This window comes from Ictalurus furcatus, chromosome 29, assembly GCF_023375685.1.
Source record: "Ictalurus furcatus strain D&B chromosome 29, Billie_1.0, whole genome shotgun sequence".
In the NCBI taxonomy this organism is placed as follows: Eukaryota; Metazoa; Chordata; class Actinopteri; order Siluriformes; family Ictaluridae; genus Ictalurus; species Ictalurus furcatus.
Window position 1 is genome coordinate 7474258 of NC_071283.1, and position 63175 is coordinate 7537432.

The following is a 63175-nucleotide window of genomic DNA, read 5'->3' on the forward strand; positions in this document are numbered from 1 at the left end:
ATATATTTATATAATATAAAATAAATATTATATATTGCAAATAGTTAAGGATAGTTCCCAATTATGTTCACTGTCATATAATTGCACAATTATTAGTCTAAATTCCATTGCTTATTAGAGGTAATATACAAACCTGTACATTATTAACATTTTATTCAGATTACACAATATTATCATTAGTTCAAAGTGGTCCACAAAGCACAGGCCTGAGCATCTGGCAATCAACATCTGTAACAACTTAAACCATCATAAATGCCTTCGGCTGTGAGAGCCAGCTGTATCATGTCTCTTCACTACTCCAGTGGCTTTGCTTACATCCTCTCATTGCCCCTTATCCTCTCTTTCTCCATGTCTCTCTCTCTCTTTTTCCGATTCCAAACCTTACACCATTTCCTGTTTCCACATTTAACTGTGTGCTGGTGACTATCATGCAAAATTTTCACATATTACAATAGTCAAAGGTTACTATTCTCCTCCTCTTCTGTGGTATTTGCAGTGAACTTTTGGAATGGCACACACACACACACACACTCCCAAACATGGTGTCTCAGTCTCCACCCCGTCCTCTACTCTTCCCACTCTTTACCATCCCCCTTTTCCCGCTCCCCTCCTTGCTGTTGTGAAACACTCTAAAATCTACGTACCTCACCCACAGACAGTTGAAGGTATGTTACATTTGAGTTCCTTCCTAATGTTAGAAAATATTATTGTGGTCAATATGTTTTTGTTGGGATTGTGAAGATGTGTTACATATTAAATGTAGTGTGTAAGGTCATGTCTGTAATGTCAATAAGTGAACTCAAAATTAGACACATCCTTGAACAACTCTGAAGCGAAAAACTGAACAGATTTGCATGAACATGAAGCTCAGATGAAACTCTTGTGATCATAAACTTTTAATATTGTATTTACTTATCATCAACAACATTTTAATCAAAAGCAAGTAAAAGCGAGTCCTCTAAAATTAGGATAAAAATGGCATAACTTCCTACATTAATGTCCGTCTTCATCTTCAATAGTTGTAAGAATTGCACATATATAGGATAATTTTGTTAAAACAGAAAGACTTGGAAGATACAAGTACAGATTTTAGTTGTGCACTCCTGATCTAGGAAAGGAGGAAAATTAGACCTGACCCTTTGCATTCTGGTCACCAGAAATTACTTCAGGTTACTATGTCTCCTCCAACATGTTTAGCTGAACTATGCAGCAGATGTAAAAGATGTAGTGTCTTTACCTGTCTCACAGTAAGCACATGTTAGCCCTCATTCTCCTAGGGAGAAATATGTAGTGGGTGGGAAATGCATTGACTTAATTGGGAGAAAATGGAAATTTTATGAAATATGCAAGTGTACTTGGCCAGTAAAGCACTGTTTTGATTCTAATTAGCCTATCAACTTTATGTTGCCTTAGCTAGCTAGAATTTCCCTGGAGAAAACATATCAATCATCAAGAAATAAGCAAACAACAATAAATCATTATAAGCTTTGTACAACATACACCAGCAGTGTGCAAAGGAGAGGAAGACCCTGCTCCTTACCTAAAAATTAATAGTGAATTGGTTTGATAGACTACTGCTTAAAATGTCAGTACTCTCTTGTTACAGCCACACAGAGCAATGATGCAACCCTCCAATGGTCAGAAGTAATTTTCTCTTTCAAAAGAAAACTATGTTATGATGTAACTCAGCTAACATTAGATAGCTACCATGCTAAAAGACAGTTTAAATTAACCAACATTGTTTGAAACTTTTTAAATACTATATACTTAACACTATCTTCACGAGTATGTAGTACCTGGTTTTTGTAGGGTAGTAACTTCTCAGATTAAACATGCTTTGTGTGCATAATCTACTATCATGGAACACCTCACCCCCTACCATTTCCAAAGTCTGTGACTAGTGATCAACACAATACAAACAAATGCACAAAAAAACTACTACATATGTACAGTCGGGGAAATAAGTATTGAACACGTCAACATTTTTTTTTCAGTAAATATATTTCCAATGAGGCAATTCACATGAAATTTTCACCAGACATCAGTATTAACTCAAGAAATCCACACATATAAAGAAATATAAACATTAAAGTTAATAAATAAAAGTTGTGTAATAAAGCAGAATGATGCAGGAAAAAAGTAATGAATACGCTAACTGAAATTCATTTAATACTTAGTGGAGAAGCCTTTGTTTGTAATGACAGCTTCAAGACACTTCCTGTCTGAAGATTAAAAAATTAATGTGCCGTAGTATTCAGGTGTGATTTTGGCCCATTCATCTAAACATATTGTCTTTAAATCTTGTTCAATTGGATTCAAGTCAGGTGACTGACTGGGCAATTCTAACACCTTGATTTATTTTTCTCTGAAACCAACTGAGAGTTTCCTTTGCTGTATCTTTGGATCGTTGTCCTGCTGGAAGGTCCACCCACGTCTCATCTTCATCATCCTGGTGGTTGGCAGCAGATTCTTCTCAAGAATCTCCTGGCAAAGGGCTGCGTTCATTGTTCCTTCAATTATATGAAGTCTGCCAGTACCATGTGATGATAAACAGCCCCAACACCATGATGCTTCCACCTCCAAACTTCACTGTTGGTATAGTGTTTTATGGGTGATGTGAAGTGCCATTTCTTCTCCAAACATGGTGTGTAGTATGACAGACAAAAAGTTCAATTTTGCTCTCGTCTGACCAGACTACACTCTCCCAGTATTTCACAGGCTTGTCCTAATGAGTTGTAGCAAACTTTAAATGAGCTTCGACATGCCTTTTCTTTAGTAATGGAGTCTTGCAGGGTGAGAGTAAGCAGTGGAGTGCATTACCTATTGTTTTCTCTGTGACGATAGCACCAAGTGTTTCTGGAGCTCTTTCTGAGTGGTCCTTGGCTCTTGGGATACTCTTCTGACTATTTTTCTGAATCCCTGGTCAGAAATCTTGTGAGGAGCTCCTGTGTGTGGCCGGTTGATGACGGAGTGATGTTGCTCCCACTTGTGGATAATGGCCCCAATGGTGCTTAGTGGAGGATTCAGAAGTTTTGAAATACATCTGTATCCGATTCCATCAATAAGTTTTGCAACAATAAGGTTGTGAAGGTCTTGGGAGAGCTCTTTGCTGGTAAAAACCCATCATAAGATGTTTCTTGTGTGACACCCAGGTAACTAAAAGCCTTTTTATAGACCATCAAGTTACTAACACAGCTGATATTAATTTGCACAGATAGGGGGCATAATTACTTATGGATTTCAGCTGGTTCCTTGCCTTGCCTTGCCTTAGAGAACTGCTTTTTCTTAGCATGTTCAATACTTTTTTCCTGTGTCATTCCACTTCATTACACATAACTTTATTTATGGACTTTAATGTTGTGAATTCTTTATATTTCCATATTTCTTGAGTTAATACTGATGCCTGGTGAAAATTTCATATGAATAGCCTCATTGGAAATATATTTACTGAATTTTTTTTTTTTTGACGTGCTCAATACTTATTTCCCCCACTCTATGTCTCTTAAACTATTTATACTATGCAACCAATTTGTAGAGTGAAGATGAGCAATTAATCAGCCAAAGAAGATATCAATGAATAGTCATCTCAATCTTTTTTAGCAAAGCTAGAAACTGAAATCATTAAAAGCTCTTTAATACAGATTTTGGTAACAATTACTAACACGATACTGTTCAACAACCCGAGGTAACTATGCAGTAACTATGGAGGAACAAATGAATAGTTCTTCATTAACACATATCTTATTCTTACTAACTACGAAGTACAACTTGTTAATTGCTCAATACCTGTTAGTAGGAGTTAATTATTAACTAAGCAGTAATTACTGTGTCTTAAATTTCTCCGGCAGAACTACTGCAGAACTACTATCTATACTATCTATGACTGAATCTTTTAATATAACCACTTATTAATTACTGATCACATCAACATTCGTTCCAAAAAGCGAAACCTTAAATTCCTCCTGGAGATTTATGAATATATACCCTCACTGGTCACTTTAATAGGAAGACCTGTGCACCTGCTCATTTATGCAGTTATGGAGTTATGGATGTTGGTGCCAGATGGGCTGGTTTGAGCATTTCAGAAACTGCTGATCTCCTGGTATTTTCACACACAACATTCTCAAGAGTTTACCCAGAATGGTGCGAAAAACAAAAATCAAAAGTGAGTGACAGTTTTGTGAGTGGAAACGCCTTGTTGATAAGAGAGGTCAGAGAAAAATGACCAGACTGGTTGAGCTGCCAGGAAGGATATAGTAAGTCAAATAGAATGACTCTATGACACCATTACAACCATGGTGAGCAGGAAAGCATCTTAGCATGCACAAAACATCGAACCTTAAGGTGGATGGGCTACAACAGCAGTTGAACACCTGTTCTTGGCTGACAGGTGTGGAACCTGAAGTGGTCTTCTGCTGTTGTAGCCCATCCACCTCAAGGTTTGATGTATAGTGCATTCTGAGATGCTTTTCTGCTTACCATGGTTGTAAAGAGTGCTTAAATGAGTTAGTATAGACTTCCTGTCAGCTCACACCAGTCTGATCATTTTTCTCTGATCTCCCTAATGTACAAAGTTTTTCAGCCTGCAGACCCTCTGCTCACAGGATATTTTTTTTGCACTATTCTCTGTAAACTCTAGAAACTGTTATCTGATTAGATAAGTGCATGAATGTGCAGTTGCTCCTAATAAAGTGGACAGTTAGTGTACCTTAACCAGTACCAAATCCTCAGTGTTTAAAATGTTCTACTCAACTTGTTTTGCGAAAATCTTCACAGAGATGGATACAAATGCAGGTAGTGAGCCCACACAGCTGATGGAGGGACCAAGCACACAAACTGCCGGTGGCACTAAACCGCTGCACCGCTTCCTCAGAGGAGAGCCAAGAACTGTTGGGGTGAGAGAGAAAACACCCACATATTCCTTACTGCATTAACTACATTTGAATATATTCACAAGGTTCTCCAGCAAAATGATGCTGAAAATGATGATGTTAAGTATGAGGCAGAAAGCTGGATCCAATGCAGGGTGTTCACAAGGGCATATCCAACTCATAAACTGACAAATTATAAGCAATTATCATTTATCACTAGTCTAAACAGTTATCAAAAACCTGAATGGGATATGTGTAAAACAACCCATTGGACCACAATACCATGGTTGTGAGGAAGGGAACATGAACTGATAGTGGTTAGGTAAGTTAAAGTAGTATGATGTCATTGATGATGTCATCTGACTAACTAGAAGAGACCAATGGGCTTAAATTTCCTACATCCCTGCTATAAGCAGAGGTCACTGTTTGACAGCCACACTCTTTCCATGGGTTAGTAACACAATAGTTCATCCCTGTGTTGGTTGGCCATTCTCTTGGTTTGTCTGGTCACCTTTCTTAGTTGTTGACATGTGTTGTCCCACACCTATTCGTTCCAAAGCCATTGGTAGTAGCTGCGTTCCTGGGAACAGAGGAGGCTGCTACCCAAGCACACACTAGATGGGTCTCGGTTCGGTGGCTGGGTGGTTTAGTTAAGCGGTTTAGGTATCCTGATGTTAAGCTCACTGAAACTCACAACTTCTCCATAAATTAGCTCCACACACTTGGGATGTGAATTCAAAATTCCAGAATTCTAAAGTACATGAACACATGATTGAATAACAGCTCAGCAATCTTGAAAGTGGTGAGCAAGGCTGTTAGGGGAATCAGTCAAAGAAATTAATCCATCATGATGGCAGTGCAGTTCTGGGATGGAAAGGTGGGGTTTTGTTTGGTAAGAAAGAAACACTGGTTTTACATGTTTGGACTATTTATGGTCAATGGCCCATAGAACACAGATGAAGGGGAACTATAGGAAATATAAGTTATGTTGTCTCTTCTGTGGGTGGAGTGAGATGGCGGCATGAGAGTGTGTCAGCCTTGGTATGGTATGAAGTCATGAAATTAATGTGGGAGTGAAGGAGAGCCTCTAGTCATATAGCTTGTCAACTGCATACCCATTTTTAGGTATTGAAGATTTTTGTGCTGGTTCTGCTACTAGTAGTCTGACAGTATGGCATAACAAGCAAAAAAACTTTTCCTCTTCTTGCAGTATGGTAACATGGGTATTTTCCAAATGTGGAAGGTTTTTACCCTGTAAATTCTTTCGGATGCAAAGAATACAGAGAATTTTTGAAAATACCTACTTAGAACAAGCGCATTCATATCATTCATTGTTAGCTGGAACTCTCTCTCTCTCTCTCTCTCTCTCATAGAATAACCTAGTCTGGTTCTGCCTGGTTGTCAGTCTTCATTGTGATAGGAAAGTATCTGATTATAGTTTGCTCTTTGTAGTAAACCATGGAGGGATTTTTGAATGTTTTGTTCATGAATAATTAGAGAGGAAGCTAAATGGCCAGAATAAAAACAAATTTACTACCGTGTCTGACCCCAAACCATTCATAATCATTCATAACGTCATAAGAGCTGGGTTGAATTCTTACACATTTGAAGTCACATCACCGCATTTGGGTGAGCGAGATTTTTTTTTATTGGTCTCTTATATCATACAACCTTTAAAACTGTTAAAATGAAAATCCCCACGTTTCAGAATTGACCTATTTTATGTTTTCGTGTTTCTTATGTACAAGATTGTGCTGTTGTTCCTTGGCCTTTGTCTGTTCTTGTTTGGGATTCCTATGAAGGGGGACGTGGTGGAAACATCAGAAGAAAGCTATAGCCCTTTTTGGCTGGGCATCTTGGTAAATATGTTATTTTTTGCATTGTTGACAAGACAGGTACAAATAATGAACATAAACACGTCTAAAACTATGAAGCTATAGTGAAATTAAATCATATTAAATCTGTAAAATAATTAAAACTATGAATGTATTTCATGAAACAGAAATCTGAATTATTCCATTAATATCAATATATACAGTTGCAATCAAAATTATTCAACCCCCATTGCAAATCAGGTTTATTGTCAAAATTTACAGACTTTCAGCTGTTTGCAATGAACAAATCAAACTAAAGTAATTGAAATAGTTCAACACAACAAATGCTTCAAGTGGTTTCCCCAAATTCAACTGAAAATGCAACTTATAATGATTTCTCCAGTTTTAAAATTGTTCAACCCCCTGAATAGAATCCCTCACAACAGCACAAATATGCAAAACAGGTGTTGTCTCAAGCACACATGATGGAACTAATCAAGGGCTTCATTAGTTGCGCCAGGTGTGCTTGAGCTGGAACACGTGAAATACCTGAAACGGCTAGAGGCAGAAAATTCATGAAATTCCTGGATGGGACAGAAAGAGGAAGCTATCAACTTCTGCCACCAGATTTCTGAGAAGGCAGGTTGTGAAAAACCCTCGAGTGACTGGAAAAGACCTGCAGCAAGACTTGGTGGCAACAGGCACTGAAGTTTCAGTAAGGCACGTACTAAACGCAGAAGGTTTCCATGCCAGAACTCCAAGACGTATACCACTATTGACCCAAAAGCACAAGAAAAATCAGCTCAAAATCATATAAATAAGCCGTAGAAGTTTTGGGATTCTGTTCTGTGGAGCGATGAAACAAACAAAACTGGAACTTTTCAGCACGCTGGATCAGCGGTACGTGCGGAGGAAGAAGAATGAAGAAAGAACACTCTGTCCACAGTCAAGCATGGTGGTGGCTCGGTGATGCTCTGGGGCTGTTTTGCATCCTCTGGCACTGGAAACCTGCAGCGTGTGGAAGGCAAGATGGATTCATTGAAATATCAGAAAATTCTAGGAGAAAACGTAAGGCCGTCTGTGAGGAAGCTGAAGCTTGGGCATCATTGGACCTGCCAATAAGACAATGATCCCAAGCATACCTCAAATTCCATCAAGGCTTGGTTAAAGAAGAAATCCTGGAAGATTCTACAGGTGGGATTTGAAGAAGGCGGTTACAGCACACAAACCCAAGAATATTACTGAACTGGAGGCCATTGCTCATGTGGAATGGGTTAAGAGTCCTCAGGAAAGCTGCCAGAAGCTGGTGTCTGGCTATGCATCTCGTTCGCAGCAGGTCATAACAGCAAAAGGGTGCTCTACTAAGTACTAAAGATGCTTGCCATGAAGGGGTTGAATAATTTTTAGATTGGAGAAATCATTATAAGTTGCATTTTCAGTTGAATTTGGGGAAACCAATTGAAGTATTCATTGTGTTGAACTATTTCAATTGCATTTGTTTGATTTGGTCATTGCAAACAGCTGAAAGTCTGTAAATTTTGACAATAGACCTGATTTGCAATGGGGGTTGAATAATTTTGATTGCAACTGTACTAGTACAGCTGAAATCACTAAAAAGGTGCTTCATTGTTTCCCCCCCCCAGTGTGCAGCATGTCCCATGAATGTAATGCAAGTTGTTTTAATGAAGCAGATTTCTAAAAAGTAAACTTAATTTCAATAGTTTTGAAAAACTGCTTTTGTGGACTAACAGCAATCCTCTTAAAAAGTCCATTTTATATATAAGCAGTTTTCAATAGATTTTATTGTGTAATGTAAGTGTCTGATTTAACATTTAAAAGCTGCAGCTGTGTTACTGCATATTACTCTTAATATACCAAAAACTTATACTAATACTGTGGTGTGTGCTTATTACGATTTTCCATACATTTCCCATAATTTACCCAGTTCATATAAAACACTTCTGCCCGATTGTGCTTTATAAACTGTTTACAGAGATCATGTAGAAGTAGTGCTGAATTAATCTGCATATATTATATAGTCATTCTTATATATGAGCAGTACAAACTTATCTTACCTCCGATGAGCAGGATTATTTATAGATACTAGTAAATAAATTACAGATGGCGGGACTATAGTATAAGAGAATGGCAGAAGGAGGAAGCACATTTGCACTTGTAACTAAGTGAGTTTTGTTTATGTTTGTAAAGTGAATGTTTACAGTGATAAATAAAATGGAGCCACTACTTTACAAATGACTTACTGGGCATTGTAATTAAATAATTCTTTTGAAAGTATTGTCTCTTGAACTCAAATAAGGTCTTTATGATCATACATTTTGCAGAAGTAATAACTGTAAGTAGAAGACCATTTAATCGAACACTTATCTGTGTGATGTGCTGGAGCTCTTACAAATGTGTATTTTCTGTTTTGCAGTACTTCATTTGTGGTATTCTCTACATACAGTCAGAACGAAACACCACAAAAAAGATGGTGAGTGCTCTAAGTTTAAGTTTTATGATATAGTCTTGACCCCTTAAACTTCCAGGACATGTCAATGGATCTGGAATTACATTCCTCCCTCTCATAATTAGAAAACATTTCTATTAGTTTCACTGTTGTTTATGAATAATATGCTTTAAGATGAATAAATGTATAATAATATAATTTCATTAATTATTAATTAAATGCAAGTTCATTAATATGAAAATTGTTTCCCCTTGCAGGTCACAATTAGTCTTGTGTTTAGTATCCTCGCAATACTGGGGACTATAATTGGTATAATAATCTTCAGCAAAAGTTTAGACACACACCATCATTATATGACGTATCGAGATTTCAGCTTCGATGAAACAGAAGTGTCCATGGAACATTATGTAAGTTATCTTCAACAGAAGACTTGTGGATAAGAATAAGATACTTGTATTTGTAGATAAGAATGATAAAAAAGAAATATAATTTAGTGTAACATGAATTTTTATTTTTTGTAAAAAAAATTTGGACAGTATGTTTTGCACAGTAATGTAGAATAACCCCAGTCCCTCTCCTTGATAAGGGAGATTGACTACTCAAATTACGTAAATATGACTTAAATAAAATAACTTTTATTGTATCTAGGTGAAAGCATTTCTATTGTATCTTGTAAGCTATAGTCATTTTACAATGCATCCTGTGGTACAGAAATTAATTTTGAGTAAATTTACTTATGGTATTATTATTTGTATGTAGAGAACATGCAGGCACCAAATAAAATCCACTGTAACACAATTCTCATTGCAAAGGCAACAGGAGAAATCAATTAAAAAATGACTTATGGCCTAGTATACATAAATATACAGTACATAAGCTCATAAAAAATTAGCCACGTTGTTTCTTTTCCAATGCTTGGTTACGCCTCCCCTCATCCCGAACCAAAAGCACCAATCCAGTCAGGATTTCAGACAATTTCTGCCCACTCTTCTATTGACTCAGTATACTATTCAGCTAAAGTTTGTGGTGCCTATTTTGGTGTTTTGCTCGCAAAATTTAATGGTTTCGGTTCAGGCCAATCAAAATGTCCCAGTGCTATAAAATGCTTGTTCAACAAGTCATACACAGATTTGGCCCTCCATATCATACAGTTGTCATCCTGGAAAGGAGTGTTAGTGTTGTGTTTTGGATACGAAGCACAACAGCAACATTAGAGTATTTCCAACAACTGATGTTCTAGTTGAAGAAGTTACATTCATTCAGATACACAAGCTATTGACTGTGTACAATACGGCACTGCTATTAGCAGATTTAACCAAATTTCCCCCCCAAATTTTTGAATTCATAAGGTTCTATCTGACATATTTGTTATAAGAATGTTACATGCCACTGAATAGGTCTTGAAGGCCCAAACTTGCAAATCCAAACAGCAAACCAGAATGGACTAACAAAAAAAACAAGGTGACCTTGTGTTTTTGTCTTGTGCTTGTTTACGTGACTATTTTCAGAATTCACTGAAGATTGTGGGAAACGTTCTTCGCTCCACTGTTTCAGTGGAAGTGGGTAGACCTGCTGATCTGACAGAATATACTATATATTCTGTTTTAGACCAAAATATATATACAAAAGTTCAAACTTTAAAATTCCAAAGTCTCCATATACTGTAATTAAAGTTAATAATACCTTCGTATTCATTTATCTTTAGAGAAGGCTAGTCTACTGCTTTGCTGAATGCAATTCTTCAAAAATAATCGTTGCATTAAAAAAAATCCTCACCCACAACCCAGTTGGAATATCTTAAACTTAAGTGTGAAAGGGTTAATGCTTTGATATTTTTACCATATCTGGGTAATTTGTTGATTTTGTGATTGTAGATTAAGGTCCACATTATAAAATATTTATTTGAGGGGTAGAGAAATTAAATTCTGCAGTGTAGATCATTCAAATGCACCGTTTGTCTCTGCTGTCTGCCAGGAGCGAACCTGGCCTAGGTGTTTGGGGCCCTGAAGATTTTTTCTTTAGCCCTGAATAATTGGAGCGGTTTGTCACTATGTAACTAAAAGTCAGTAAAAGAAGATGGCAGTACTGTAATTTTGTATCTTCAGTGAATGGAGGGAAGACCAATCAGATAGGGTTTACAGGAAAATACATGGAAATACTTGTGTCTTATTGGCTGACAGCTCTCATTTCTGCCAAACGCTAGCTCACAGTCAGTTGGTGTGAGGGGAAAATGATCTACACCAATTTATTACCAGTAAAGGGTCGAAACTGAAACACTAACTTACTCTTGAGTTTCTTGCACAGCAAGGGGGGTGATGCATATGACTGAACCTCCATTCGCTGAGAATAAAATACAACACTCCATATACTAAAGATAAAATACAATAAGATACAAAATTCAATAAGATACAAAATTACAACACTGCCAACCTGTTTTACTGACATTCAGTTACGTAGTAACATGTTAATGATTTATCAGTAAACATTTTACCGGGGCACAGCAAAATTTTACTGGGGCTTGTGCAAAGGGACGAGTGACGCCCCTGCTGCAACACACTCCAATAAAGTTGGGACAGTTGACTGTTTACCATCTGTTGTAACATCACCTTTTCTTTTAATAACACTTATTAAGCGTTTGGGCACTGAAGACACTAGTTGGTTTAGTTTAGCAAGTGGAATTTTCCCCCATTCTTCCATTATGCATTTCCTCATGCTGTGCAAGTGTATGGGGTCTTCGTTGCCTTAATTTTCGCTTCATAATGCATCACACATTCTCAACTGAAGACAGGTCAGGACTGCAGGCAGGCCATGCTAGCACCTGCACTCTCTGCATACACAACCCTGGGCTTGTAATCCACGTAGAATGTGGATTGGCATTGTCCTGCTCTGGATGCAGCATATGTTACTCCAAAATGTGTACATGTTTTCTGCATTAATGATGCCCTCACAGACGTGCAAGTTACCCATGCCATGAGCACTGACACACCCCCATACCATGACAGATGCTGGCTTTTGGACCTGACATTGATAACAACTTGGATGGTCCTTTTCCTCTTTGGCCTGGAGAACACGACGGCTGTTTTGTCCAAAAACTATTTGAAATGTCGACTCGTTGGACCACAAAACATGATTCTACTGTGCTACTGTCCATCTCAGATGAGACCGAGCCCAGAGAAGTCGGCGGCGCTTCTGGACAGTGTTGATGTATGGCTTCTGCTTTGCATAGAAAAGCCTGTGGATCTGTGGATGCAGCGGCAAATGGTTTTGACTGACAAAGGTTTACCAAAGTATTCCCGAGCCCATGTCAGGATATCCATTACAGGCTCATGACAGTTTTTAAGACAGTGACGTCTGAGATATCGGAGATCACACGCCTTCAGAAGAGGTTTTCGGCCTCGCCCTTTGCGCACCAACATCTGACTGGATTCCTTGAGTCTTTTATTTATATTGTGCACTATAGAAGGTGAAATGCCAAAAATCCTACTGATTTGTTTTTGGGGAAAGTTTTTCTCAAAGTATTGGATTATTCAATGATACATCCGTTGGCAGATTGGTGAGCCTCGACCCATCTTTGCTCTTGAAGGACTAGGCCTTTTTGGAGGCTGCTTCTTCTTCTTCTACTTCTTCTTTTTGTGTTGAGGTTCCACTTCACTGGTGGAACCATCGTGGTGGAAGGATTGGCTGCTCAGCAGTATGATACTGAACGTTGCCCAGGGTGCGCCAGGCGCTGTAATTGTGCCGTATGAGGAGACTCCTTCCATGCACCTTGGAGGCTCCTTATATACTATGATTATATTGCCTCACCTGTTACACATCACTTTCTTATTTCAACTTATCACATTGCGATTAGTCCTAAAATGCCCCTGTCCCAACTTTTTTGGAACGTGTTGCATGCATCAAAGTAAACATTTATCTTCAAAAAACTATGCAGCTGATTAGGTAAAACATCAAATATCTTGTCTTTATGCGTTTTTTGTTTAAATACAAGTCAAAGTACATTTACAAATCATCCCTCTTTTCTTATTAGCATTTTCCACACTGTCCCAACTTTTCCGGAATTGGTGTTGTAGTTAATTGGCAAGCTCACTAAATCTTATTAGTAAGCTACCTAGCTAGCAATAATAAGTAACCTCATACACTAACAGTGCATACATATTTTTTACATAATACAATTTTACATGCATGATGTGTAGAAGTGGCGTTTGCGGGAAACTTGCAAAACATCTATCATTAGAATGATCCTCTTTAAAATACATTTTAAAATAGGTTACATGATGCCTTGCAATTGGCTGGCATCCCATCCAGGGTACATTCCTACTTTGTGATGCAATCACATGGCATGGTGGCAAGGTCATCCTCAAAATGTGATTCTGAAATGTGATTCATTTTTCAATATTTAGGCAAAACTACTTAAAGGAAAAAATCTTTGAGATCTTTGAGGAAAAAACATCTGAGATAAGTTAACATTTATTTTTTTGTCATTTAAAGAAGTTTAGCTAGTTTGAGTATTCTGTTAAATGGTAAAATGTAATTGTCACCATATGGCAACAACATGTGATAATGGAACTGTGGTTGAAAACAAGCCTACATAGCAAAAAAGACACTAGCCTTCCCAAGTAGTTTATTTACATATGTGTATATTATATATGTTATTTTTGACTATATGATACTTTCCACCATTTTACATTGTTGCCATATTGTAATAAAAGTATTAAAAATCCATAAAAAACTTTTTTGATGTAAATGCAATAATTCATGCAGTAGATGGCTAAGCAGATACCACAATATTCAGAAAACCATGATACAGAAACTGGCCAAACGGTTATTGTAGCATTCCACCCCTTGTTCAACCAACATCACTGCATCTACGCATTATATCAGATAGTTTTTGGAAGCATAGGCACATAAAGATGAACTACTGCTCTTATCAGAAGCAACTTGAGTACAACACAAACACAGAACTCATGGATCTCATGGCAAGCACGATGGCTCTCTGCCAGGGAACTTTAACCTGATTATTTAATTCCTAGTATAGTATGTAACCCACGGTACAGGATGCCAAATTTTCCAATTATCACATTTTAAAAAAATGGAATAGATATAACCCACACTGCAAAAAAACAGTCGAAAAGAGTCGGCAGATGAACAGATCTTGAAAACAGGCAAATTTTCCTATTTCACTTGCAGATAATTTTACTTCCTTCAAGCATTTCTTAAATTAAACAAATTGATCTGACATTAAGATCATTGATATTAAATACTTTTCACATTCTTCAGATGCAGCTCTACAGCCTGGAAGCCGTGTTCCTGTTCCACAGCTTGGTGGCGGGAGTGATCCTCATTGCCATGTCTGTATTTGCCCGTCTAGCGCTGCACTCAAGTCATACGCGGGTAAAAATGTGCTTCCTTATTTTCCTGTCACTTCTCCATCTAATCCTTTTCTTTAGCTCAGCTAGGATGTGGATTAGGATGCCATTACTATAACATTATTTTAAAGTAGTTATATCCTAAATATTTCCTGTATGTTTCAAAATAAACTGTCATGTGTTATTTATATACTATACGTTGGAGAAGAAACAAGAATACTGGCTTATAATTAATAATAAGTACATACTAACAGAATTTTTCCCCATCCCAAAACCACATACAGTAATATTTATGCAAAAACATGGAGATGAGATTTTGCTGAAATCATAAAACTGTAGCATTACAAATGTTTAAGAAGCTAAGAAGCACAATGAGGAGCTTTATCATATTTATCATATGTCAGATTTGGAGCACTGTGACTCTGTGATATACTATGCTGTGTGTGACAGCATCCAGTAATCTCTCTCTCTCTCTGTCTCTCTCTCTCTCTCCCTGTAGATGCTTGTGGTCATGCGTTACCCACCTTCAGCAGAGTAGGCCTCTTTAGAGAGACCATGGGTGAACTCCAAACACTAGTCTGTGATACAGAGCTCTTATTAGAATTCATTCTAACATGTAGCTGTAGTCCAGTAAAATTAAAAGGACAGGTTATTTGTGACAGTGTGTGCAGGAAGGAACTGAAAGCTGTTTGCTTAACTGATAATTAACTCAGCTATTCAGGCCTTACTGTATGATTGCTAGAAATAATTACTGTGAAAAAGTCTTGTTAGAATGGATTCTCTATGTTCTAGCGTTTGGGATGGAGCACATTTCTATCTCACCATTCTTTTCCTTATTGGCATAAAAAAAAAAACTGAAATGTGAAACATTTCACAATAACCTACACATAAACATTGTACTAATTCACATATGGAAATGTATATTGCCAAATAATCTTCTTAATTTTGTATTAAATAACCTAACAAATCAATGATGACATTTTGATGTAAACAGCCACTGACCATAATAATTTTGTTTTTGTATGTTCAGTGTATGTTTGTATTTACAGCTCCTCATATAGTTATTATGCATCTCATGCATTGTTACCAATTGTTAAATAAATGACAGTATAGCTTTAGACCAATTGCTAGCTTATAAAACCGTCTAAAACTCCCCATGGCCATGGAGACGAGAACGTCCTGGCTGCAGCCTGCAGAACGGGACTGATCTGCACTTTTGGCGGGGCTTCATGTGTCACTCACCCATAACCAGTCTCACTGGTTAATGGCAATGAATTGACACCTCAGCATGTTCTCACTGGACTGTATACACTGTCGCTTCCACTTTTAGTCTCAGTGGCTAGGACAACTTTCAGTGTTGCGCCAGAAGCTTTTTACACTCACTGCTTGCAAGATCTTCCATGGATTATTCTGAACGATGTCAATCGCATTATGAGGTTGGCATCTGTCATTCCCTAGTAAGAAGAAGAATGGCTTTAAACTGTATGTTTCAAATTATATCCACAACTTTGAGGGTCTCAGGCTAACAAGCTAACTAGCTTTGTTTGTGACAGTTCATACTCTAATACATTTCATTTTCTATCTAGTTAACCTTTTTTTTTTTTTTTAAATAATTAAAAAAAAAAAAAGATATTCTGGTTTTATAGTTGATTTTTATATCTATTTTTTAAAAACAAAAACATATTCATATGTAGTGTCTTGCCTTAATCCAGTGCTTACTTAAATTAATAAAAATGTTGTATAATACCAGCCTGCTCTTATTTACTGTGCTGTGCTGTGTTGGCTCAAATTTAGCCTATTACCCAAAAACATTTAAAATTCAACTTAGAAGCCAATACTCACATCTACCTCTGAGCCCAGTTGGAGATAGAAAAAATACACCAGCCGTGAGTGAGAAGAAGCAAGGGTCCAGCTTTATTGTTCCGTTCCACCACACGAGATCCACACCGATGAGAATTCTCAGAGGTGATCCCAATACCCTGAGCTTAAGCTCCAGTATTTATACTGTATTTACACACTAAATAACCCAGATGTTTCAAGAAGACTATGATCTCACTACCAATAGGGTTAAAAAAGAGCTCATTTACCTTACTCTTATGTTCCAGAAAAGGGCTATTTCACTTACACATAGAATTGAAACCAGGGGTTTTAATTTACACATAAAATCAGAACCCAGGCATTTCTAATAACCCAGAAAATAAAAACCCAGCGTTTCTAGTTACTCAGAGGATCAGAAACTTCATTTTTCAGTTACCTTAGGGCATCAGAAACCAGAATTTTCAGTTACCTTAGGGCATCAGAAACTTCACTTTTCAATTACCCAGAGGATAGAACGTGGACAAGACTAAACAATCTAATGGGACCTTGGTCTTATTGTTATCTCGAGGGGGGGGCAGTTTGACCCAGCCACCCTTATAAATGGCTCCTCATGGTTCTTTCTTAAAATTAAGGCCTTCCTTGCGAGACAAGAACCCTCACCATTTGAGTCATGAGTAAGTTTACATTTTCCTGTATTTCTAGTTTATAATTTATTTTCATATTTGCACTATATTTCTTATTTTATATATATTTATACTACTTAAAAAGCGGTTTACTGTACTTCCAACTTCTTAATATCATTACAGTTCTACTGTCCTGCATATCCTACTATTCTGTTTTTTTATAGAGAGTTTCTCTATTACTATAAGATATTTTTAAAGTTATTCATGTGTGTGTATGAGAAAGAGAGAGTGTGTGTGTATGTTGTGTCTACTTGCCCGCCCTTGACTGTACGAGCGTGTGTGTGTATTAGCCCTCCTCAGCTCAGCTCGTATACCTCTTTTTGACTTTTTTGACTACTACTGCTCTTAAAGATCTTTAAAGTGTAATTCCAATTTGTCAATGTCCGCCTAATCCCGCTTCTATGTGTCTAGGTGCCCGTCTTTTCTTCTTCTCCCCTTTGCTGGATGCTAGGTCTCCCTTATGTTTATTTTATGACATTTTTTATCCACAACAGCTGCTTTGCTCAACCTGAACATGTTCATACTCGCTTAAAACAAAAAAAAACTGAAAATGGGTAGTTATGGAAACTAAGCACAGAATTAAATTTTGAGGATGTGTTACATAACAGAACACAGCAATACTGGGATGATAAACCTTCACACTGAACAAAATGCTGCTACTATAGTTAATTATATATATATATATATATATATATATATATATATATATATATATATATATATATATATATAATACAATTTGCCTGTGAAATAATGGTAAACTACTGGCAGCAGAGACGCCAGCAGTATACAGCAGTATACTGTAATTCTGTAAATCACCGTCTGATCCGATAGAACTCGATCAGGCGACTGAATGCTTAGAGTCAACGCTCCGCTACACGCTAGATAGAGTGGCTCCACTCAAAAAAAAATTAACTAGAGAGAAAAAAACTAGCACCCTGGTATAACGATCAAACGCGTACCTTAAAACAGACCACTCGACAATTAGAACGTGAATGGCGTCAAACCAAATTGGTAGTATTTCAAACAGCATGGAAGGAGAACCTACTGAACTATAGAAAATCTCTTAGCGATGCTAGAAAAGTCTATCTCTCCACCTTAATAGGAGATAACAAAAACAATTCTAGATTTCTATTCAACACAGTAGCAAAATTAACTAGAAATGAAACCACTACAGAAAGAAGCACTCAATCATTACATAGCAGGAAGATTTCATGAATTTTTTCATTGGTAAGATTGAAAATATTAGAGGTGAAATTCAGGCTATTAAATTAAAACCAGACAGTATTATAATTAACCCTGTAGATGGTAATATAGCAATATCAGATCAATGTTTAGAATGTTTTACTCTTCTTAGAGAGACTGAACTAGCTTCATTAATCTCTTCAGCCAATTCATCAACTTGCATACTAGATCCTGTAGCTACATGTTTCTTTAAACAGATTTGTCATGGAGTAATTGAACCACTTTTAAATATAATCAATTCTTCCCTTAGCACTGGCTATGTACCTAAATGACTTAAATTAGCAGTTATTAAACCCCTGATTAAAAAACCTGACCTTGACCCCTCTCAACTGTCCAGCTATAGACCTATATCAAATCTCCCCTTCATCTCCAAGATCTTAGAAAAGGTTGTAGCACAGCAGCTATGCCCATACTTGCATAGGAACACCATTCATGACATGTATCAGTCAGGATTTAGACCTCATCATAGCACAGAGACAGCGTTAATTAAAGTAGTAAATGACCTACTACTGGCCTCTGATCAGGGTTGTGTCTCGTTGCTTGTGTTACTTGACCTTAGTGCAGCTTTTGATACTATAGTTCATACTATTACTCTGGATGGTCTTTCTGTTTCATCATGTGCAGCAGTAAAAGACCTTGGTGTGATTATTGATTCCAATCTATCATTTGATGCTCATGTAGATAATATTACTAGGATAGCCTTCTTTCATCTCACAAATATTTCTATGATAAGAAATATATTGTCACTACATGATGCAGTAATACTAGTTCATGCATTCATCACCTCTAGACTAGATTACTGTAATGCCTTACTGTCTGGATGTTCCAGAAGGTGCATAAACAAACTCCAGTTAGTCCAGAATGCAGCTGCTAGAGTCCTAACTAGAACCAGAAGACACGACCATATCACCCCGATTTTATCAACACTGCATTGGCTCCCAGTGAAATCTCGCATTGATTATAAAATACTATTATTAAAAAGCACTAAATGGTCTCGCACCACAGTATATATGCGACGTTTTGGTTTTCTATGATCCGCCACGCCTACTTAGATCAAAAGATGCAGGCTATTTGACGGTACCTCGAATAGCGAAGGCTACAGCAGGGGGAAGAGTTTTCTCTTATAGAGCCCCACAGTTATGGAACAGTCTTCCAATTAGTGTTTGGGACTCAGACACAGTCTCAGTGTTTAAGTCTAGGCTTAAAACGTATTTGTTTACTCAAGCCTACCCTGACTAGACTTTCTGTTATGCTAAGCACAGTCCTAATAATCTTTTCTCTCCCTCTCTCCTTCTGTTGAGCCACACACGATTTTATGGAGATACTAGAGATCCCGATCCTCTCTGCTCTCCGGACCTGCCTGATCCGTTTCGGATGTCCTACCTCTGGATGGAGCTCTCATCTACTCCAATTCCAGATTGCTGGGACTACGGCTGCTTCTAAGGCCAAACAGACTTCATATAAATCCATAATGAACTTTTTCACACTATCTGTTGTTACCCAGATGAGGATGGGTTCCCTTCTGAGTCTGGCTCCTCTCAAGGTTTCTTCCTCTTAACATCTTAGGGAGTTTTTCCTTGCCACTGTCGCCACTCAGTGGCTTGCTCAGTTGGGATAAATTTGTACCCTTAATATCTATATATTGTGTTGATATTTCTGTAAAGATGCTTTGAGACAATGTCTATAGTAAAAAGCACTATACAAATAAAAATTGAATTGAATTGAATTGAATTGTGTGATCACACACTTCCTGGAGCTCTAAACTGGACACACCTTGTTATGGGCTACAGCAGTGTGGGAGCGGGAGGGCGGCACTATCGCTTCACTAGAATAGTACATTACACATTTCCGGCATTCCTTTGATCACTCTCCCGACGGATGGGAGACAGAACAGGAACTCATGAGAATCACGCAGGGCACACGTGATGCTGTGGAGTATGCTCTCGAGTTTCGTACCATCGCGGCAAGGAGTGGATGGAACGAACCGGCCCTCAAGACACCGTTTCGTCAGGGAGTGAACCCAGAACTGGTGAAGGAGTTAGCCTGTCGGGATGAACAACTCTCCCTCAATGTGCTCATTGACCTCGCGATTCATCTGGACCAATTGCGCCAGACCAACCGCCCAGCGCTGTGCGAGCCCAATGTCCCCATGCAAGGAGCAGCTGAGGAGCCCATGCAGCTCAGGCTAGCATGGCTTCGCGAGGAGGAGAGGGAGAGGCGTCGCCGAGAGTTCCACTGCTTTTACTGTGGAGAGGATAACCACCTCGTCCGTCAGTGCCCTCTCAAGAAGCCATGGTCCTTCGGGCAGAGCGGGAACAACAGACCCCGGCACCAAATTACCACCAAATTGGTTCCAACCAATTACGTACAACTCTTGTATTCGTGCTACCTGTTATGATCGAACAGTCAGGGGTGCCTACTGTACTCACAGCACTGATTGACTCAGGAGCAGCCGGTAATTTCATCGATCACAAACAGTGTACGACCTAAACCTTCCCGTTCCCTCGTCCCCTACTCCAGCCACGTCGCATCCAGTCCATTGATGGGTCCCCCATAGGAGGAGGGATCATCTCTCACTGTACAGCACCTCTTGGACTCCAGGTCAGTGCCCTCCATAGTGAAATCATAGTCCTTTACGTCACTGTATCAGCCCGGCACCCCATCATTTTAGTCCTCCCATGGGTGGAGCTCCACAATCCCCAGGTTTCTTGGGTGGACAAACAGGTCATCCAGTGCTCTCCATACTGCCACAATAACTGCCTGCAATCCCCAGTTATCCCAGTGGCAGCCACGACAGTGCAGAGTCCCACTCCACCCAATCCAGTTCGAGTTCCTGCCAAATATCATGACCTCATGGAAGTAATCAGCAAGGATAGGGCGAGCGGATTACCACCACACTGCATCTATGATTGCGCAATTGAGCTCCTACCAGGAACCAGCCCACCACGAGTTCGAGTTTACCTGCTCTCTCAAGCGCTCCAACAGGGATATATCAGACCTTCCATGTCTCCCGCCTCAGCAGGTTTCTTTTTTGTGGAGAAGAAAGAAGGCGGCGTTAGACCATGCATAGACTACCGGGGCCTAAACCAAGTTTCTGTTAAGTACCGTTATCCATTGCCACTGGTACCCGCAGCCCGCGAACAACTAAGGTCAGCGACCATCTTCACCAAGCTGGACCTACGTAATGCATACAACCTGGTCCACATCCGTGAGGGGGACAAGTGGAAAACGGCCTTCAGTACCACCTCGGGTCACTACGAGTACCTGGTCATGCCTTATGGGCTCTCTAATGCCCCCTCAGTGTTCCAATGTCTCATTAATGACGTTCTAAGAAACATGCTGGGGAGGAGCATCATCACATACATTGATGACATCCTAGTCTACTCTGCATCTCTAGAGGAGCATTTTGGCCATGTCCGGCAGGTTTTGCACCGTCTCCTGCAGCATCAGCCTTATGTACAAACTGAAAAGTGTGAGTTTCCTCGACACACGATCTCCTTCTTGGGATATGTCATCAGCCCGAAGGGGGTCACCATGGACCTAAGTAAGTTTCAGGTGGTGGTGGAGTGGCCCACGCCACAAACCGTCAAGGAGTTGTAACGGTTCCTAGGCTTTGCCAACTTTTACAGATGGTTCATTAGAGAGTTTAGCACAACAGCACACCCCCTGACGTCCCTCCTACATGGCAAGCCGAGGCGGCTAGCTTGGACCCCAGCTGCCAAGGAAGCATTGAACAAACTCGAGAAAGCCTCCACTTCTGCTCCCATCCTCAAACACCCTGACCCCTCCAAGCCCTTCATCCTGAAGGTTGATGCTTCAGAAGCAGGGGTGGGGGCCGTCCTATCACAGAGATTAGGAGACAAACCAAAGCTTCTCCCTGTGTCTTTCTTTTACTGTAAACTATCCCTGGCAGAACGCTACTACAATGTGGGGAACAGAGAACTCTTGGTGGTCAAACTCACCCTGGAGGAATGGAGGCATTGGCTGGAGGGCACCACACACCCGTTTGTAATTTTCAACAATCATAAAAACCTGTAGTAACTACGTATGGCCAAACATCTCACGCCTTGCCAAGCCCACTGGTCCCTGTCCTTCTCCAGGTTTCAGTTCACCTTGTCCTATAGGACAGAATCAAAAGAACACCAAGGCCGATGCCCTGTCATGGCTCCACAGTACGGAGAGCCAAGTCAACCACGTGGATTATATTCCAAGGCCTTCCAAGGTCACAAATCCCTGCAGCATGTCCGCCCAGGAAGCAGTTTGTCCTGGAACAACACCGGTTGGAGCTCACTACCTGGGCCCACATGGCGGTGGCTACGGGTCATCCGGGAGTACACCATACCTACCATCTGTTGGCCAAGAAATACTGGTGGCCCAACATGTCCAAGGAGGAGCAGCGTATAGTGTCCTCATGCTCTACGTGTGCCCAGGCCAAGGTACCGTGGACACTGCCCACCGGCAAGCTTAAGCCCCTGCCCATCCCAGCACGCCCATGGTCGAACCTGTCCATAGACTTCATCGTTGACCTACCGGAGTCGCAGGGTAACACCACCATCCAAGTGATCATCGATCGATTTTCGAAGTCCCTGCATCTCATCCCACTACCTGCCATCCCGTCAGACTTTACCACAGCCGAACTATTGTTCCAGTATGTGTTCAGGTACTTTGGGATCCCGGAGGAGATTGTGAGTGATCGGGGCCCACAATTTACGTCCCGAGTCTGGGCCAGTTTCATGGAGAAGATGGGCATCACCGTTAACCTCACCTCAGGGTACCATCCACAGGCTAACGGGCAAGTGGAGTGGGCCAATCAGGAAATCGGTAGGGTCCTCCGGACCTTTTGTGCCACAAACCCAGAGGATTGGTGCCGATTCCTCCCGTGGGTGGAGTATGCTCAAAACTCCCTACGGCACTCAGCGACGCAGCTCATCCCCTTCAAGTGCATCTTGGGCTACCAGCCACCATTATTTCCATGGAACGCCAACCCCACCGACACGCCGTCAGTTGACGAATGGTTCTACAGGAGTGAGCAGGTTTGGGAATGTGCACACCAACACTTGGTGCAGTCCACACGCACCTCCAAGTGGAAGGCGGATCGTCACCGGAGGGAACATCCCAATTACCAATTGGTAATTGGGATGCTTCCATGTTGCATATGCTCTGCTTTGTAAAGTTTACAAGTTACCATCTTCTTTGTGGCATTTAATGTAAAATGCTCCCCTGACTTAAAGGACTTTGAGATTGCACACTTTTTTCCGCTGTCACTTGATGATTACACCTCCGTCTGATGGTGACTGAGGTCAAATTGGGCATAAAACCCTGACATAAACAGTAAAATGAAGAAATTTGTTTTAGTTGACTCTGGGTATTCTGCTAAAGTTTGGCAGCATCGCATTACGTGCATTTGACATTATGTGCCATCGATTAAGAAGCGGCTTATACTTTCGGTTAGTAAAGAAATGCTAGTGTTTACCATTGCCAAATGCTAGTCATTTACCATTTATTAATAATGATATTCATTGAAAACGATTCTCATAGTCAATTATTATCAATTTTATCGCTTAGTTTTTGCAGCTCTACTGTAAATTTTGAATGCATATATCCTCTAAATGCAAATTTTGTCATTGTTTTGGCACACACTAGCTTACAGATAACCTTAAGGCTAATACATTCATACTAAAAGCCAAAAACATTAATTTTGATTTCATGGGGACTTTATATATTTTTATTGCCATAGAAAAAAAAAGTACTTTGCACATTATGGGTGATCAACATACACACCAGTGTATGAAGAAAAACAATGTTTCCAAAACCTTTGTAAATCGCCTCCTCACAGCTCCTGGTTCCCCGTTTTGTTGATGAACTGTGGTTCATGTGTTTTCATCATGTTCATGAGGATTTCCTCCAGAGTCTGCGGCTTCCTCTCATTTCTCTAATGTATACAAACTATGCCACAGGTTCTCAGTATAAGTATTATTTTTTTCCACAGTGATCCTTCCTAAGTTCTCTTTTTTTCCCCACGGTCTTTTAACATTGAAGAGAATCCTTGCCCTGGAGACACTGAGGGAGAAAAACTTACAGTAGATCCTGGCAATAGATCAGGAAATCGCCTCCCTTTGGCAGCTGTTTCGGTCAGACAGTTCTGAGGTTGTGACAAGCCTTCATGCCCAACTCAACCAGCAGATAGCAGACACTGAAATGAGAGACTTTTCAGTCCCTCAAACAGGAGACTGTCACGACTTCCCCTTTATGCAGCGTGCTGCAGAGCATGTGAATGCACGCTGCCGTGCAAGGTGCGCGAGCACCTGCTTTTCGTTGTTGACATTCGTGACATTTGGACATGTGCATTTGTTATGTTTTGCTATGTCTCCTCCCTGTTCTGTCATTGGCTATTGTTTCACGTGTGTCTGAATTGCCCTCAGCCGTCAGCTATTACGACGCTGATTATGTTTGTATATATACTGCGCGCCTCCCAGCACACAGCACGGAATATTAGATAGAATAGAATACAGAAGTTTAGTTTAGACTCGATTCGTTACCATAGTTAATCATAGTCCTAGTTTATGTCCATGTTAGGTTCCTTGTTAAAGTTAGTTAGGTTAAACATTAGATTTAGTTCACGCTGGTTTCTCCGCTACCAGTCCCTCGCTGTTGTTTATGTTTCATGTTTGGTATATCAACCCTGTATCCCGTGACCGCGACTTTGATCCCTGCCTTGCCCAGTTTATGCCTGTTTGCCGATCGTCTGACCTTTGCATGTTTTGGATTACGTTTACGGATTACGATTTGGATTTTCCTGCCCTTGTCTCTCTTAAATAACACTGTTCATACTGCACTTGCATCCGTCATATCTCCGTTACGTCACGAAACGTGACAGAGACAGAGGAGGTGAAGAACAAACTGGCAGCTGCAACTGCACCCTGCATCTGAATACTGTTTTCAACAAACACTTTTGTGTTTCCAAACACAATCCACAGCTTGCACTCAAGATGGCTGCATTTGTACGCATAAAGAAAATATGATATATTTGATATAATATATGAGACTTTATTTAGATTTTTTATTGGTATAAACAGGTGTGAAAATGATTGCTGGTGTGGTCAAAGAGAAATTTCAACCTTGGTTGACAATAACATTTATAAAAGTATTGTATTGTATACAGTGGTATGTTGCTGAAAGATTACTGTTTAAATCATCTAAAGTAGCTCTAAATGTGTACTCTTATTTTGAGCCCTGGGGAAGAGAAAAGAGGGAAAATCGATCAGAGCCATTGCACAAGCATTGAGCACAGCCAGTACAACACTTTGGAATGTCCTGAAAAAGAAAGGGACCACTGGTGTACTGAACAACAGACACTGAATGGGTCAGCCAAGGAAAACAACAACACATGATGACAGAAACATTGTGAGAGCTGTGAAGAAAAACACAAAAACAACAGTCAGTCACATCACCAACACCCTCCACAGGGCAGGGATGAAGGTATCACAATCCACCGTTCGAAGAAGAGGGCAGAAATATAGAGGCCATACCACAAGATGTAAACCATTCATCAGCATTAAGAATCAGAAAGCCATATTGGAATATGCAAAGAAATATAGAGATGAGCCACAAAATTCCTGGATCAAGATTAACCTCTACCAAAGTGATGGAAACAGTTTGGGGAAGGCTTACATATGGCTGTGATAGTCAGATGTCCACAGACCTTTGGCCATATAGTGTATATTACTATATACAATATTGTAACATTAAATGTGTGGAGCTTTGAAAAATTGAGCTTGAATGTCTTTAGCCGAGGTGTATGTAATCTTCTGGCTACAGCTATACAATATTTAATGGCTAGTGTGGGTTTTTTTTTTTTTTGTAATTAAAAAGTCTAATATCATTATTAGGATTAAAGAAGAAACTGATACATTTGATTAGACTGAGTCTTTTATTTGTGGACAGAATGGCACTGCAGATGGCCATGCTGCCACCAGAAACTCATTGATACAGTGTGATAGAAATTATCTTGTGGAACATGATCTTGAGACATCTTTGTTCTTAAAGAGAAAGTTTTTGTTGCCTTCTTTTTTCTGTTTGCTGTTGAAAAGGCCTTAGAGAAGAATCAGCAGTGGCTAGTGTATGACCAGCAGAGAAAGGCTTATGTGAAGACAGTGCTGGCAGAAATGTACTAGCTTGAGCAGGAGCCACATCAGGCCAAAAATCCCTACGACAAAAAGAGAAGTTGTGATCATGAGCACTTTTGCAGTCATAGAACCCCCGTTAATGTGTGATTTATAATGTTTTTGTTTTCCTATATATGTGTATGTGCTCAAATATAACCAGAGTGATAAAAAAGGATGCCGCTCAGAGCTCGGAGCTCCAGCCTGAGGCCTACAGCGAGGTCTTCGTTGTGGAGCTCCCCCGGAGGTCAACCCAGCGACCTCAGAGCTCCAGCCAAGGGCCTACGGCAAGGTCTTTTCTCTCCCTCTCTCCTGCCGAGCCACACATGATTTTATGGAGATAATAGAGATCCAGATCCTTTCTGCCTCTGCATGGAGCTCAAAACCCGGCGACCATGGAGCCCCAGCCTGAGGCCTACGGCGAGGAATTACACTATGCTGCCCAATCCGGAACTGAAGGCTGGCCCAGAACTTTTTTTTGGGGGGGGCAATGGTGACAGCAGAGCTCCAGCCTGAGGCCTACGGCGAGGTCTCGGCTGTGGAGCTCCCCCCGGAGGTCAACCCGGAGACCTCAGAGCTCCAGCCTGAGGCCTACGGCGAGGTCCTGGCTGTGGAGCGCCCCCTGGAGGTCAACCCGGCGACCTCAGAGCTCCAGCCAAGGGCCTACGGCAAGGTCTTTTCTCTCCCTCTCTCCTTCTGCCGAACACACGATTTTATGGAGATACTAGAGATCCAGATCCTTTCTGCCTCTGGATGGAGCTCAAATTTTCTCCAATTACAGACTGCTGGGACTACGGCTGCTCCTAAGGCCATACAGACTTCATATAAGTCAATAATGAACTTTTTCACATTATCTGTTGTTACCCAGATGAGGATGGGTTCCCTTCTGAGTCCGGTTCCTCTCAAGGTTTCTTCCTCTTAAAACATCTTAGGGAGTTTTTCCTTGCCACCGTCGCCACTCAGTGGCTTGCTCAGTTGGGATAAATTCGCACCTTTAATATCTGTATACTGTGTTGATATTTCTGTAAAGCTGCTTTGAGACAATGTCTATTGTAAAAAGCGCTATACAAATAAAATTGAATTGAATTGAATTGAAGGTCTCGGCTGTGGAGCTTCAGCCTGCCCCGCTGTCCAGCACAGCTGAGGAGGCTGTCCAGCATTCCAGTGCTGCTGGGGGCGTTGTCCAGCGTTCCAGTGCTGCTGGGGGCGTCGTCCAGCGTTCCAGTGCTGCTGAGGGCGCAGCCCAGCATTCCAGCCCCACTAGGGGTGGTGCTCCGCTTGTCAGCTGCCCGGCAGAGGCCGCCTCATTTTCTGTGGCAGTGAGAGACAGCTTTCACAGGGGCCCAGGACCCCTGTTGGAGGGGGGTCTTTTTGGCACTCCGGGAGGAGCGCCTTTGGTGGAGGGGTCTGTTACGCCACCTCCGGCAGATGGCAGATGGCACTGCGGCGCAGCTTCTGACTGTACACATGACTTGGTTTTGGTTCATTCGCTTCCCACCGGCAGTATTATAGTTTGTATAGTGTGTAATGTGAGTTATGTTGAGTGAGTATTAACCTCAGGTCTCATGTGTTTTCATTTATGTAGTGAATGCATGTAGCATGCTAAGCGGTCTTGGTTTCATGTCCTGCTCTCGTTTCATGCCACGATTCCAGTTTATTGTTTTCCTGTGAAGACCGCGTTTCCTGTGTTTTGTTGAGTTACGTGTACAATAAAGACTTTGATCTGCACCTGCATCCGCCTCCAGTCCCGATCCTTGACAGAGACGGTCCAGAGTAATGTTCAATTTGCAGCTATAAAAATTCCCAAATAAATACATACCATTTTAGTGACTCCTTAAAAGCCTGTTCTCCTAATCAACCAGCAACAAATACAGAACAGCCCTCACACTTGCATATCATTGAGCTTCTTATTTTCACTTACTCTGCCCTTCACGATGGATTTTGACACTTTCCCTCAAAGTTGTGCCCTGATTCATTTGGATATAGAAAGTTAGTCAGTTACAGTTATATTTATACAGTGCTTTTTTAGGCACTGAAAGCACTTTATACATTATATTCGGGAAATCTCCTCAACCACCACCAGCGTGTAGCATCCACCTGGATGATGTGACGACAGCCATAGTGCACCAGAACGCCAACCACAGACCAGCTATTAGTAGAGAGGAGAGAGTGATATAGCTATTTCAGGGATGGAGATTATTAGGGGGCCATGATAGATAAGATCCAATAGGGGAATTTCGCCAGGACACCAGGGTTATACCCCTACTCTTTACGAGAAGTGTTATGAAAACTGTTTATATTACAAAAATTATTTTTTTTAAATATTGTAACGTAACAATATATTATGTTCCATAAATGAAACAGTGCAGCGTTTACCAATGCCACTCTGCTATTTAGTTGATAGTTTAACTACTTTCAAACTACTTGATTTTAAAATAGCAACATTAACGTCCTAGCTAATGGAAAATGCAATAAAATATTATTGCAACTCTAATACACAAAATCTAATTATCTACCTTAGTCATGAGTGGCATGGTTGCACAGCGAGTAGTGGTGCCACCTCACAGATCCATGGGACCCAGTCGATCCTTAGTTCGGGTTATCGTCCCATGTCGTGTACATTTCCTCCAGGTTCTCCGGTTTCTTCCCAACTCCCAGAAATATGCCATTGGGTGGACTGGCTACTCTAAATTTCCCCACCTTGCACCCAGTGTTCCTGGACCACAGGCTCCAGATCTGCTATGACCCTGACCAGGATAAAATGATTACTGAAAATAGACAAATGAAGGAAGTCCCAGAGTTTTCCCATGATCCGATCTGATGTATGATAAATGAAGTCATAGTTAGTTGTATTCTTTTTTGTGGAAGAGCGAGATGTGGATATACAGCAATGCTGTGAGAAGCTTGTAGGCGAGCTCCAGAGAGAACAACTGAAGGGGCAGCAGCTGCTGACGAATACCACCAGATCAGGAAAGAACTAGAGAAGGAGAGGCTGAAGTCGGTACAGCTTCAACAAAAGGTTTAACAGTTTGGAGTGAACTTTATTTTAGTCAAATGTAAAACTCTAATAAAGCCTTGCATAATTAAGGTTTGGATAGGGGAATGTTTTTAGCAGTGTCTTTGAATTATAACACTAAATCCTAACTGCATGTGTATTTTGAGTGATAAATATGGACAACAATTAATGACTTTTAGTATGCAAATATGCTCAGCCCATGACAAGGATTGATTCAGGTCTGCGGACATATTTTGATGCTCGCCACTGATCTGACAGATTCTATTTGGCAGTGACCTGGAAGTATATATGGATTCATTCAAACATTATCCTCATCCCCAGTAATAAATCTGTAGTACTTACAGTGGAACTGGCCAGGTGTGGAGCTCAAGCTGACCTTGAACTCCACAGACCTTAGGTCACACGGTTGATCCTTTGGTTATACTAGTTACTGCATTCATTAATATATACAGTATATAGTTACTCTGTATTTAAAGTTTGGACTTGTGCTAATGTTTCCTTCTTCATGGTGAATGTTCTCCAGAAATCCCTGCTGAATCAGAATGAGGACCAGAGTCAGATGATTTTAAGAGGTACAGAGAGAAGCCTAATTTATAGGAAGCCTAATTCCTCAACTGACTCCTCCATCAACTAGATGCACAAATATTAAGGGTTATATCAATTCAATTCAATTCAATTTTATTTGTATAGCACTTTTTACAATAGACATTGTCTCAAAGCAGCTTTACAGAAATATCAACACGGTATACAGATATTAAAGTTGCAAATTTATCCCAACTGAGCAAGCCACTGAGTGGCGACGGTGGCAAGGAAAAACTCCCTAAGATGTTTTAAGAGGAAGAAACCTTGAGAGGAACCAGACTCAGAATGGAACCCATCCTCATCTGGGTAACAATTGATAGTGTGAAAAAGTTCATTATTGACTTATAGAAGTCTGTATGGCCTTAGAAGCAGCCGTAGTCCCAGCAGTCTGGAATTGGAGTAGATTAGAGCTCCATCCAGAGGCAGCACATCCGAAACGGATCAGGCAGGTCCGGAGATCAGAAAGGATCAGGATCTCTAGTATCTCCATAAAATCGTGTGTGGCTCGGCAGAAGGAGAGAGGGAGAGAAAAGATTATTAGGACTGGGAATTAGCATAATAGAAAGTCTAGTCAGGGTAGGCTTGAGTAAACAAATACGTTTTAAGCCTAGACTTAAACACTGAGACTGTGTCTGAGTCCCAAACACTAATTGGAAGACTGTTCCATAACAGTGAGGCTCTATAAGAGAAAGCTCTTCCCCCTGCTGCAGCCTTCACTATTCTAGGTACCGTCAAATAGCCTGCATTTTTTGATCTAAGTAGGCGTGGTGGATCATAGAAAACCAAAAGGTTGCTTATATACTGTGGTGCGAGACCGTTTAGTGCTTTATAAGTTAATAAAAGTATTTTATAATCAATGCGAGATTTCACTGGGAGCCAATGCAGTGTTGATAAGATTGGGGTGATATGGTCATATCTTCTGGTTCTAGTTAGGACTCTAGCAGCTGCATTCTGGACTAACTGGACTTTGTTTATGTTCCTACTGGAACATCCAGACAGTAAGGCATTACAGTAATCTAATCTAGAGGTGACGAATGCATGAACTAGTATTTCTGCATCATGTAGTGACAATATATTTCTTATCTCAGAAATATTTCTGAGATGAAAGAAAGCTATCCTAGTAATATTATCTACATGAGCATCAAATGATAGGCTGGAGTCAATAATCACTCCAAGGTCTTTTACTACTGTACATGATGAAACAGACAGTCCATCTAGAGTAACCATGTGATCAGAAAGCTTATTTCTAGCTATATGTGGTCCTAATACAAGTATTTCTGTTTTATCAGAATTAAGTAAAAGGAAGTTAGTTAACATCCAACGTCTAATGTTCTTTACACAATCCTCAATTTTACTAAGCTGCTGTCTTTACATGATAACGATCGGTCAGACAAGACCTGAGCCAGGAGAGGACTGTTCCCTTAATGCCAACAACATTTTCTAATCTGTCAAGGAGAATAGTATGATCTATAGTATCAAAAGCTGCACTAAGGTCGAGTAACACAAGCAGCGAGACACAACCCTGATCAGAGGCCAGTAGTAGGTCATTTACTACTTTAACTAACGCTGTCTCTGTGCTATGATGAAGTCTAAATCCTGACTGATACAATTCATAAATGTTATTCCTATGTAAGTACGAGCATAACTGCTTTGCTACAACCTTTTCTAAGAGCTTAGAGATAAAGGGGAGATTTTATATAGTTGAGAGGGGTCAAGGGTCAAGTTTAATAACTGCTAATTTAAGTGATTTAGGTACATAGCCAGTGCTAAGGGAAGAATTGATTATATTTAAAAGTGGTTCAATTACTCCTGGACAAATCTGCTTAAAGAAACATGTAGGCACAGAATCTAGTTTGCAAGTTGACAAATTGGCTGAAGAGATCAATGAAACTAGTTCAGTCTCTCTAAGCGGAGCAAAACTCTCTAAGAATTGATCTGATATTGCTACATTATCATCTAATGGGTTTGATACAATACTGTCTGGTTTTAACTTAATAGCCTGAATATCTAATATTTTCAACCTTACCAATGAAAAATTTCATGAAATCTTCACTGCTATGTAATGATTGAGTGTTTCTCTCTATAGTGGTTTTATTCCTAATTAATTTTGCTACTGTGTTGAATAGAAATCTAGAATTGTTTTTGTTATCTCCCATTAAGGTGGAGAGCTAGATTTTTCTAGCATCGCTAAGAGATTTTCTATATTTCAGGAGGCTCTCCTTCCATGCTGTTTGGGATATCACCAGTTTGGTTTGACACCATTTACGTTCTAATTGTCGAGTTATCTGTTTTAAGGTACGCGTTTGATTGTTATACCAAGGTGCTAATTTTTTCTCTCTAATTATTTTTCTTTTGAGTGGAGCCACTCTATCTAGCGTGTAGCGGAGTGTTGACTCTAAGCTTTCAGTCACCTGATCGAGTTCTATCGGATCTGACGGTGATCTGACGGTGATCCAAATCTAATTGATGTTTCTGAGAGGTTATATCCACTACCAATGTTGGGTCTTGCTACTACAAAATGTTAATTGTCTTTTATTAGTACAATATTTTGTGCGAATTCAATTAGCATATTACATTATGTTATAATGAATGTTTTTCCCCCCATGCTATTCATTCATTCATTCATTTATTCATTCAATGCTTTCTGACAGTAATTATTTCTTTGTCCACCCTCAGATTCAACTGTCTGCCAAGGACCTTGAAGATGAAATGCGTGATAATCACTATCTCCAATTACAACTTCACGGAGTTCTAAAGATGCTGAGTAAGGCTATGGACTAAGTTGCAATATTAGAATCTGAGGTAAGACTCACAGGTCACAGTACATCCACAGTACAGATCAAGGCATATTAAGTATGGATTGTTGAGTCATGCTGTGCATGGTGGACTGCAGAAAGCACAGAGAGAGACATCATCATCTGTGTCAAAAGCCTACACTGTACTGGAGAGAGTTCCCAAGGAAAGTACTTAGCGCTTTTCATCACCCCCAAGAGCTCACAATCTCCTGGATGAGAGTTTTCTGGAGCGTCCCAATTGTAGAGCTCAGTATCCAACCAGTCACCATAGAGAGCTTCTGGTACATTTTAACAAGTGCTTTGGTACAAATTAATGTTAATCAATGTTACCAAATTAAAGTTCACACCATTTTCATTTTGAAAACAACTAAATGTGTATTTAAAATAGTCTAGATTTTGATATATAGTAGATGTTCACTAATCACAAATCCTAGGTTTCATTTATGCAGAAATGTTTAATGATCAATATCCTCTGCTATATGTATTTGCTGGTTTGTTTACATTTTCATTCAATTAAACAGTCCTTGAACTTCTGCTTCTTTCAATATGCACTAATATCAGTATATCTTTATGATATATTATATCAGTATGTTTTTCAGACCATATCAGTTGATCATTTTAGACAAATTGACTCATTGCAGTATCTACTGCCCTGCAGTTACTTAAGTTATATAAATAAGTGGTAAATCAACTCTTCCTAACAGTGAAAACTAGAATATCACCTCCTATAATTACTCTACAGTGATGTCTTCAATCAGTTAGAAGGAATTTCTGCATGTTCCAAAAAGCACTACAGTCATCTCAGTCTCCAGAAATTCAAGAAATATAGGACTAAATGATCGCTAAACCATTTAAGCTGACTTCAATCACAAGCAGGCCCGGATTGGCTAATCGGGAGCACCAAGAGAATTTCCGGTGGGCCGCGAGGGCCGGTGTTGTCATGGCACTGGGTTGAAATATGGATAATGTCCCTAGGCTGCCTGCACTATTTTACCGCAGCCCCACTCTTTTTATTTAATATTTTACCGCAGCCCCACTCTTTTTATTTATTATTTTACCGCAGCCCACTCGAAGAGTGCAGCCTGCAGTTTAATGATGACATAATTATCTTTTGACTCCCCTGACAGCGGCACCTTGCTAAAAAAGAAACTTTACTTGTAAACTTCAGTCAGTGGTGCTTGTTGTTGATGCAGGATATAGGCTAAAATGGAAAATAGAAAGTGCAAAGGCGGCGCTGAAAAGGCAAGATTTAAAAAAAAGAAAGCTCTTCAAACTGACGTGGCCAAATGTACAAAACTGAGCAGCTTTTTCACCAGCACACCAAATGAGGACGATGAGATGACCGGTAAACTAACGTTAAGCTAGTTAGGAGCAGTGCCAGATGCTAGCAGCTGTGCAAAACAACATTGTCTGCAAACCACCGTTCATGTTTATGCATCAAACTTTTTCTTGTAGCTCTTCAGCAGCACCAGCAGCCTCTATTGCTCATTGAGTGAATATAAGAATTAGACGAATTAATATTAATGAAGAGTATGGTGTAGGCTACACCTGCTCAATAAAAAATGCCCTGAGATAATGAATGATACCAGATGATTCAGCACTACATTAGTGAAACTGACTTGACTTGATCAGAAAGCTTTGTAAGAAGGGGAGATTTGTGGTGAGAAATATGACAATTTGTCAAATTTGATTTAGTGTCCAAAGCAGAGCCAGGACCCAGTTGTAGGCTTATGCAGGAGATTGATGCTCTCACTGTGGAAGACACAGGTAAGCTGTTGTACCACAGTGTGTGAATAAGCAAACATGATCACATTAGTTACAACAGGCCTGTAACAACTTTCTATGCCCAAGTGTTAGTGACCCATTATGTTTTTTTTATCAAAAGATAGTAGCCTAAAGATACAAAGCCCATGATTGAAAGGGAATAGGATAAAAGTCATATGAAATAAGCATGCATATTTTGGCATTTGGATATTTTAGTAGTTAAAATAAAACGTGCTTTTCATGTCAAATATGTTAAAGATTACAGAATGATTTTTATTGTGATTAAGGTGCACTCGAGTCTAGGGATATACAGAAGTTAGTGTGAAAGGGAGAGTAGAGTCTACTCAGGGACTGATAACAGAGGCAACAATTCAGCAGCAGAACCCAGAACCACAAGCTAGGAACAAGGCAGATGAAGATGATTCTGTTAATAGTTTTGATCACTTTGCTCGACCTCAGTCACAAGATATACATACATTTTTTTCTTACCATCCCTAACAAACCCCAAATGTTCCTATACCAAAGGTTTTCAATAGCAAAGATGGAACAAACCGCAAGTGGCTGACTTACTGTGAAAAAAACAATCTCTGTACTGTTCTGTTTGTTTGGCATTTGCACCTTTGGTAGGTGATGGCCCTTTCATAAAGGGAGGCATGAAAGACTGGAAACACATTCACCAAAGGATTGAAATTCTCATGTCTTTGGACAATGACACTCTGATAAATAAAGTTGCAGAGACCAGTGCATTGCTCAGGCATTTATTAATGTTTTAGGGTTGACCATGTTTCCTTGAAACAAGGGTGTAACCATGGTATGGACATTGGGGGGTCCAATCCCCCACCAACATCCAAAGTTTGATACTGAAAATTTGCATATTTAGAACATAGTTTTAGGATTACAGTTACCGCTTGAATTCACGTGATTTCTGAGTGATAGAAGCTCCCACAGCATGGGGAAATTGTGGGGTGCTGTGGATGTCCTGTGGGCAAATGTATTCTCTGCTCCATAACCTACCATGAAACCCACCACACCAAGTAGAGGCGAGCTAAGATGTGTGCGGGCAAACCACACACGCTAACATTTAAGCATGCACTCATGACTTTTAAACAAACTCAGAAAGGATGGCTACCTATGAAACTAAATTCAACACTATATATGTTGTAAATACAATTTCCCCACGGATGCTTCCAAGCAAAGGCGTTCAAAGGGAAAAACATTTTAGGAAATTTTCTAAGAATGTTATACAAAGATGTAGAATCTTTACAGACACATGCAAGCAGGCTACTTCCAATTCACCTCTTACAAAGTAGTGAAAATGCTATCAACATAAGAAATGGTTCATTTACTCAAATATTTTTTATTTCAACAAGACCCACTAGATGGTGCTAAAAATGCTAGAAATGGCAACTGAATATTCTGTTTGTGTAACTGGTGTCATTTATTATGTTAATGTCATCATGCAGATTAGCTTACTATGTAATAAGTGTACAAAGTGTACAACAATATATAGTGGTAACCTGAAACGTTAGCTATGTAAAGGGTATTGGAGTTGTCTTTTCTTAATTCTAAAGACAAATTGCCATAACTAGTTCTGAATGGATAACTATAATATGGCCACAACTCAGACGTTAGTTCCATATCTCTCGTTGCCAAGCTAGCACATCTCAGCATTATGCTGAGCCTTATATTTGTAAAAACACTTAGTTGTCCTTAGCCGAAATGTAGTGTAAAGGAACAAAATGCTGTGCAACTTTCCTCACTTTCATTCGCATATATAACAGTCTGTCACAACGTAAGGGTTCACAATGAACTCGGTGGGAGGATATGCAAGTGAATATAACATTAATGGTCAAAAACTGGAACTGACGTTAGCCTAGCCTACTTCGTGGGTGTGCAAATATCAAAAGTTAATTGACGTTCTTAAGAACAAACCAAGCCATGGTATGATGTCTTCTATACTAAGCTAAGGTTACCTACTATTTAGGTATCTAGTTACTTACTGTCTGAAAAAAAGCTTGTATGTTCTGCGGCACTTTTCTACGCTTGGCTGCTGTCTCCATTTCTTACAGACTGAGCAGCGAAAATATATCAACGAACTTGCATTGAGTATGGGCGCAACCAAGTGTACAATTGGAGGGGGGGCACACACCGATTTTCCTTAACAAACGGAAATATATTAAAAAGGAATAGATATAAATAAATAGAATAGATGAAGAAAAGACAGATCCGTTGGCAGGGTTCATTAAAGGGGGACATATAGAAAATATTTTGTACTGTATACTGGGGGGACAGATTGGTAATTCCTCAACGTTGGGGAGACACAAACCCCCCCCCCCCCCAAAGAATGCGTGGTTATGCCTATGCCTTGAAGCTACACTTATGCGGAGGAAAAAGAGATGAAGCCGTCATTAGAAAGTTATACTGTGAAAAGAATTCTTGCAGAGAACAGTGCAATACTTGTTTTATTCTTTATTTGCGTTTAAGGATTGGATATGTGTGAACAATTTTGCACAGAATATATATTCAGATATTGCAGAAAAGGACATTGTGATGTTTTAAAGAATAGTGTTGGAGATTTACCCTTTAACTAATGTTCTCACATTTGTGTTGAAGTTGTAAAGCAGCCATTTCCTTAACTTATGCAAAGGAAAAATAGATGATGGTGTCATTAGAAAGTGCAATATATTTTATTTTATTTTTATTTTTTTTTTATTATTATTTTATATTTGTATTTATTTGATATTTTTTAATTTCAATGTTTAGATATTTATTAACACTATTATTTATTTATTTATTTATTTTTACAGAAAATAGATTCTGATACTGTTAAACATTACATTGTGTTGTTGTAAAGAATACTGTTGTTAAATAAATCTTCACTGTGAAGCAACACTAAGGCTACTGTATTTGCACTGAATTGGAAATTATGATATTTTTGAAAAACACAATGAATTACAAGGCTGTAGAGAACAGTGCACTATTGCAGACTTATATACTGAGGTTTTAATTACATTATTTTAATATAGTCAGTCGTGAACTAAAGTGGGCCGGTCTAAGGCATGAAACTCCAGGGCTGAAAATGAGTCCCACTCCAGCCCTGATCACAAGTTATGTGTGCTTACCTTCTAAAAACCATCACGGACACCAGGATGGATCCCTTGCACATTCTCAACAATACGATGATAATTGGAGATGATTGTGGATGTCAGATGAGATTCACATTCCTACTTTATCTTATAGCATTTTTCCATGAATGAGGTGCCAGTACTGGTTTTGGAGCCAATGCCTAACCCCAAACTCCAGTAGAACTTTCAACTGTTGCCCCACAATTGTCAGCAAAATTGTTCTGTCCCAGCATCAAGATGCTGCTGGTCTGGAACCTAGAACCAGTGAAGTGAATTGTTTAGAGGGCAACATCATTTCATCATTATGAAAACTTAAATACCTGGGCCTGGTTGCATGAAAACCCTTAAGTGGTTTGACTTAAGAGTACCCCTCAGGGCAAGCAAATCCCTGAGGCAAATGATTTCTTTAAGAGAGTTGCAACAAACGTTTTAAATGTCATCCTTACCAAAGTGTTTATACTTAGCATTTTGCAATAGTTTCTGGCAAAGCACAGCAATAGGGAAGTGGTTGCTATGCTTACGAAATGTCCCACAATAAACAGAACATAATGGACCATAAAACAAGTTTAACTTATCCTACACCAACTGTACTACAATATTTCAGTTATGGAAAATAGTAACAGTACTGAAACCAAGAAACGTAAACCCAACTGGACTGAAGATGAAAAAAGCCATTCTTTTAGAAGAATATGGGAAAAGAAAAAACTCCCTCCAAAGCCGCTTTAACCCGTAAGTCACTCATGCGCACAAGACTAAAGCCTGGCATGAGATAACGGAAAAAATTAATTAAAGAAATCTTGCCATCAACCGCACAATAGAAGAAGAAATGAAAAGTATGAAAATGTATTTGTGTGTTCCAGAAAAGAAATAAATAACCATAAAAAGGAATCGGGAAAAACTGGTGAGTTAGCTGCATTGAAGCTAAAGTGTTTTACATCAACCTTACTTTTTGCATCAAAAAGAATAGCACGCTTGGTATGATAGAGTTTAGCAAATATTTCCTTGTGTAAAGGAGGAGGGCCCGGTGGCCACAAGACCTGTCCGTGACAGCGAAACTGGTCCAAGACATTATAGGGAGGGATTCTCCTACTTTAGTTGGTATTGCAGACGTTCCTCAAAGCAGCCCGGGAAGCAGGTAAAATAACGTTGATGAACGCTAATAATGTTTTGACTTAATATTTTAGCTTGCACTTTGTAAAATGTATTTTGCTTTGTAATGCAGTCTCTTATTTGCTCTGATGCAAAAAGACATTGAGCTTGGGTAAGACGCTATATTATATGAACTTTTTTTTTGATCACTAAAAATGTACCTCGTTACTTCCTCCTCTTCAATTAACACAAAATCAATGATTGCGTTTGAGTTCAGCATATGATTTAAGGGACCTGTTTTGGTCCCTTCAATTTTTTAGGGTGAAATGGTTACTAAGGACTTTGTAGCAACGCATAACGGAACTTAAGGGAACACTTAAGCAATTAAGGGGAAATAGTTAATGATGGCCTTAAAGTAATTTAAGTGGACCCTTAGGGTTTTTCTTGCAACCCATGTTTGACTAAGGGAATGCTTAACCTTATAATTTAGGGTTGTCTTAACTTAAGGGCTTAGTTGGAACTGGGCCCTGAAGCACTTTCATGACCTCAAAAAAGTGAAGTGAGTTTTATTGATCGTTGGGAAAAGACATATATTTAAATATGCAGTCAATAGAGGGAGCGCCACACCCAGGATACATTTCAAAAAGCAATAACAGCATGTCTCACTGATCTTCCACATATCTGTGCTGTTTTACCTTGGATATTCTCAAAGCTCATAGAAAGAAATGAGTCAAATCATCTACAGCTGACAAAATAGCTATAAAGTTCCTGGTAATGAAAATATATTGATTACTAAATGGACTTTGTGCAAATATTGTGCAAGTAGAATAAAATGACTGAGAAGACAGGAACAATACTGTATTTACCCAACAGGGCAAGTGTTATTGTAATCGCTTTTTAAACACTTCTGAGGTTTTCATGGCTTTGATGCCACATAAGATTAAAGGTGGTTTATGTATATTACATTTTTATGTTACGGACAGTCAAAAAAAGTTTTTCACTGCATGCTGTACATGCTGTATGGATGTGCATGAGAACAATAAAATTTTTATTTGAAGTTGAAGTAATGTAGTAATCACATAGTCAAGCCAGCTAGCGAGCGCTAATGACATATTAGAAAATCAGTAGAGAGCTTGGATTCCACCAACCCCCTGCAAAGTCCCCCAAAATAGAGCTGTACGTGCCTTTTTATATCAAGAATTAGTTTATAGGGTTCAGGGCGGTACAGTTTTATATGGATTTAGCAAACAGCTGCAGGAAAAAGGAAGTCATAATTATGGTAGGCGGGGTTATACTAAAAGGGATGATGCAAGGAGTTTAACTCCACAAAAGATCCCAGTTCTAGCGTCACAGTCCGTGTCTCAGTGAGGGAAGATGTTACTCTTGATTGAACCTACATCCCATCTCCTTGTGCAGAACTTCTCCTATTTCTCCTACTTCTCTAAACTCCAACATTCATACTGGTTTGTACCAAGAATTGAGACCATGGTTCTACTGATCCTCTTTTCAGTCTCAGTGGTTGGCAACCTTGGTGCGCTTATACTGGTCATCCAAGAGAGGCGACGAGCTAACAACACCATCTTGACCTTGAACCTTTTTCTCGCTGACCTTTTGTTTGTCAGCACTGTCCCTTTTGTCATTACTGTGAGGTGGACCAAGGCATGGAAACTGGGCTCTGCTGCCTGCTACTTGATCATGTACTTTATCAGCATGAGTGGCATTGTTACCATCACCACGCTGGCCGACATCAGTATTGAGAGACTGCTTGCAATCTTGAAGATGGAGACTACACCCAGCCTAAATCCAAGATGGATACTTGGAGTGCTGCTTCTTATCTGGTTCTTCTGTGCTGTTGCAATGTTACCGCTCTCTCTGTTCTCCAGGGTGATTCCAGTCAGCTCCTCTCAAGAGGTTACGATGGTTCCCTATGTTTGTTTGTTTTTCATATTGACCTACCAAGGTTTGAGTGTGCATTACAGCTTTATGTCTTTGTTCACAGGGAGAAATGCATATATGTGCTCTGATATGGCCACATTTAATGGGCGAGGTTGTGTGGTGTGCTATCTTATTTGCATTAGGCTTCCTGGTACCGGGTTGTAGCATTGTAATCAGTTACACCAAAATCTTACAGGTAAAAGATATGCATTTATGGTTTCCACTTCTTCTATCTAATTGAAACATTTGGCAAATATTGAGAGCGAGAAATTGCAGTCAACTGTTGACTATTAGTATTATTTTTCATTAGAGAGTTTATATAATCATTGCAGAGGGCAGCAAAAAAAAGACATCCTGGTCTATTCTCTTAGCAATTAATTATTTATCTTATTTAAAGTGGGAACAGATGGTGTCATGAGAAGCTGTGATAGAGCACTGAAAACTCAAAATTGCACAGAACACAGGGTTGCAAATCTTGAAATTGAGAAACAGTGTTTTATATAATAATAATAATAATAATAATAATAATAATAATAATAATACATGACACTGATTCATCGTTTCTCATTGCTGAACACAGATCAAGCAGCGTTGCAAAAGGAAACTTCACACGACCACTTCACAAAGACAAGCACAGTCAAGTGCAGTGTCTAAACAGGACTTCAAACTTTTCCGTACACTCCTTATTCTCATGATTTCCTTCTTCATCATGTGGAGTCCCATCTTTATCTTCACCTTTCTCATTCTTACACACAACTTCCAAGTCCATCTTCCCATAACCTCCTCCATGTTTGTGTGGGTGCTGACCTTTACCCTGGCTAACTAAGCCCTTAACCCTGTCCTCTACAGCCTCCAGCTGAGGCATAAATGGCAAAGGCTTTGCTGTGCAACAGCAGTCACACCAGCTCAAAGAGCTGCTACTCAGTAGGGAATTAACACTACTTCTGTTTTACAATGCCCTTTTATTGTTATTCTTAGGATATTTTGATTAAATCTCAGTGACATAATTCTTTTTCTAATTATCTGCATATATATATATATATATATATATATATATATATATATATATATATATATATATATATATATATATATATATCTGTATATGTATATATGTATGCATGTATGTATGTATGTATATAATAAAAGAGAACAATAAGCTTATGTAAATGTTGGTAGCATGCTATAGTACTGAAGTTACTTTTGGAGTTCCACAGGGTTCTGTTTTAGGCCCACTGCTCTTTACTTTATATATGCTACCCCTAGGTCAAATTATTCGTAAACATGGAATTAGCTTCCACTGTTATGCTGATGATACACAGTTGTATGTTTCAGCGAAGCCAGAGGACAGACAGAAGCTTAGTAAAGTTGAGGATTGTGTAAAGGACATTAGACATTGGATGTTAACTAATTTCCTTCTACTTAATTCTGATAAAACAGAAATACTTTTATTAGGATCACGTGTAGCTAGAAGTAATCTTTCTGATCACATGGTTACTCTGGATGGTCTTTCTGTTTCATCATGTACAGCAGTTAAAGACCTTGGAGTGATTATTGACTCCAGTCTATCATTTGATGCTCATGTAGATAATATTACTAGGATAGCCTTCTTTCATCTCAGAAATATTTCTAAAATAAGAAACATATTGTCACTACATGATGCGGAAATACTAGTTCATGCATTCGTCACCTCTAGATTAGATTACTGTAATGCCTTACTGTCTGGATGTTCCAGTAGGAATATAAATAAGCTCCAGTTAGTCCAGAATGCAGCTGCTAGAGTCCTAACTAGAACTAGAAGATACGACCATATCACACCGATATTATCAATACTGCATTGGCTCCCAGTAAAATCTCGCATTAACTATAAAATACTTTTATTAACCTATAAAGCACTAAACGGTCTTGCGCCACAATATCTAAGCGACCTTTTGGTTTTATATGATCCGCCACGCCTACTTAGATCAAAAGATGCAGGCTATTTGACGGTACCTCGAATAGTGAAGGCTACAGCAGGGGGGAAAGCTTTCGCTTATAGAGCCCCACTGTTATGGAACAGTCTTCCTATTAGTGTTCGGGACTCAGACACAGTCTCAGTGTTTAAGTCTAGGCTTAAAACGTATTTGTTTACTCAAGCCTACCCTGACTAGATTCTGTTCTACTACTTCGCAGTCATAATAATCTTTTTTCTCCCTCTCTCCTTTCGCCGAGCCGCACACGAATTTATGGAGATACTAGAGATCCAGATCCTTTCTGCCTCTGGATGGAGCTCAAATCTTCTCTAATTCCAGGCTGCTGGGACTACGGCTGCTCCTAAGGCCATACAGACTTCATATAAATCCATAATGAACTTTTTCACACTATCTATTGTTACCCACATGAGGATGGGTTCCCTTCTGAGTCGGGTTCCTCTCAAGGTTTCTTCCTCTTAAAACATCTTAGGGAGTTTTTCCTTGCCACCGTCGCCACTCAGTGGCTTGCTCAGTTGGGATAAATTCACACCTTTAATATCTGTATACCATGTTGATATTTCTGTAAAGCTGCTTTGAGACAATGTCTATTGTAAAAAGCGCTATACAAATAAAATTGAATTGAATTGAAATTATAGTTATGAATTTACCTTTTAGTCTTATTAAAAACATTATAAAGATAGTTATCAGATGTAGTGCACCATAAACAGTGATTACAAGGTTTGCTTTAATTTGTCACATGATATTACAGAAAAAGAAACGTTGTAGTAGATTGTATTCAATGAGCATCTCATAAGAAACCTCTGTGTGTGTCTAGAAACATGTGCTTCAGAATCCAACTGCTATTCTAAAAACATTTCACTTTAAGAAGCCTAATAAATTGAGGGGCCAATTTATTAGGCTGACATGTTAGGGGGGAAAAAAGAATCTTGTACACTATGAGCAGCACTGTTTCTTCTCTGTGATTAATACCAATTGGTATAGTAAACGTCATTAGCTCTGTATGATTTGCCAAGATTAATATCACAAGTATGGATTTTCAGGTTTTGATTATCTCAGAGATGCTTTTGGTCCTGATATTGCATCCGTTAATATACTTGCTTGTAATTTCCTTATTCAGTATGCTACCTCATTAGGTTTTCCTGTAATAGGTACACTGTAAAACATTTCCGGTGGTTACACGAAAGTTCACCTGCTGCCTTAAAAGTGTGAGTAAACTCAACTTGCAAATAACCTTTGTTTCAACTCAAAAAGTTAGATTTTCCAAGTCAAGTTTAACTTTAACTTTAAGTTTAATTTGTGAAACTTGTAAACTTAGTCCATGCTATATGTCTAAAGATATGTCAATATCTAAAACCTGTTATGACAACTGGAGTTAAAGAGAAGAAATAAGTTCATATAACTTAATGGGGCTACCATGTTTTACAGTGTAATAGCAGTTCAGTTTCCTATTTACTTTAGTGATTGAGTGATGTGTTCTGCACAGTCATACCAGTCTACGAAAGCATCATATACACTATATGGATGGCCAAAGGTTTGTGGACACCTTGTGGACCATCACACCCACATGTGGGTCTTCCCCAAACTGTTGCCACAAAGTTGGAAACACATGGCTGGATGTTGTAGCAGTATAGTTTACCTGAACTGGAACTAAGGGGTTCATACATGTTCCAGCATGACAAGACCCCTGTGCACAAAGCAGGGTCCATGAAGAAATGGTTTGCCAAGGCTGGTGTAGAAGAACATGAGTGGCCTGCACAGAACCCTGACCTCAATCCAATTGATCACTTTTGGGATCAACTGAGATGCTGACTGCGAACCAGGCCTTCTCACCCGACATCAGTGCCTGACCTCACTAATGCTGAATGAGCACAAATCCCCACAGCCATGCTCCAAAATCTTCTATAATAGCAAAAGGGGTCTGGAATGGGATGTTCACCAATCACATATGGGTGTGATGGTCATGAATATATATTGACAAGCGTAGAGAAGATTAGCTGTCCTCAGATCCCTAAGAAATGAGACAGTTTTTTATTTATTTATTTTTGACTTTTGAAGAAGTTCCAAGTTTGATTCTCCACTGATGATGAAAAATCTAGTTATTTGAGATTGCATTCCCATTGTATATGGATGATCCAGATGTTCATAAAAGCAAACTCTAGAAATAAATGGTATGTCTTGACCTTAGTTGTTTGTCTTTTTGTTTTTGTAAGATTGTCTATTAGGTACTACATTTTCAGACTACATTATCATCATTACATTTTCAAGATCATTATCATGTTCATTGGTCTCCTCTACAATTAAATGTATTTTTATGTTTAAAAAATTATATATAAAGTAAAATTATTATACAAAATCATTATGCTTCCCTGTTTCAGGTAGTTCAGTTTAAATCTGGCTAGCATTAAGTTTGCAAATCTGATATTGTTTATTTGAATAAGAATTAGCATGTTTTGGGGGCTTTTTTGTTTTGTTTTTTAAACATAGGACAAACATGTATTTAATGTTTGTATGAGCTCAAAAGCTAGAGGTTCCCTGTCATTTATTTCCCCCCTGCGCTGGGTGCTGCGTGCAGAGTCTCACAGCGCGTGTAACAGCACACAGCACTACGCATACCCACGCATTCTTCTGTGTTGTTTACATTAACACGTGTTTTGTTTTGGTTTATGTCCTGTCTCCCATGTCTTGTCATGTGTTGTCTCCATCATGTGTCTTAATTACTCTCACCTGTTTTCAGTTTTCCCCTTGATTAGTTTGTGTATTTAAACTCTTGTGTTGCTCGGTTCAGGGTGAAGGATTGTTCAGTGTTAGCCCACCTGAAGTTCCCACTCACGTGGGATGAATTGGTAATACACCACTTATTGTGCATTTAAAAAGTAATGATCCCCTCATATATTTTCTTATTTTGCTATGCTACAGCTCCACTCTCAAAATTTATTCAATTATTTATTTTCTCATCAACACAAAACACACCATAATAATGCATACGCGTGTCAATGTTTCACTATAGCTATATAATAGTCTGCCAGCTAGTAGGCAAATTAGCAGGCCACAAGATAGCATTGTATATAAATCAGCATACATCAGATAATTCTGACAGAAAGCACAGGAATGTAAACATAATATAAAGACAAGCTAGGTTTTGCAGAGAACATAACCTTTCATTTTACTAAATAATTATCTTAATGTTACACATGGAAACAATTTCATTTGTCAATTTATGGCTCTAAATTGAGAGGGTTGTGCTTGGGCTCTAAATGAGCTCTAAATGGAAATAAAGATCTTATGGGCTCGTACAAGGGGTTTGAAGTGCTTGAATTTGGCTTTTTGAAATTTTAGTACTGGAAAAGCTTGAAAATAGGCATTTTTTAATCTAGTGGTGCTTAAAAAGTGCTTGAATTATAAAAAATCAATAAATATGAAATCGCTAAAAACTTTAGGGTTTATTTTCAATAGAACATGAATACAAATCTTTCACTCAATGTATGACTCCCAACTGCAGCCTCCAAAAGTTCCTATCTTAACTTATTTATTATTTATTATTATTTCCATGATTCATTTAATCAGAAGTATAAATTATTCATGCTTATTATCCATGATAGAGCGGGAGATGACGACTGATTCCGATAATGAGAAAACCAATTACCCGTGACCTTTTTTATCGACGTTCATGTGACTTAAGGAATCAAATAATAAATCTTACCTTTATATGTAATCTTTGCAAACCAAAGATTAAGATACTTTGTCCAATACTTTGATTATAATACAAGAGTTCAAGCACAAATTTCAGGACGCACATAGAAATGAATGCAATTGTCATGTGAAATTCATAAGTAGCTTGATGTGCACATTATAAAGTCGTAATTGTTGAATTATTGAATTATTTTTAAATTGTGTTTCATTTTTATGAAGAATTATACACAGTTATTCATAAGCTGATTTACAATAATGACATTAAATATTTTACACATTTAAATAGCTTCAATGTTGTTAGTAGCTTGACTGTAGCTTAACTACTTCAAACTATGAGTAGCTTGTAGCTTGAAAAACTACAGTTTCATATTACAGTTGTCTTTAATGTGTATGATGATTTTGGCAGACAATGTCATGGTTATAAAATCAGGATTTTAGCAGTACAGAGCAGCAGCTTGGAAATGGCTTGGAAGTGACTGCTGGTTAACATGTAAAATCTTAATGCGTTGCATTTCAGCGACTATTTCATACTCGTTCCATCATCTGACAATAGAAACAGGAAAATATGTAAATGAGAACAGCTTTACTTGGAATTCAGGTGGTTTAAATTACATTATGTGAGCACAACGAGTAGGAAAGAAGCAAACAAATGTAAAGGGCTGACCCTAGGCAGAATGAAATATGATGCGATGACGCAATGTTATTTAGCACGACATCATATAGCAACGTCTAGCAATTTTCCATTGAAAGTTGTTGGCATATTGACGTTACGGTGAAGACGAAGCAATGCATAGGAAATGCAAATTAAGTCCAGTCTGGCTGGAAAAGGTGCCATATAAAAATTGGTTGTATTTTATCATTATTATTATTAGTAGTAGTAGTAGTAGTAGTAGTAGTAGTAGTATTGTAATTTGAAAAGAAGAAATAAAGAATATGTTTGAATGACAGGTCTTGTATAGTCCTTGAAAATGAAAAAAAATAAAATAAAAATCTGCAGCTGTAATTGCAGCCAAAGGTGGTTCTGCAATGTATTGACCCAGGGGGCTGAATATTTATGCAACCGACAAATATCTGCTTTTTTAAGATTTAATTAACCCTTGTCACAATCAAAGTAAATATTGTAGTTCATGACTGGACTAATGGGCATGGTACCTCTCTGTCCATCACAAAAACCAATATGGGTTCAATCAATATAAAATATCAGTGGGTTTGGTGTGATGCTCAGAAGAAAAATATACTTGTTCATTTGGAGTCCCTGTCTGTAAAGACAAATATAATAATCAATAATCTATGAGCTGGATTTGACAGTAACCATGTTTGCAGCAATGTCTGCAAAACAGCATGCTGCCACATCGGTAATATCTCGAAGTATTATCTCTCATTGTTCCTGTGCAGTCTGAGAAGTGGTTACCAATCCTCACTGATCCATGATCCTGCAGACTTTTGTTTCAACCACCAAGCTAATCCAGCTAATTTTTTGTTTTTTAAGAAACTTGAATAGGTGAACTCTGCATTCTGGGTTTTGATGACTTTGTGTGACTACTGCAAAAAATAAATTTAATCTGACAGAAGTAAACCTTGGCTAATCCACTCCAGGTGGGCGCAGTCTGACCATCTCAGCTCACATTACAAGCAGCAAAGCAGCAAGTTATTATATTGTTATTAAGTTATTATATTGCTAACTCCGTCACCCAATGCACATCAAAATGTCTGCAAAGAAATAATTAAATGTAATAGTATATAATCAATATAATCTGCGCAATATGTTACAAAATAAACACATCTCTGATTCCCTGACTTGTAGGATTCAGACATCCAGGAATTCAACTTGATTTACTTTTCCACCAGTTTAGTACCATTTCAGACACAATTTTAAATTACAGCCCATGATTCTAGTAAACAACCTCAAACCCTTTCTATTTTTGCTTACTTGATTGTGTGTTGCCTGCAGTCAGAAACATGTCTTGCCTGAACTGTTTACTGGGCCAGAACATACAGTATAAGGCAAACTGATTTAAAACCTAAACCTCACTCCCACACCCTGGATCCTCAAAAAACCGGACAGAACATCCAGCTGTTTCCAAGCCGTCTCAAAAACCAGGAACAAGCAGCACAAATGGGAAGTTCCTCTAATTCAAAAACTACATTATAGACATTTTATTCATCTGAGAACAAGGAGATTTCGATGAATCTGGCAAGTGTGCAAGAGTGAACATTGAAATAAACTTCACCTCCCAAAATCATTTTTTATGGCATATGACCAAAAACTTTGTCAGATTTTGGCATTTTAATAGACATTTTTTGGCCTGTGCTAAATTTCTGTGCTAGATAGAAACGATATAGTGTGTTGTCAGTTTTTTAACTAAATAATCAGGATAAATCTAGCATGAGCCATACATAGTGTAGTGTGGAAATTGCAGTTATTGAAGATGAATGAATGAATTTGTGTGCTCCTGGATGATTGTGACATTGTCAGGACTGTAAATTTGCAATCTCTTGAGGATAGGAGGGTAAAATCATAGCCATTCGGTCAGTATTTCCTTAGAAAAGGGTTCTGCGTGGGTTCTCTAATGGTTCATTGGAAGGGTTTTTAGCTTTCAACAAAATGTTTTTTAAAAAGTGGGTTTCACTTTGAACCCTTTCTGATCGGAAACCACTGATATTTGGTTCTACATAAAGTCTTTAAGGGTTCTACCATAGGCACAACTGACCCTTACAGGTGCACAGTACATATATGTTGCCTGATGTTTTTGGTAAAGGACTATTTAACAAAATTTTTGCTTTCTGCTTAATTCTTTACCATACAGTTAGAAGTCATGATAAGAATAAGTAAGGAATAGAACTTGACAAGGCATGGTGTTATAAGAAAGTAATCAATGAGGTGGTGTTGGGATGTCTTTACCACCATGAACTGGATTATTTTCCTATAACAGCACGTACAGAAGTGTTTTATTCCTCTTATACCACATCAATTTGTCAACACATTTTGCTTATTAATTAAAGAATGTCACATATATTTAAAAAAAATAAAGCAATGCATAGTTACATTTAATGTTGCGTAACGTCAACAAAACAAGTAATTTACATTATAGCAGCTATAAACAGCCATTTCCTCACCCAGCCTATTTTCTCTCACTTAAAGTTAATAAGACAAAAAAAAAAAAAACAGCAATTTGTCATGTTAAGAAGAAACCAGAAGGTACAAAGTCCTCTGTCATAAAGACGATCCCTGTGGTGGAAAACCTAAACGAACAGTTTTAACTTCTGAATTTTGCAAAATGTTGACAGTGGAGACTCCTTATCCGGCTCATCATTATTTTTTTTATTTATTATAAAGAAATCTGAACAGGTAAAATTTTGGGTTTTGATGATTTCATGTGACAAAATTCAATCTGACAGAAATAAAACCTTGGCTAATCCACTCCAGGTTTTTGCAGAACTTGCTCTGACCAACTCAGCTCTGATTGCAACCAGCACTCAGCTATTATATAGTCAACTCCATCTCCCAATACACATCAAAATGTCTAGTGCATGTTCTTAAATACACTAAGACTCCTTCCATATATGATCAAAAAATCTTATATGAGATATCAACAGTTATACATTTTCTTTGCTAAATGGCATTTTGAACTGTTTGCTATTAATCTTTGATTATGTGGATTGCTTGCCAGACTAGCCCCATGTGTACGCTGTATCTATAAAAACGATAATGGATTAGAATGAGTGCATTAATATAAATTTGTGATTTACATTAAAGCTGGAAATAATGTCAGAGCTGCTGTTATAGAGAATTAATCAACACCATCGGACCAATCACAATCGAGAATTCAACACCACTGTGGTATAAAAAGTAATGATACTGGACAGAAATATTCAGTTCAACTTTATTTGTGCAACACTTCTAACAACAGACAATGTCACAGATGAGCTGGATGTAGATTTATATTTTGATCTGTAACGAGCAACTCAGAAGTGACAGTGGCAAGGAAAAACTCCCCGAAAAGACATGAAGAAGAAACCAAAAGAGACTGAAAAGGGAACCCCATCCTCTCCTGAGTGACACTGAATAATGGTGTTATAAATCATTACACTTCTACAGCTGTATACTACCAGTACTTGAAAGGAAGTTCAGTTCAGCATCACAGTCTTCATAATTACTGCAAATCTACTCAAAAACAACAGAAACCCTTGTAGTTGATAAGTTTACTGTTAACACTCTCCCCTCTCTGTGAACACCCCCCTCTCTCTGTTTCCTGGTTCCTGTGTTGGCACCTTTTCTCTTTCTTTGTTGACTCAGGTGTGGACAGATGAAGCCCCTCACCATTTGGCCATTTACATACTTTCCTGTTTTATGCTAATATGCCCTTCCACCTAGCCAATCAATAGTTAACCCATTGTCTCTGCTGTGTGTCAAGCATGATATATACTCTGCCTTTCTTGGAATAAATGAGAGATCTTGCCATTTGAACTTTGTGTGTCTGTGTGTCATTGGGCAAACTCTCCCAAGGCCTTCGTGTGGGAAGTGTGTAGCGAGGCGAGGACACCTTCTTTCTCGTATTTTCACTTTTTCTCTTCTTAAAAATCGTAACCCAGAGATTCTCTAGTTTCAAATCCTAACAGTTTTCTGGGGGGCTTGTTCCAGAATATAGATTCACAAATCCTAACAGATGTTGTAATGGTTTTAATGGTTATAATGTGAATTGTATTGGTTTTAATGTAAACTGTAATTTTACCTGTAGTACCATTACTGGTACCACCGGTAACATCTTGCCTTCTATTGGTGTCATGTTATGTCAGTAGTTATATCATACACTTTGTCAAACTGTCAATCTGTTACGAAACGGGACTGGAGGCGGATGCAGGTGCAGGTCAAAGTCTTTATTAACAGTAGATAAACAAACACAGGAAACGCGGTCTTCACCAGGAAAACAAGAAACTGGTATCGTGGCTAGAAACTAGAGCAGGGCATGAAACCAGACCGCTTAACATGCTACCGCATTCACTATCGTACTCAACCATAACCGGGAACCGCATCAGACGTTTGGTACCAACTATATCAACTATAAGACTGCGCGAAGTGCGCAGTCACATGGGGGGGTTTAAATAGCCAACATACTCAAACAAAAACATGGGCACCTGGGGCAAATCAGAGACATGATCAGACTTAAATCAATGTCCAAGCAGGAAGCAAACGAAAACAAAAGAGTCACGTGACCAGTCAGAAGCCGTGCCGCAGTGCCATCTGCTGGCCGTGGCGTAACACAATCAAAGTAGTGTGTGCTGATTTATGGCCCCTGTGCTCAGGCCAACGTTTCTGCAGGTAAGCTAATGTATGACAGGGGTGGGGGTAACCTGTATCAGTGGGTCAGTCTGGCTCCTGTGTGTCTGGGTTGTGGTGGAGAGGTGTGTGTGTGGTGGGGAGTAGCCCCTCTCCCAACAAAGGTGTTTATGTTAATGAGTCTGGTTTTTTGGGGGGTAAAATACGTCTGAAAAACGTGTCAATGGGTAATATTGGGTATGCGTTTGTGTTACTGTGTGGGGTTATTTTTGTTTTGTGTAAACACATTGTTAGAAAAAGCATAACGTTTGAATGTGTACATATATGAGTAGAATATTTGTTTTGTGAAATAAATGAAAACAAATGTTGATTACGTTTTTAGGGGGCCTGGTTTGAGTTTGAATAAAAGTTTAGGAGTTAAAGCGTTTTAAAAAAAAAAAAAATCTGTTTAAAAGAATTATTGCGTATTACATACCTTCTAAAAATAACCTTTAGGAGGTAAAAAAAAAAAGATTAAAAGAGCTGTTTAAAAAGAAATCCGTATTACTTGTCTTTCAAAAAAAAAACCCCACATAATACCTTTAGGATGTAAAAATGGTTAAAAGAGCTATTTAAAAAGAATAGCACATATTACATGACTTCTAAATAAAGTTCCTTATGAGGTAAAAATGTTAAAGTGTTGGCTAAAAGAATCGCCGTATTGTTTAAGCTAGGAGATAAGTTTTTCCCGAGATGTCTTCCATTCGCTGGGTTAAAGCAGTAATGACATGAAAACCAAAATATCTCTCTCTCTAAACCCCGCCCATACGTGTTTCAGACACACCTCTCTCTCTCTCGCTCGCTCTCTCTCTCTCTCTCTCTCGCTCGCTCTCTCTAAACCACGCCCATACACGTGTTTCATCGGTAAACAGAGCTTTCTGCCAAAATGTCAATCGAAGTAGTGTGCTAATTTATGATCTTTGTGTTTTTCCTTGTTGACGTTTCTGTAGGCACAAAATAATTTATGGCCCGTTGTGTTTTTCTGACCAAGAGTTTTATGACCAGGGGGGTCGTGGTGTAATCCTATCAGCTTGTTTATAACAACGAGTTAGTGTCTTGGGGTGTTAATGGCTTTACGATACACCCTACAATAGGTAGGCTGTATGTTTAAAAAGTGGAGTCAGTTATGCAGAAGTCTCTAAGTATCAGCTGTGTAACAGAGCACTGTTTAATTTTAGACGAACCGGCAGCTTCTCATTTTAGCTCACAGCTAAAGTTTTATATTTATTTTGTGGAATACTTCAAAGAGGAGATGGCTGTCTATCGTAACAGTAAGTGTTTTATTATTATTATTATTATTATTATTATTATTATTATTATTATGCATTATTAAGAATGTTTATTTATAAACAAATTTATGGGATTTATTGTAATGGATAAACAGGTATCTAACGTTACAGGTGATGCTGACATTGTGTCTATTCCGGACATCGTAGACGAAATCAAGTTTCTGAAGAAGGCAAGCGACACGTACATTTGTTATTATTTATAATTATTCGTTCCTATGTGTTGTGTATGTGTAGAATGATTATACTTTTTATTTTACACAAAGGATCGAACACAGACGGTACGGCTCCGCGAGTCAGGTTGGATAATCCCATGCTCGGTAAGTGGTGTAATAATTAGATATTTGGCGGTTATGTTTAAATGTGATTTATGCTGTTTTCTTATGTTTTTGTGTTCATTTGTTTACTGTTCAAGGATTGTCAAATCTTGTAAACAAGATCGCCACTCCAGAGTTCAAAAATAGTGTTGCGGGTTCTACTGAACGTCATATGCCAACAAAACCAGGGAAGGTCAAGCGTAAAACAGTCGCTCAGGTCCATAGCATAGGCATAGTGATGTCTACAACTCCTAAGCGCAAACGATCAAGATCTCCCCCAGGATCGACAGACGGTATGTAGCATGTATTTTTTTTAAAAAGAGTGTTTTATCATCCTAATTCATACTGATTTCCTAATTCATGTTAACTTTTTTTTCCAGAGTCAGTAGTGAATGAACGGGCTGTCGCTGAACCGCACGCTATAGACTCTGGTTTCAGCTGGAATCACGAGTTGTTAGAATCATGGGACGCTTGTGCATTTTCCCCGGCTCCTGGAGAAATGCATGCCAGCGATTGTCTGACTGTGGGAGAGGACGATTCTGAGGATCTACCTTCAAATCAAGAAGCTTATGGTCGCGAGTTGCCAGCTATTTTAGACAACAACAGAAACTTATCTGAACTGATACGAACCGGGTTAAAGACCATCGAGGGGCATATTGCGGGGGTTGAAAAGAGTTTTGCTGGCGTCGCAGAACGTCTGGACAACATTGAGAAGAAACAACATTTTTATAATTAGTCTGTGACGGATACATTACAACGGCACACCATCACGCATAAACACATTATAGCTACCCAGAGGCTCCTTGCTGGGGAGATTCGCCGCATTGGCCACGACCAATATTTGACAACGGAGTTGTTAAAGCAGCTTGTGCAATTAGTTAAAAATGTTTTTTATACATCTGTGTGTATGTGTGTGTTTATTTGCTGATTCGCATCTGTTTTACTGGGTGTGATTTTTTTTTTTACTAGTTTTGTTTCAATTTAAAAATCTGTAAAAATGTCAAAGCGTTGTGGTGAAACACTTTGTAATCAGGGAGCAGTAATTAAATTTTGAAAATGCGACGATGACGGTTTGTTTCTTTGTTCCTTTGAACAGCACGGTAACACAGAGACATTACAGTACTTCATTCGGACAATGGAGGATCTCAATAGATCTGAGTCTACCACTAATACGTTGGTGGGATTATTAAACACTGATCAATGGCTGAGGTTCAAACAGAATCAATGCCAAATTTGTCGTTAGACCACGATTCAAATTCACAGCAGATGGGTTGGGGTTCGTATCGATCGTTTAATCCTTCGGAGCCAAATTTTGGGTTATCTGAATCCGCTATTGAATCTATTGTAAGAGAGGGTGGGGATGTTGGTGGTTATACAGTGGTACCGAGACTCAGATTTAATAGTTTGGAGATATGGCGTTTTATAAATATGCGTGTGATAACCGCTCCAGACCTGGCTGCATACACTATATTTCTGCATGATATCATGTCTGAAATAGTGTTGTTTTCCAGACTACTGGCCGGTGATGGGGGTTTAATCAACATTACCTTGAGAGGCCCTAGTCTACCCTCTGATGTTTACGCTGTCTTGTCACCTGATAACGATTACGATGTGTACATATTCACAAATCAGGTTGAGAACATTATGCAGAGCAATTCTGACGTGCGGGCTGATGACTGTCTGGATCTGAATGTGTCTATAGCTCGTGGTAAACACGGTGGTGCTTATCGAAAGATACGTGATTTAGCTCATAACGAAGTAATTGCCAGAAATTGAATCTGTTTTGCCCCAACAACATATCTAACAATCTGTGTTTTGCGATCTGTCTGGCCCATTTTCTACATCCACAAACGTCGTGTATTGATGTAGAGCTGATAGCCGAGTCTCTACAGAAAACTGCAGGGTATTCGGTACAGCAAAAGATAGGGATAGGGACATCACATGGTTTGAACGGTTGTTACACATTAAAATAGTTGTGTTCCACAGAACATGCTCTGGTTTGTTGGAACACTTTACAACCAATGACGAGCCTCATAATAAGACCGTGTTCTTGTATCTACACAACGAGCATTATTTCCTGATTAAGAACCTAAAAGCGTTCATTGGTACACCATTCGTGTGCGACTACTGTCACCATGGTTTTACTAGCCATAGAGACCTTAGATGTAAATACGTTTGCGATGTTTGTAATGCGCCTGATTGTCATAAATACGTTGGCAAAACAAGGCAATGTCACGACTGTTTGCGGTACTGCAGATCAGCCTATTGTTATAAAGCGCATAAACAAATGCAGACAGGACAACAGTACGCTCAGTGTGATGTCACCAAATACTGTCAGAAATGTAATAGGCGATATCACGTCAACGGATCCACTCCAAGACGGCACATGTGCCCAGCAGAACGTTGTATCCATTGTAACGCTGAATTGGTTAATGACGGCGTACACCAATGTTTTATACAACCAATAAAATTGGAACCACCTAGCGACAAATACATATATTATGATTTTGAGACACAACACACAGACGGTAAACATGTTGCAAATTTTGTATGCGCGATTACGTTTAAAGGGGAAGAGTTCACAGCTGCTGGTACAGACTGTATAGATCGACTTGTTAAAAAGTTTAGACAGCCTCATTATTGGAATTTCACATGCGGTGCACACAATGCTTCTGGGTTTGACAACTTTATACTTTTGGAATATTTGGCAAAAGCAGAGCTAACACTCCAAATTACTATGCAAGGCTGTCGGATCATTTTAATGTATGACAAGACATTCAAGGAACGTTTCATCGATAGCTACTCATTCATCCCTATGCATCTGTCCATGACATCCACTGCGTTAAATCTAACCTGTGCTGAGAAAGGTCATTTTCCACACCTGTTCAATAGAATAGAAAACAGAGACTACGTAGGCCCATACCCGGACAAGCATTTCTACGGTTATGAGACAATGTCTGACAAAGAGAGGGCTCTGTTTGATGAGTGGTATGTTACGGTATCGGGTAAGGTGTTTGATTTTAAAAAAGAGCTCGCCATGTATGGCAAGAACGATGTCGTTTTGCTCCGTGAGGCATGCATGAAGTACCATCACAAATTCATACAGTGTACCAAACTCGACCCATTCAGATACACCACTTTAGCAGCGTGCTGCATGGCCGTGTAAAACCCACTTCCTACCAAAAGACACCCTAGCTCTGACCCATAACAACACATACACAAATCAGAACAAGACATACTCAACCGTCTCCATTGAATGGCTTGAATATGTCAAAGCATAAACATTCAGCACGCATTAAACCACGGCGAGATGGTGATTGGAAAATTCCATCTTGATGGTTATTATGAAAAGGATGGTGTCAAATACGCTTTTGAATTCAACGGATGCATATTTCACGGACATGAATGTCATTATAACATCAACCATTTACATCCGTTATCAAAAGTGTCCTACGGTTTGCTCAGAAGACAATTTGATGACAAGGTCAAAATATTGGAAAAAGCGTATGGTCTCAATGTTGAGGTGATGTGGGAGTGTGATTGGAATAACACTAAACAGACCGATGTCGCTGTAATGGCGTTTATGTCCACTTACACACATCCTGAAAGACTGAAACCGTGCAACGCACTATTTGGTGGTCATACTAACGCGTACAAATTGTATCACAAAGCCGTCAATAATGAAAAAAAATACTCTATGTCGACTTTACAAGTTTGTACCCCTTTTGCCAGGCCAAAAAATGTTACCCCATACGACATCCACAAATATTTTTCAAGGATTTTGAACCTCTTGAAAATTATTATGGGTTTGTCAAGGCAACAGTACTGCCACCACGAAAACTGCTTCACCCCGTCCTTCCCTATAGGACTGGTGGTAAGCTTATGTTTCCACTCTGTCATACAATGCCGAACAGCAGAATCAGACAGACCCGTGTGGCCATACTGATGAGGAAAGAGCTATTTCAGGTTGTTGGGTCAGCATCGAGCTGTTGAAAGGTGTGAAAAAGGGTTATGTTATAACGAAAGTGGACGAAGTGTGGCATTTTCCACAACGGTCAGAAACTTTGTTTTGCGACTATGTTAAAACATTTTTACAATACAAACAAGAGGCCAGCGTGTTCCCCGCACACATTGCGGCAGACGCAGACAAGGAATCCTACATCTCAGATTTCTTTGAGAAAGAGGGGATTAAGATGGACGTTGCTGAACTCACTTTGGGGTCGTTTCTCGATGCGTGAAAACTTGCCGTGTACAGAACTAATTTCGGACCCGGAACAGTTTACACAACATATATTTGGCGACAGTTACGGCGTTCAACAATTTTCCTTTGTGTCAGACAGCGTAGGGCTAATTCAGTGGTGTTATGTGGATGGGAAAGGGGGTCAGACTTGTGACATCAACATCTTTCTTTGGGCTTTTACAACAGATCATGCACGCCTAGAGCTGTATGAATTGATGGACAAATTGGGTGACAGGTTATTGTACAGTGACCCAGACAGTGTAATCTTTACATCTAGAGAGGGCGACTGGGAACCTCCGTTGAGACCCTATCTCGGTAATTTAACTGATGAGGTTGGAGAAGGTGATAATATTATCGAATTTTGTTCAGGCGTTAATGCGATAATGTATTGCTGACAACATCGCTTAGTATGTTTTTTGCAGCTGATTTAAGATGCGGCTTGGCTATGCTAAAACCATGTTTTAGCAACGGAATTGCCATTCTAAAGAGACCTCGAAACATAACCCCTAACCCGGCTCCATACATAACCCCGTCCCCTGCATAGCCAGGGAACCTGTACCACACTTGATTCTGGTAATACGCGACATAACGCAGAGGGTCTGTGTGGTGATTGTTGAAATATGACATTATTATTATTATTTTTTAAACAAATTGTTTCACAGGCCTAAAATGCAGCTTGGAACACACCTTCCCGTATCTAAAGCGCACGTCTTGATTTTGATTGTCTTTCACTTGTATGGTTATCTCACTGACAGACGATTTATTAACCAATACGTAGTGTGGGGTGTCGTATCTAACACTAACAATCTTGTGATTCTCCCCCTCTATATGTACACATCTTAGCAGCAGTACGTAGAAATCACCCACGGTCTGGTAATCTATGATATCAGTATAAATATGCATACTGTAAAACCCCGCATTAATGTCAGCCTGAAAAGGCACATAAGTCATACCAGACCTTTCAGGAGTATGGTTCGTAGTTTCAATAGCAACCCCTGGTTTTAATCCTAAAATATTGGCCACCTTTCCATAAAATGTCAGCGATGTCTTTGGAGGGCTTTTCAGAAAAATGATCATACCCAAGACTCACACGTTGTGTCAGGTACGCGTTGATCTCCCTGATCAAAAAAAGACGTCGTCATAATATCCAGTTTTTAACCTGTAAGATGTGTTTGATATATTGCCTTCAATATTATATTCGGTGACCCGATTCTCTGTCTTAGTTGTTTCATCATAGTTAAAAATGAACGTAGCATCTTCCTCATTAAATGTGTACCACGACAGCAGAAATTCAAATTCCTTGTTTCTTCTTTGTTTCTTCTAAAAAATTTTCCACTTTAGATGTTTTGTTTTTGTTCACAAATATTTTTTGTAATTCCTCTTCATAAAAAACACCATCAATGACATCACCGTCATAATCACACAATCTATATACGGGACGTTTGTGTGATATGCATTCTGTTATAGTGAAAAACTCTTGTGTATAGTTTTCTTTATAACCTTTTGTGAATGGTCGTCTCACTTTAGAAATTCTAACAATGTCGTCAACTTTATATTTAAATTTAGGGGTTACAGCGGGGCCATCTTTAGGTCCATATAGGTTTTTATACACTGCAGATTCATTTTCTTTGTTCACATCAATAGGCCTCATCTTAATGCTCCTGTGATAGCTGGCATTGTATCCATCCGTGATGTCTTGTAGAATATCGATATAGCGTTTGGAGTTTGTAGCAGTTAAATATCTCCACATCCGCCCTTTTAAGGTTCTATTAAACCATTCAACGATGCATGCTTTTAAATCGGTGGCTGTTGCAAAATTTTGTACATTGTACTTTTTTGTCATGCTTTGAAAATGTTTATTAAAAAATTCTTTAACATTATCTGTCTGTAGTTTACGGGGAACCCTGCCCTCATCCATTATAGATTGAGATAGCTTTAGACACCTTGATGCCAGATTTATTTTTTAAAACCAGAGTCCACGCATATTTACTAAACATGTCTATGCATGTCAACAGAAAATGAATGTTGTCGTTTTCCTTGGTGTATGCAGACATATCAACAAGATCGGCTTGAAACTGCATATCAATACCATAAACAAAAACACGATTTCTTTTCTGTGTAACGTGTAAGCATCCTCGCCGGCGAGCCACTCCGAAACTTTATCTGTTAAACGAACCCGTGTTTCTTTTAAAACACCGGCTTTTAAACGTTTTTTTTTTTTTTTACCACCAAAAGACCCCGCATTCCAAGGTGTGTGTGGGAAATTCTCCGTTCTCTATTCCCTCAAATATGTATAAGTATGTTTAGGTTATAGTTTAATTTCTGTCTCATGATCTTTCCAGACCTGTCTGTGATGTGTACATGCCAGTAAACATGTCATCATAGGAACTTCCTATTTTCTGCTAGCAAACATATACCATATATGATCAAAACCTGTTGCACTTCCCTATCTGGCCTAGGATGTTTTTCACGTAGGTGGCCGACAGTTTAACTTTAACATTATTTCCACACAGCAGTACGCCTACCCTGGCTATTTGTACCTCTGTATATGTATATAAACCTCTGTTATTCTACAATAAATCAGAAGTCTCTCTGAACTGCTCTGGTTGCCAGTGTGTTCATTTAGACTCTCTAGGTCCGCATACGCTCAATGGTAAATGACATGCGCTAGTTTTTCTTTCGAGTAAACGAACCAAGATCCTGAAAGGGTGACGGAGGAAAGATGAAGATAAAGCTGTTTTGCTTTATCCCAACAGTGTGTAATACACTTTTTTAATTTCTTCCAACATATCGACACTTTAGCATCCACAAAAGAATAATTCAGATGGTCTTAAATGTCATGGTATTTATTTCAGTAAAAGAACACAAACGTTATCATACATCGTCATCGAGGGAGTGTAGAAATTTTATACACATCACAGTGTTTTTCTCAACCATATATGCGATAAATGTGTTGATTATTTCACAGACAACAGTCTGCGCATTTCTCGACAGAAGGATTACACACAAATCATGCACATATGTACACATACATAAAATGTCTACAATTCTAACACGGCTGCCACATTCAGTCACAAGATCTAGTATTTTTGTGATAGAAGCCCAAATTGGATCGCGTGCATTAATACACATATGTAACAAAGCAGTCCAATCACACACCGTACATCGCACAAGACACATCTGATTCACAAGATTTGTTAGACATCTCGGGTCAACATCGCATCCGTTTACAGCACAGTCCGTAAGGCATTTGTACAATAGAATGGACATCTCGCACCTAATACGGCGTTTAAGCAGACTCTTTGCGAATGCTGTAGTGCTACAAGCATTTCACATCTCAAACGACTGGTGTGACCCCCTTCCAGCTGTCCACGGTGTCGTAGACGATCTGCTCGCTGCTGACATCCACAAGTTTCTCTCTGACCTCGTTAAGCCTTTGCACGATGTACACTTCGTCCCTCAGCTCGTGCACAACGCATCCACCGATCCTTGAATTCTCTGGGGGTTAACCCAAAAACCACACTGACTCAATGCTTGAGCGATGAAATATTTAAGTCTGGGTTTGACCAGATCACGTGATAGTTCCTCAAAGTATTTGTCAAAGTAACATGTGTCAGGTTCGAACAGACACAAGTGTCTAATCTGACTCGGATGATCCACTTCACACCCCAAACAAAGTTCTTTCAGTTTTTTTTGTTGATAAGATGTTCCAGAAGGACCACAACTGTCGCTTTTATAATCTTGAATGCGCCAGAGCGAATACAGCCGTCTGTGTCATCAATACCGATGTAGGCAGAGGCGCCAGTTAAAGAGCCGCTGATTCCGTACGGAGCTGTGAGAAAACTTAGGTTGTGATATCTTAATTCCTTGCAGAAATTATCTAGCCACCGGCTGTCATATGTTTGTGGCGTGGATTTTAGGGTTGTCGCATTGTTGTCAGGCAGAGCCAGCGCTGTCTCCGGGTTGGTGCTTTAGCAGGCATATGCAGAATCTTGAGACATCTTTGTAATACGTGTTCACTGTAACACAGTCCACCCCATTTTAATCATCGCAGCATGAGGGCAGTCTTAAGAGAGGTTCTCCGGAGTTGGTAACGCCCTGCTCAGGGTTAAACAGCAGCTCCTTTACAATGTCCTTCTCATGAAGAATTTTTGACAAACTAGCACATTGTTGTTTTTTTCTTGGAGCAAAATTTAACTCCTCATGCTTTTCATCAGAGTTTCTTATAGGTGTGATGCAGGACAGTCTTCTAGAGATATTAGGAGTTCTCGGAGTAGCCATTGTATCAGTTAGTTACAGACTGTCTTCTGTGTTTTAACCATAATGTCTTAAGACAATATTTAAAAGCCATTAACACCCCCAGACACTAACTCATTATCATAAACAAGCTGATAGGATTACACCACGACCCCTCTGGTCATAAAACTCTTGATCAGGAAAAATAGAAAGGGCCGTAAATTAGCACACTACTTCGATTAACATTTTGGCAGAAAGCTCTGTCTACCTATGAAACATGTGTATGGGTGTGGTTTAGAGAGAGAGAGAGAGAGCGCAAGAGAGAGAGAGGTGTGTCTGAAACACATATGTATGGGCGGGGTTTAGAGAGAGAGAGATGTGATTCGTTTTAACTTCATTTGTCACGTTACCTGTTGGAGACAAGCGCGGACGGACAGGGTAGCGTGCGCAGAAACGATGGAAGATTAAAGACGTAAACCAGAAGGAAGACAACTGAGTCACTAGAACTGAGCGTTTACTTCGTGAGGCGCGAAGGTTAACGAGGCCTTTTATAACTTATGAGCTGCACAGGTGTTGGTACTCAATATTCAGATGAACTTGAGCGCAGGCATGCCGGGAAGTGTAGTCCTTGTCCGCCATGTTTGTAGGCGGCGCTGCAAGATGAGTACTGCGGCCGTGTGTTCGCCGTGGCGTAACAGAGCCCCCCAAAAGGGCTCATTCCGGGAGGCCTCCCTCTCCTCCAGGGTCCCGGCCTCTCTGGATGAGCCGCATGGAAGTCTTTGCACAGACTCGTGTCCAGGATGTCCTGTGCTGGGATCCAGCATTGTTCCTCTGGGTCATACCCCTCCCAGTCTACCAGATATTCCAGATATAGTTTGCCTCTCCTATGTCTGGAGTTCAAGATGTCCTTCAATCTCTAGTGGTTCCGGTGGGTGGTCCTCCGGCACCGATGTGGCCAAGGGGCCCGTTATCACTGGTTTGAGGAGCGAGACTTGGAACGACGGGGTGATGTGACTGTGCTTCGGTATGTCACCTCATTGATTTGCTTCAGGACTTGGAAGGGGCCAATATACTTAGGCTGGAGCTTCTTGCTCGGGAGGGGTGACTTTAAATCTCTGGTGGAAAGCCACACTCTATCCCCTGGTTGATAATTGGGGTGATCCCTCCGACGCCGGTCTGCCTTTCTTTTGGCGGTGTGGGAGGCCTGCACTAACGGTGGAACCACTCATCTACCGCTGATGAGACAGTGGGGGAGGCGTTTCAGGGGAATAATGGCGGCTGGTAGCCCAAGACACACTGAAATGGGGTTAACTGGGTGGCGGAATTCTGTGCATATTCTGCCCATTGCAAGAAGTGGCTCCAGTCCCCTGGATTGGTGGCACAG

General features: G+C 39.4%; 2 protein-coding genes across 3 annotated transcripts; both read left to right on the top strand.

The window, feature by feature from the left end:
- The first annotated feature begins 493 nt into the window (after window positions 1-493).
- Window positions 494-16264, top strand: si:ch1073-291c23.2 (uncharacterized protein LOC799862 homolog). Of its 2 annotated transcripts, XM_053619383.1 has the most exons (7): window positions 494-665; window positions 4777-4895; window positions 6620-6730; window positions 9120-9176; window positions 9410-9559; window positions 14430-14543; window positions 15018-16264. In XM_053619383.1, the coding sequence occupies exons 1-7, from the start codon at window positions 509-511 to the stop codon at window positions 15054-15056; spliced, it is 747 nt and encodes a 248-aa protein (XP_053475358.1). In that variant the 5' UTR covers window positions 494-508; the 3' UTR covers window positions 15057-16264. The 2 variants fall into 2 exon arrangements, with proteins under 2 accessions (XP_053475358.1, XP_053475359.1); XM_053619384.1 differs by lacking the exon at window positions 6620-6730.
- A 23592-nt stretch (window positions 16265-39856) lies between these two features.
- LOC128604511 (free fatty acid receptor 4-like) lies at window positions 39857-41669 on the top strand. Its single transcript, XM_053619682.1, is given in 3 exon segments — window positions 39857-40708; window positions 40797-40928; window positions 41313-41669. Coding segments are annotated over 3 exon segments (1017 nt in total). The 5' UTR covers window positions 39857-40171; the 3' UTR covers window positions 41661-41669.
- Window positions 41670-63175: the final 21506 nt, after the last annotated feature.

Excerpts from the sequence above, each read along its gene's own strand:
- si:ch1073-291c23.2 (XM_053619383.1), top strand. The coding sequence starts at position 509 with ATGGCACACACACACACACACACTCCCAAACATGGTGTCTCAGTCTCC. Across the intron at positions 666-4,776 it reads TCACCCACAGACAGTTGAAG|AGATGGATACAAATGCAGGT; the intron begins GTATGTTACATT and ends AAATCTTCACAG. Across the intron at positions 9,560-14,429 it reads AAGTGTCCATGGAACATTAT|ATGCAGCTCTACAGCCTGGA; the intron begins GTAAGTTATCTT and ends CACATTCTTCAG.